The 72,089-nt window shown below is 34.3% G+C and overlaps 1 long non-coding RNA gene across 1 annotated transcript; it reads right to left on the bottom strand.

Moving 5' to 3' along the window:
• Positions 1 to 36,914: 36,914 nt before the first annotated feature.
• On the bottom strand, positions 36,915 to 56,949 carry LOC143242408 (uncharacterized). Its single transcript, XR_013022608.1, has 7 exons — positions 56,070 to 56,949; positions 53,731 to 53,856; positions 47,427 to 47,590; positions 43,653 to 43,816; positions 40,327 to 40,559; positions 39,717 to 39,802; positions 36,915 to 39,054 (listed from the first exon to the last, which is right to left on the bottom strand). It is a non-coding gene; the product is annotated as an uncharacterized LOC143242408 (long non-coding RNA).
• Between the last annotated feature and the right edge of the window lie 15,140 nt (positions 56,950 to 72,089).

The following is a 72,089-nucleotide window of genomic DNA, read 5'->3' as shown; positions in this document are numbered from 1 at the left end:
CGTTTTATATTCACATATATCCATGATGGACATAAACCTGTCTAATGGCAAGTGTACTTTTAGATTGGTCCATCATGGACATAAACCTGTCTCAAGGCAAGTGTACTATTTATATTGGTCCATGATGGACATAAACCTATCTCATGGCAAGTGTACTATTTATATTGGTCCATCATGGACATAAATCTGTCTAATGGCAGAGTACTATTTAGATTGGTTCATGGAGACTGGATGTAATTGATAGCTCATGCACCAACAGTGTGTTGTATCGTGATGCACATACCAAATGTTATATATATGATTTTAAAATATCCATAGCTACTATAGTTATATATTTAATGTAAATATAAGACAATGTGTTGTAATAAGATATATAGTTTTAATATTTCTTATCCATGTTATATTTCTTCATCTGACTCTCCGATAGTCAGAGCCAGACAGGTCACAGTTCAGATGTCCTTTTAACGTGACACAAGGTTCAAAATGTGTTAATTAATATTTATGAATTGAATTAATAAATATTTACCTCCTTTGTTTGGGTTGTGTCACTTTATACACTTTATCTGAAACTAAATATTCTTGAAATAAAATATACATATATAAAATGCATGTCTCACTTTCCTTCAGAATCGCTGTTATTTTTACCATTGTCACTTCTTCAAGCATGGTTACTCCATCTGCAGTCACGTAATGTTGGCTACAATTCGACACTTACCATCAGCCACCACCGTGACTGCCGATCCGATGTTCGAAACTGAGCTTAGTGCTATGTACGGTTTAATAAATTCTGTCGGGGGAGACAACTTAGACGTTTCTATAATAAGGCCGAAATCAATCGTGCATTGGTAAAAAATAACTGTGATCTTCAGTGTCGTAAATAGGAGGAACAATACACAAACAAATGATACACGAGTTGTAATAATCACAATGCTACATGTGTCAGTGCTGACATATAAACATTAAATTACATCCACGGCTTGAAAACAGCTATATACATGTAATAAATTATGAGGCTCCACACAAAGTACACACTACATTAAAATGTTTGTTTTGAATTTCGGGCAAAGCTACACGAGGGCTGTCTGTACTAGCCGTCCCTAATTTAGCAGTATAAGATTAGAGAAAATGCAGCTAATCATCATCACCCACCGCCAACTGTTGGGCTACTCTTTCACCAACGAATAGTGAGATTGACCTTTGCATATAACGTCCCCAGGGCTGAAAGGATGAGCAAGTTTAGTATGACGGTTATTCGAATCCGCGATCCTCAAATAGCGACTCGAGCGCCCTAACTACATGGTCATGTGGAGCTCAAATTATAATGACTGGGTGTCAACCGTTATTCTGTGTAGGTGTAATTTGATACGTAATCAGATAAAGTTAAAAAGTACCTTACGCAATTTGTAATGATGCGTTTAGTAATACTGTCCAGGTTTTGTTACAATATTCACAGCCAGTTTTGCCATAGGCTGGCGGAACAATATTAAATAACAAAGAACAAATGTAGCGATTCCTATTATAAACCACAAACGTGGTTCATGCAACTTATGATTATTACATATTTTTCAACTCAAGTTAGCAACAACATTAAAAAAGAAGAACAAAAAAACTGTAAATAAACCATCAGAATAATTTCTTTCTATATAAAATTACTAAAATGTAATAGCTAGTCCAGTAATTTGTTAAATTACTTTCTGAGTACTTTTAAATTATTGTCGCGTGTGTTATGTAATAGATTATGTTTAAAACACTTTCAGTGACCCAAGCCTTGCAGTCGAGCTCAGAAAAGTCGAAACTGCACTCCACAGCTGAAGACACTGTAAATCATAGAATGCATTAGGGCTTTAAGCAAAACTTTTGCAAATAAAGAAATATGCTTTTACTAATTTTTTATCATACTCAAAATCACGCTTGGCATATTGCGATTAGGTACGTGTAAAGAATGACATTCAATTCATTTAGCGTGTGTGTGAGGGAACAGTACTACTGGTCAGTAGTTTAAAATTATTTGTTGTTTTTAGTAAGCACAAACCTACACAATGGGTTGTGTTGTACCCACAACTGGTATCAAAACCCGGTTCCTAACGTTGTGAGTTTTCAAACATACCGCTGTTCTATTGTAGGAAATAGTGAATCAGATCTGAGGTGTACCAGATAAGATAGAGGGAAACTGTTTTTTCATAACTAAAACTCGTTAAAAACTCTCCCTAAATTACTAGTTCAGATGTAAACAACTGTTATGTTTTTTGAGAAGTTGGTTGGTTAGCCTATTTCTTAGATTGATCATTGTGTAGTGGTTATCCGCTGAACTACTGGGGACTTTTAAAATTAAAAACAGCGGCCAGTAGCTTTACTTTTTAATAACTTTGTATTCATACAAAATATAGAAAATCAGTGTAATATGAGAAATAATATATAATATAATAATATTTATTTTCGTTTGATAAAAATACATAAAACACTTTCGTTAATAGTAATTTACTTCTTTGGTGGCCCGGCATGGCCAAGCGCATTAAGGCGTGCGACTGAGGGTCGCGGGTTCGCATCCGAGTCGCGCCAAACATGCTCGCCCTTTCAGCCGTGGGGGGCGTTATAATGTGCGTTCAACCCCACTATTCGTTGGTAAAAGAGTAGCCCACTAGTTGGCGGTGAGTGGTGATGACTAGCTGCCTTCCCTCTAGTCTTACACTGCTAAATTAGGGACGGCTAGCACAGATAGCCCTCGAGTAGCTTTGTGCGAAATTCCAAAAAAGATAAACAAACAAACAAACTTCTTTGGTTGCCAATCATTAGAGAAAACAAAAATAAACATTCGTTTAACCGCTTCTCATAATGTTACATTTTTCTCACAATACATTTTTTCGTTTTATTTCTTAAACAAATTTTTTGATGAACATTTCTCTTACTAAAACAAAACTATGAAAATATTATATTGGACTTAGATATAATTCTCTCTAACAATAACATATAATCACGCCCCATATAGCCGGGTATTTAATGCGCTCGACTCGTGATCCAAATCTCCATCACCTAAAATATGCTTGCCCTTTCAACCGTGAAGGCATTATAATTTAACGGTCAATCTCACTTTTCGTCGGTAAAAGAGTAGTCCAAAAGTTGGCGGTAGGTAGTGATGCGTAGTTTTACACTGCTGAATTAGAGACGGATCTCTTAGATATTCGTTGCGCAAAACTAAAAAAAGAACAAATATATATAATTTTTCTTTTAGCAAAATTAAACTTCGGAACTAGGATAATAAATGTCTCATTTTCTTAACCTAATACTTACAATTCATTTTCCTCTTTGAAAAGTTAAAACAGTTCAGTGTTTTCAGTAACGCAGGTGGCCTGGCATGGCCAAGTACGTAAGGCGTGTGACTCGTAATCATGCTCGCCCTCCCATCCGTGGGGGCGTATAATGTGACGGTCAATCCCACTATTCGTTGGTAAAAGAGTGCCCCAAGAGTTGGCGGTGGGTGGTGATGACTAGCTGCCTTCCCTCTAGTCTTACACTACTAAATCAGGGACGGTTAGCACAGATAGCCCTCGAGTAGCTTTGTGCGAAATTCCAAAACAAACAAGTAACGCAGGTAGATGTTGAAACACGTGATCGTAGCACATGCAGATAAATTGTAGTATTTTTAACACAATTACACAAATAGTGTTATAAAACAAAAATAGTGTAATAAAACTGGAAGGTTCCATAAGTTTAAAATAATAAAAGGATTTAAGAAGATAAAATTAACATTAAAAATCGGTAGATTTCACGAGCAAAATTAACACAATTTTCAATTATTTATAAAATAATAATAATAATATTACACTTTATTTAGTTGTCTTTAAGCACAAACTTTTACAAAAGATTATCTGTGTTGCACTCACCACAAATGATGAAGCCCAGTGCATTAAAGTATTACAAAACTGGATAATTGTAGTAATTAAAAAGTAATATTATAAAACTGTAGGATTACAGTAACTAAAATTAATGTTACAAAACTGGATAATTGTAGTAATTATAATTTTATTAATACAACATACCAACAGTTTTGATAAAATTTTGTTGCAAAAACATATACATGATTTCAATTATTCGTATCAATAAATAATCTGAACATGTGGATATAGTCTCTTTGAATCTCTTCTGAATAACATGTTTCAACAATATCCTTAGCATAATTGATGTTTTGGACTACATGGAATCAGATATTACTGTTATATCATTTAAATGTGTCATTATATCTGTGATCTGCCTTTACAGGTTAAACATACTGATAAGTTATGACGGTAAGTATTTTGTATAAAGAAAACCAAATAATTCTACTTTTGAAATTACAAACAGAAGGACCAATAAATACGTTTATCTATAGTTATTTATATATACACTAGATTACACACATAAAATTTGAATACAGTTTTGGTAATGTCAATTTTCAGCTTTGCTTTTCATCTGTAGTGTCTATATTTCTTTAAAAAAAGTTATTGTACGTTGATTGTGAATTTATGAAAACTTAATATTTCTAATACACCGTAAATATATTTCCGATAGATACCACTTCTCATAAGATGGCTTTACTGTTCAGTTTCTGCCGACACTAGTTCCACCTATCCAAGGTTTCAACAGGAACGTGACTACTTCTACTGTCGCAGCCGCTTCCCAGAAAAGAAGTACCAGAAGTGTGAGTCGATATCTTACCTAAACTCACACTGACTTGGTTGAGGAAACAGTGATGAGCACCCTTCGGAAAGTGTCCAAATGCATCTCTATTGGGTGCAACATCCCAACCCAGAGGAAAACACATGTGGGACAACGCTCATAACCAGATACAGTCTTCGCCCACGTTGACAGTACGTTTCACTAAACTGGGTGTCAAAAAGAGGATGGCATCCTTAGTTGTAGATATGATGGTTGGTCCACCTTTCCCATGGCCTAGCCAACACAGTGCATCTAGACCAGTCTGTCTCCTTTCTATACCAGACCACCTTGGAATCAACCTTTTGAAAAAGATATGACAGGGGTGTCTTAACCAACTAATACTATTTGGTTGGTCCAGTACTTTTCTAAAACCAGTTTTACCACAAACTAACCAGCAGGAGATTGTACAGTTATAACATTCTCTAGTGTAGTATAGTATAGGAAAAATGATATATAGAAATGAAAAGTAAATAAGCTACATGTACAGTTAATCCAAAAGCCACGTTTGAAACCGGAGAGTGGTGATAGTGGAATGATAATTTGACACCGAGTCTGATGAATGAGTGATATTTAAGGGGAAGTACTTAGAAGGGGTATTTTGTGAAGGATAAGGACTGGAAATTAAGTTTGAGCTGGCCATAAATGTGTTATCAAAAGGACAGATGCAGGTGTGGACTGAGTGACGTATAAAACCTTGAGAAGGAAACATATATAAGTAACTTGGTCTAACTAAATAGAATTAATTTACTATCTAAGCAAAACGATGTGGTATTGGAGACCAAAAAGTTATGACTGTTCTTTCTGAGATGGGTGGTAAATGTGTACAGAGGTTGAGTATTTCACTGATTAGATAACTATCAGAACACTTGGGTATTGAAAGAACACACTGTAGGATCTTATAGGTATTGAGTAATGGATACCAGGTTCCATTGATTCTGTTATACTCAGTAACAGATGTGAAAGTGAGTGTGACTCAAAGGTATAAGGACTTCCATTACAGCTATTACCTCCAGTAAAGAAATTACTTCACTAGTAGACAGATTAAGACTGCATCAATCTAAACGAAAAGAAAGAAAATTCAGACCGATTGAGAAATGTGTTGAAAAATATCCCAGGTGAAAAGTGTATGAACAGTAACACGAAATTTAAGATTCGTGTTTAAATGAAGTGAATTTTGAAACTACAATTACTTAATAACTGTACAAAATAAAAAGTAATAAACAGCATGAAAAACGTTAAAGTAAAAAAAAGGAAGGAAAAATTTTAACAGATCATAAAACAATTGTGTTAAATGTAGAGAAGAAGAATGGAACCCCCATTTTATTATCTCCAACTGGTTAGTTCAGAAGACATCTGGTTTTGGAAAAAGTTAACATTTTCTTACATGAAAATGTGTTTCCATTAGACGCTTACCATTTCACACAGAGATTATATCTTCTGTGAACATCTGCCTTGAGTATCTGCATGACACTAGTTTTTAGGCAACTTCAATCTGAACTCACGCGATTCTTATTAATGAATAATGATGTTATTGTTTAATAGCTCCCTCTATACTGCTCCACTCATGAAATTTCATTATTAAAGAGAAAATAAGTCGTAATTACCCAAATGAACACATACGCATCAGAAAACTTGTGAGTGAAGCAGCTATTTGATAGGCAGATCATGATACAAATGATCTGTTTTCAAATTAATCGCTTCAAATACATGAGAATCTATACAGCAAATCCATTGGATGGATGCCGAATCATGACGGTCGAGTGTTTTAAAAAGGAATTAAAGATCTGATACCTGCTCTATAATTGATGTAAAAAATCACCACGAATTTATCAGAATTTATCAAACAATTCACTAGCAGTTGTAAGGAATACAAACATGTCCAATGAACAGAACAGAGGTCGGGTACACTGATGTGTAAGAATTGCTTATGCTGGTACACATGTTTAAGATGAGATTGTTGTTCAATGATGTATCACAACCAGTAAACATAACATTTCTGAGAGGTGTGGGTTTGGTACGATTCAAAGTGAAGGAACCAAAACAGTGGTAATAGATTATCTAGCCACAACGAGTTTCTCGAGCACAGTAGGAAACAGTGAAAATGGTTGGTTCAAGAGGATAAAGTATTGGGTTTGGTACGATTCAAAGTGAAGGAACCAAAACAGTGGTCATAGATTATCTAGCCACAACGAGTTTCTCAAGCACAATAGGAAATAGTGAAAATGGTTGGGTCAAGAGGATAAAGTACTGGGTTGGAGTGAGTAAGGATTTGAACATTTTGTCAATTCATCCAAAACGGGTTTCTACCATCAAAGATATAACTGGAGGACTCTTTCCATGAGTATGAAAACAGAAGGCTATCTTGCATGTAATAACGAAACCACAGACCAAGTCAACGGAGATGTAGTGTTTGAAACAATAAATTATAACATCAGTGGATGAAGAAAAGCAAGCATCTGGAGAACTCTGTAATGGGAATAGGAAGAAAGGCGTTTCTAATATAGACCTGAATATGGAATAATGATCCAGCGAAGTGAAGAGAACTTTTCTAAATGAAAACTTTGCACAGATTAATAACTAAATCCCTTCGTGTCTTTTTAAGAACATCAAGTAAAACCTTGTAAGAAGATTGGTAAATTTCTTCACACCTAAAGAAAACAGAATAGATTTCAAAGTGGATGAAATTGAACAGGTTTAGAACTGATCGTTAGAGAGAAAAGAACTGGAGAGAAATCCTATGTGTAAGAATGGTTGTAATCCATCCATTATTTGACATGTGGGACCAGAGGAAAAAACATTGTATAGAACAAGCCACAGCAGAAAACAGAATGGAACAAGAATCATTCCAAAGGGAACAGCATCTCTATGAAGTACTTCTGACATGAAATGAAGACGTAAAGTGCAAGAAGGCAAACAAAGAAGGTTCAGGAAAAGACAGGGTAATTGTGTACTGGGCAGTTGAACTGAATAAATGGGTCAGCTTTCCAAAAATTCAAAATTTATACCACAGTTTGTGAATCTAGATAGTGCATGTAAAAATAACTATAATTCTTAATCAGTGAATCAGTAAGACTACGAGGAGCAGACATATAGTCCTGGAAATGTAGTTGGTGTAAAAAGAAATCAGTATGTATGCAGATGTAAGTAACTGATGAAAAACAAATAATACATCAGGATTAGATTTATACAAACGGGATTGTGAAAGAGGGAAAAAGACCTGGAATGGAATATACATGAGAAATTAAGCCCACATAATGAGAGGATGGTTGAATACTGTCCTCAGTGGGAAGTTCACATAGCCTTAGAAGTAGATGAACGTAAACAAACAAGCTGACCTTCTGCTGAATTTCCTATTGACATCGAAGGGATGAAAGAGTGTCAAATATATGTGAATAAAGTTGCAGGCTACATAATGGTGTTCACTAATATATGAAAAGTGACTGTCATGTCAAATATATGTGAATGAAGTTGCAGGCTACATAATGGTGTTCACTAATATATGAAAAGTGGCTGTCACGTCAAATATATGTGAATGAAGTTGCAGGCTACATAATGGTGTTCACTAATATATGAAAAGTGGCTGTCACGTCAAACAGATGTGAATGAAGTTACAGACTACATGATGGTGTACACTAATATATGAAAAGTGACTGTCATGTCAAATATATGTGAATGAAGTTGCAGGCTACATAATGGTGTTCACTAATATATGAAAAGTAGCTGTCACGTCAAATAGATGTGAATAAAGTTACAGACTACATAATGGTGTTCACTAATATATGAAAAGTGGCTGTCACGTCATCAATACGTAACTTTCATCTCCTCGCCACTGTTGAAATTTAACTTATGTGTAAACATTCTTCTCTCACAAAGGATAGAGAAATAGTGATATGGACTTCTACGTTAATAAATAGAAAAAAAAATGTAATTCGAGAAACAAAGCAAATCTCTGTTATTAAAAACTAGTAAATCTACAAAACAAATTTTAAATACCACAGAGAGAACGAGAAAATAGGAAGTTAGTTTTTCTAAGATTGTTGGAAGACACATGCTGAACTATGAGAAATCTCATGAGCCAAGATGGCAATTGTCTAAAGAGAAAAATCTCTAAGGCAAACGAACAGAGAAGACATCTTAACTGTGTTAAAAGGTTTATCTTGTTTCAGAAGGAGCTGTAGCAGCCAATAAATATACCAGTCGGCCGAGAAACTCCATTCATACCATCTCCTGCAGGCTGGTTCTTTGGAGATCTGGTATGGAAAGGAGGTGGACCAGTTTAGATGTATTGTGTTGGCTAGGATGCCCCCCACCCAATCATTGGAAAGAGGGTGGACCACTTTAGATGTAATGTTTTAGCTCGGATGTTTCCCACCCTATCATAGGAAAAGAGGTGAACCCGTTTTGATGTATCGCGTTGAGAAGAATGTTCCCCACCCAATCATGGGAAAGAAGGTAGACTAATTTATATATATTGTGTTTACTAAGATGCTCCCCACTCTACCACGGGAAAGAAGGTAAACTAATCTATATGTATTGTGTTTACTAAGATGCTCCCCACTCTACCATGGGAAAGAAGGTGGACTAATTTATATGTATTGTGTTTACTAAGTTGCTCCCCACTCTACCATGGGATAGAAGGTGGACTAATTTATATGTACTGTGTTTACTAAGATGCTCCCCACTCTACCATGGGAAAGAAGGTGGACTAATTTATATGAATTGTAATATATAGGCAAAAACGGCTCGTTTGGGTTGAGAAAATATTTTACATAGAAGAGCGAACAACGTTTTGACCTTCTTCTGTCATCGTCAGGTTCATGAAGAAAGAGGTAACTGACAGAAAGCTGACCACATCTTTGAAAGGGGTTGTGTAACTGGGTGTCGGAATGTAGTGGGCGGTGTTAGATGTTTGAATATATAATATAATTTTATTTTATTACATTTAATATAGGTATAAAGGCGTTCCTTTATATTGGTTTATTTTGGGTTTACGTTGTTGTATAAGTAAGGCTTCTTTAATTTTGCGTTTGTTTATGTTTATTTCTTTATTTAGTATTTGTGTGTTTTCTATGGTTATGTTGTGTTTATTTGACTTGCAGTGTTCGAAAACGAGTGAAGGTGACTTTTTATGTTCTTTTAATCTGATTTCCGTTTTTCTAATTGCTTCTCCAATATAGAAGTCGTGGCAGTTATCACATTGTATTTTATAAATAACGTTTTTGTGGTGTTTGTCAGTGTAGTTTTTACATAGTATAGACAGGAAGAACGCAATGAACAGGAAGAAAGCAATCAAATATCATTTCTTAACTTCAAAATTACAAGAACCGACACACAATTCAAAACAGAAATCCACCGAAAAATCACCCATACTGGACTATACATTCCTTGGGACTCAGCACATGAAACAAAATAAAAACTCAACATACTAAAAAACCAAATAAACTCAGCCAAAAACCGATGCTCACCAGATAAAATTAACGATGAATCAGACAAAATAAAACAATATTTCATAAACATCAATAAGTTTCCTCCACAAACCGTAGAAAACATTATACGCAAACACCTAGACAGAAAGCAAAATCAACCAACTAAAGTAAACACATCTCACGAATCAAAAAATCACGAAACCATATACTGCTGTATACCATATATTCCTGACATCAGCAAACAAATAACCAACATTTGGCAAAAACTAGTAACAAAATACGACATTCCAGTTAATACCAAATTTATTCAAAAACAAGGCACAAAACTGAGGTCTATATTATGTAAAAACTACACTGACAAACACCACACCAACATTATTTATAAAATACAATGTGATAACTGCCACAACTTCTATATTTGAGAAATAAGTAGAAAAATGGAAACCAGATTCAAAGAACATAAAAAGTCACCTTCACACGTTTTCGAACACTGCAAGTCAAATAAACACAACATAACCATAGAAAACACTCAAATACTAAATAAAGAAACAAACATAAACAAACGCAAAATTAAAGAAGCCTTACTTATACAACAACTAAAACCCAAAATAAACCAATATAAAGGAACGCCTTTATACCTATATTAATATAATAAAATAAATAAAATTATATATTCAAACATCTAACACCGCCCTCTACATTCCAACTTTCAGTTACACAACCCCTTTCAAACACGTGGTCAGCTTCCGGTCAGTTACCTCTTTCTTTGTGAACCTGACGATGACCGAAGAAGGTCGAAACGTTGTTCGCTCTTTTATGTAAAATATCTTCTCAACCCAAACGAGCCGTTTTTGCATATATATTTCTCTACAAGTAGGTTTCTCGACAACACTGATTAAATGTATTGTGTTTACTGAGATGCTCCCCACTCTACCATGAGAAAGAAGGTGGACTAATTTATATGTATTGTGCTTACTAAGATGCTCTCCACCCTATCATGAGAGAGAAGGTGGACTGATTTATATGTATTGCGATTACTAAGATCCTCCCCACTCTACCATGGGAAAGAAGGTGGACTAATTTATATGTATTGTATTTACTAAGATGCTCCCCACTCTACCATGAGAAAGAAGGTGGACTAATTTATATGTATTGTGTTTACTATGATGTTCCCTACTCTATCATGGGAAGGAAGGTGGACTAATTTATGTGTATTGTGTTTACTATGATGTTCCCCACTCTACCATGGGAAAGAAGGTGGACTAATTTATATGTATTGTGTTTACTAAGATACTCCCCACTCTACCATGGGAAAGAAGGTGGACTAATTTATATGTATTGTGTTTACTATGATGCTCTCCACCCTATCATGGGAAAGAAGGTGGACTAATTTATATGTATTGCGATTACTATGATGCTCCCCACTCTGTCATGGGAAAGAAGGTGGACTAATTTATATGTATTGTTTTTACTAAAATGCTCCCCACTCTACCATGAGAAAGAAGGTGGACTAATTTATATGTATTGTGTTTACTGTGATGTTCCCCACTCTACCATGGGAAGGAAGGTGGACTAATTTATATCTATTGTGTTTCCTAAGATACTCCCCACTCTGTCATGGGAAAGAAGGCGGACTAATTTATATGTATTGTGTTTACTAAGATGCTCCTGACTCTACCATGAGAAAGAAGGTGGACTAATTTATATGTATTGTATTTACTAAGATGCTCCCCACTTTACCATGGGAAGGAAGGTGGACTAATTTATATGTATTGTGTTTATTAAGATGTTCCCCACTCTACCATGGGAAAAAAATATGGACAACTTTATATGTACTGTATCTGCTAAGATGTCCCTCCCCCCAACATGGGAAAGAAGGTGGACCAGCCAGGATATCTACAGTTAAAAATGTCATTTTACACCCAGCGTCGTGACCCGTACTTTCAAGATAGGAAAAATAGTGTACCTAGTTATTTACACGTTATCCCACAAGTGCGTTCCTCCAAGAAGAGAAGTCACACTCCGAGGGCATCTTGTGGACACTTTCCGAGGACTGCTCATCTAGGTTCCTCCACCAAGTCAATATGAGCTTCTCAATGTGATTCCTGTTATTTTTAGGTAAGATATTGAGTCAAAGTTGATGTTTTCTTACACTGAAAATATATTTCCCATTGATACTTTACTCTCCTCACACTTCTGGTACTTCTTTTCTGCAACTTTGAAGACTGTGTTCTACAGTAAATAGGAAGCCAGCTTCCAGCTTTGATAGTAGAGTATGTTTCAGTGAAGCGTTGTGCTTGTTTATTTACATGCTACAACGCAGATGAACCATTGTTTAAACGTGCGGTAGATGAGAATTTCAAGCCTTTAAGAACCAAAAATATTTTCGCATATTGAAGGCTGCACTGAACAATAATAGCTGTTATGTGAGAACAAAAATATATTCTATCAAAAATAGTATGAAACTAGATATTTTAGACTATGTACAATAATCTGGTATAATCTTCTATGAGTATATAGTTTTAAATATTTTTTAAAACGATGCCTAACAAAACATTTTGCGAATCTTATTACATTGTCCTTCCAAAATAAAGTTTGTGTCTGTCAATCAAACATTTCTAATACTCTGAATTCAACCAATTAATGTGGCAGACAAACAGAAATATCTTTTCTCCTTCGTTTCTTCTTATAGTTTCCATTAACACTTGAACCAGTAATTTCAAGTTATCTCAGATAATTATGCTGCAGTATATTTGGTAGAATTCTGTAAATCAAAACAAACCATTAACTATGAATACAACTATGTAAACAAAACTCAACCTTTTACAGGACAAATAATAATGTAATAATATCTGAAATCAATATTTAAATATAATCACGACTATTAACTTTATATCGAGTACAAAAAGTCTGAATAAAAATATTAGTAAATAATTTGTTGAAAGATATATTGTGAAATAAACATTTTTCCAAGTATAACATTAAATAAAATTAAATTATATTATGTGTGTGTTATTTCTGTAGTAAAGCCATATCTGGCTATCTGTTAACTGAGAATAATTTAAACCATGATTTTAACGTTGTAACTCTGTACAATAAGTGCTGTACCATATGGGGAATGAATTATATTAAAATATATAAAGCGTAATATTTGTGATATAATGGTAACGAAATGCTAGGATTAAATGTGTTCAAATTACCTGTATGTAACTGGAACCTAAAGTTGGTAAACATCTCAGATAGAATACGAAACAGAATTTTTCAAACAATCCGTTTTAAAGTTCTCTTTATCTCTTTGTGTGTAGTGTTTCAACAAATGACTTTAATGTCCTTAAACATAAAATTAATTGTTCATTAGACAAAATTCTATATTAATTTGAATGATTGGTATATTTTGTTGTTATTAATCAAACTTTCTGAACCTATATTCCTTATACCAACAACTACAAGAAGTAATGACTGAGTATTTCAGTCATGTTAAGAACCACTCAACAATAACATACCGTTACGTCACATGTTGATGTGTGAATCAGTGTTATTAATTCATAACACGTTGGTGTAGCTTTTCATTCTCAACATAAACAGGAGACAGATGAACGGACACCACGGTTCACAGTATGTTGTATAAAATGTAGTAGATAACGTTCTCTGTCCAATCTGGATTGGATTTCCTTTTTTCTTTGTTACTTAACACTCAATGGATGTCAAAAATTATAAATTACAAAGTATTTCTGAGTAAAACTGTTCATACAGACTTAGAATTATTTCTTACTTACAGTTTAATATTTAATATAAACGTGTGCACTCTACATCTGAAAGTTACTCACAAGTCGTGGTCGTTGTTCAGGTCAAATTCTGTAATATCATAAAAAGGTAAGATAAAAAGATTGCAGAAAGTAAACCACTAAGAAAATTGTACGAAAAACAAGACATGAGTAATTAGTATGTGAAGAAATGATAATTAGTTAACAACTACAATCATAGGATTTGGGATTTGGAGTCAAAAATCAATAGGTTGGTTGTCTACTGGAGAAACTCGTTCACATTTAAACAAACATGAAAGTCTGGATTGGTTTTAATTCTTGACATACACTGAATGAATGATTCATAATTATAAAGTCTAAAGTATTTATGAATAAAACTGTTAGTATACATTTGTAATTATGTTTTACTTAAAGTTTAAAATATGATATGTGGGTGTGCACACAACATGTGAAAGGTGCTTACAAGTTGGTGTTGGATAAAAAAAACAGTTAAGTTAAAAATAGGATAAAAAATACAGATCAATATGGTGATAGGTAACCGCTTTTTATAACTCACAAATTATGTTTTAGTTCCAGATTAAGTTTAACCCCATATCATACAGAAGGGAATTCTTCTGACTAAAGACATCCAAATTTTTCTTTGTTCAGGGCTTGTCCATATTTTCACCCAAGAAAACTGCATGGCCTGATGTACTGAGAAAGCCGAACGCCATCTAGTAGTAAGAACTAATAAAATACGGGATTGTTCATGAAAACACACAGAAATGTTCGGTGACACATGCTTTTCGTTTATACGCTAACATAGTGAAGAAACAAGACACGAACGATAAAATATAAATATTCTTTGTAGAGGTGACACTGATCTGGAATTCATACTTAAAGAAACCATCTACATCAAACAACTTTAACCAACACCAAATATCATGTAGTCTTCATTAAAATCGTTCCATTTAAAATATGAAGATTTTTTTTTATTTTTAGTAATTAACTTTCGATATATTTTAGTTTTGATAAAATAATTGTTATTTCAGCAATGTATTTTAGTTATTTAGGTAGAAATAATGTATTATTTTTGTTTTGCTTTAAATAGTGAATGTGGAATATATAAGATATTTTACGCTACATATTAACAATTGCAGCATTATATAACATTCAGGATATATATTTTAGGTAAATCCAATATAAACAATTAATTAAGTTATATTTTCTAATCTCACTATTATATAAACGACATAACGTGCATATCTGTGTCTATTTGACCGAAATAATAAATACAGTGTGTCACTATTTATGAAATGTCTCTATTAAGAAAAAACTATAAAAAAATTCTCACTTTAGCATTCTAAATTCGGATAATTTTAAAAGTAACTATGATACAAACAACAAGCGTTTGTTTTTCCATAGAAATGAATATTAAATACTTTTCGTATAACAAGAGCCCGACTTTCACTAGGACTAAACCTGAAGATTTGATTATATCTTTTTTTATTGATATAATTTATAGATACAGTTTTAAGAAATGGAGTTTAAAGCTTATTTTTTCAATAAACGGTACCCCATTTAACAGATAATAAAATATAGGATGACCTAGGAAGGTCGAATCGTTTTTCTCTCCTCAATAAAAGTGTCAGTACCCATAACAGCCATTGTGATACACAATACATGTGTTAGTACCCATACCAGACATTCACATATACAAGTGTTAGTACCCATACCAGACATTCTGATATACAATACAACTGTTAGTACCCATACCAACCATTCTGCTACACAATACAAGTGTTAGTACCCATACCAGACATTCTGATAAACATTTTTATCTGAAGTAGGTTTCTCGTCATCAAGATTTTTTTACTCTAAATACTGAATCTGTAAAATATTGAAAACTTTGTCTCTGTTCCCTTCTGTTGTATGAATCTATTTCTTCATCTTCAATATAGTTGTACTATTAATCATCAACCTTGAAATTTGCTTTCGTTCAGAAACATTGTTCGAAACGTGAATCCAAAGTTTCTCCACTTTAAAGAACCAAACCGAAATGTTCAAAAGTCGTTAGATTATCAGATTTGTCTGAAGAGACTATTGCTTTGTTTTACATTGGGCTGAAGCTACACGAGGGCTATCTTCGCTAGTCGTCCGAAATTTAGCAGTGAAAGAATAGAGGTACCTAGTCATCACCATCCACTAACCACTCTTTCACAAACGAATATTGAGACTGACCCTAACAATGTTCTCCCTCCCCCCACACATATCATAAAGGGTGAGCATGTTTTGTGGAGTTGGATCAAGAATTTCAAACAAAGCATCAACAGAACATAAATTTCACTGAAAAAGTTCAAAGTGTTCTGTACTAACCATAGAATCGTTGATACCAGTGTTGATTACACCGATGTACTGAACAAGTGGAACTAATAGAACGAAGACAAATTGTTCAGCGTGAACATGTCCAAAATTTGAGGATGAATTGACTGACTAACAACATTCATTCCTAGCTTCATCCTGACGACCAGATTGTTAACCTGTGTAATTATAACATAAATAATCAGTGTAAATCAGTGCTAGCTAAAGGTCTTCAGTTCTCTCTTCCACCACGTAGACTCTACGTACCTAATTTAGTTTACACTTTCAAATCACAATACAGACACCTGAAGGACCTTCTTATGAAAGATAAAATAACTCTTTATCGATTGAGTAACATTTTTATGACGAAAATAAAGAACTTTGCCTTTTCTACTTCTTATGATTTTATCCCTAATGTTCGTCCTTACCGTTTAAGCTCTGAAGAAATATTTTAAAAGAACTGTCGTTAAATAAAAATAGTTATGTTACATCGTCCGACAATAACATTATTATTCTTAACTAAAATAATTACTTGCTTAAAATGGTGGTTATTCTTTACAACAAAAGCACATTTAAAATCCTTATTAATACCTATTAATTCATTATCATCGAACGTAACGAAACATTTCAAAGATACCTTAGAGAACTTAGAAAGAAAAATATCGTAGACATTTGACTGATAATGAGACGACACCAAGTAAACCATCACAGTTTATTAAGTCGCTATTGTGGGTTATATAGATATAATTATCCTAAATTTACTAAAATCACGAACTAAAAGCACAGTTAATTAATAATACAGCAACATGGTACAGGCTATCTATTAACCATTGCAGAATTATCGACCCCCAGTGGCTCAGCGGTATGTCTGCTGATTTACACGCTAAAATCCGGGTTTCGATACCCGTGGTGGGCAGAGCACAGATAGCCCATTAATTATTGGCCTGGCATGGCTAGGTGGTTAAGGCATTCGACTCGTAATCCGAGGGTCGCGGGTTCGAATCCACGTCACACCAAATATGCTTTCCCTTTGGCCCCCAGTGGCTCAGCGGTATGTCTGCGGACTTACACGCTAAAATCCGGGTTTCGATATCCGTGGTGGGCAGAGCACAGATAGCCCATTGTGTAGCTTTGTGCTTAATTCAAAACAAAAAGCAGCATTATCTTATACTAAAAAAAATATATTTTAGTAAATCCAATATAAAGTATTAATTACGTTATATTTTCTAATTTAACTATTATCTAAAGGACATGGCGTGCATATTTGTATCTATGTAACCGAAACAACAAATACATTGTTTCACTATCTACTAAATGGCACCACACAAAACAATCTATAAAAATTCCCACTTTGGTATTCTAAATTCAGACAATTATAAAAATAACTACGATACGTACGACAAACCTATATTTATCAAAGAACAGAATTTTAAAGTACTGTCCTCATAACAAGAACCCGACTTTCACTAGAACTAAATCTGAAGATTTTATTATATCTTTATTGATGTAATATCTAAATATAGTTTTAAGGAAAGGAGTTAAAAACTGTTAATTTTTAAATAAACGATAACACACTTAATAGACCAAAAATAATGTTTGCTTCGCACAATGAGAACAGTTTTCCACTGCATTAATTACTGTAAAAATAGTATTTTTATCTTAAAAAATGACCCATTTTTCTAAATTTTTCAGTACGAAAACAGCCCAGTACTTGTTAAGCCTAATTGCTAAGCCTCTCACAGGTTGCAGAGTAAAGTGAATGTTACTTGTCTGACTTTTGCTTCTTATTTCAAGAAGTTGATTGAGATTTTTTAGAATCATCTTATGTAAATATACAATAAAAGTATTCATACAAAACTTTAAACCAACAAATTGTACTGGTCGAAATATCCGTGGAATGTGAGGTTGGTAATGTTTTGCTATAAAATTTTGTTATTTCTTCTCAAAGTCGGCTTTTATTTTAATGTCTGGTCTCCATAGTTACTATATGCAAATATTCAGTAATTTTGTGGTTTAACTTTATTGTTGCCTTTCTTCACAGTTTGTATTGGTTTCAAGTGTAACTATACTCTTGAATCAATTGTTGTTATGAAATGACGTACGCCAAAGAGAAGGAAATGATGCAAAAATAAAACTGATAAGTGAGCGGTAGCAATGGGAAAACTCAGAAGATATTCAAAGTTGAGTGATGAAAACGAAATTTTATCCTTTAAATCTAATAAAGAAATTGTGCCTAGATTATAAATAAAAGGTTTTTTTCGCGATCACGTGTATGATGATTTTTCGGTGTAGATCTTAAATGTGACAAGTTTTTTTATCGTCTGTAGATTTATTCTGTACATACGACTTTAACCTTTATATATATTTATTTATATTCACTATATGCGTGTATTATATAAAAAATAAAAATAGAGAGAACCACAAATATTTTAAGATTATATTAAAGTAAACAAATAGATTCTGCTAAGAAACAAGCATTTAAAGTTTAAAGATATACACGTTTACTAACAGTGATAAAAACAAAGTGTAAGATTGGGTGATACTCGTGGTTTTTTAACACTCCTACGAAAAAATATTTACATCCACTAAAGTGATTTTGGGGCCTATCAGGCCCCATATATTTTTCCAATAGAAACTTAGTGATTTAGCAACAATCATTACAAACAACTTTAAAATGGCTCTGACAAACATTTTTTTTACAATTTGAGCAAACAATTTTCGACTGTCTATCTTTTGATCTGCCGCACAAATGGCATCGTCCTCTTTTTGCCCTCTTTGCAGGCGGTTCACATGAGGTTGTTTTGTCATTATCTTTGCAGTAAATTTCTTTGATTTCAAGCACCAATTGCCGTATAAATTCTCTTCTGGCTCTTGATTTATGTTGACGAAGAAATTCTGGATGTTTTGTCGAGTATAGAACGAAAGCATTGTACGCAGCAAGATCTAGAATGTTATAGAATATGCAGGCTGACCAGCGCTTTGATCGCCTCTTTCTTGTATAATATCTCACCAGTTGATCGAGAGGGTCGACACCTGCCTTCGTTGCATTGTAAAGATTGACGATTTCGGGCTTTCCATTCTCTTCTACTTCACCAGACTGATGCTGAGAACTCAGTAGTAGCACATATTTTCCTGGTTTGTCTGAGTGCCTGAGAAGAGTGATGTCGTCATGGTAGAAAAACTTTGGTGATAACTCTCTAGATTTTGCATTTATTTCAGGAGGCAGGAAGGTTCTTGATTTCCGTTACATAGTTGTTCATCCACTGTCAGGTATTCGCTTGGGTTGTAACTGTTTTGCAATTTTCAATGAAAATATTCCAGACTCCAGAGATGGCGGCATCTTTGATTTCTCTATTTCTTTGAGAGTGGATGTCAAATCTGATTTTGAGCTCATTTTTTTGAATTTGTCTTGTGTAATCAGTTTTCGCAAAATGGCAAACCGAATTCGGTTGAAAACATTTCGTCTATCGATGCATTTTGGATTTGCTTATTCCAAGGAAAAGATTAGCTGCGATCCATTTCCAGAGGTCTTCTTCAAAATTGGTTCTTTCATGACGGTGTTTGTTGAGTGAATGATCTGTTCCATCATATTATCAGAAATGAAAATTTTGAATGTTTCAAATGGTGTAGAGACTCTTGGAGCAGCTTGCCTTGTAATGCCTGGGTTCCCATTGAATATATTGAGAGCTGCGGTTCTCCTGTTGATCCTTGAAGGTGTTGTTGAATAACTAAAATTCTTATCTTTGGACAAAAGTTCGTTCACTGGCATCGTAGTAAAATCTTCTTGATTACTTTCTTCACTTTCAGAAGGGTACGGAGCGATTTGTTCATCATTTTCGGCTTCAGAAGGATCATCATCACAACTTTCAGAGTAGTCTTCGAAATTATCATGTTCACTTTCATCGTCGGATGGTTTTGTCAGTAAATGTACAGCTTATCAAAAGATATCATTTTTGACACGGTTTGAAGATTTCAGCTCCTGTATATATAGGATTTGTGGATTCTTTTAGAATATTCTAGAAGCTTCAAGAATATTCTAGATTATTCTAAATACTTCTGTAAAGTTTCTAGAATGTTCTAGAACAGGCGTGGGCAAACTAGGCAATAATCAGGACCGTCTAAAATTATTGTTGGAGTAGAGTTATTATTCTAAATATCCATCTTTTGAAAAGAAGTTGTAAAATTAATATATTTTTACAAGTAGAGTTATTATTCTAAATATCCATCTTTTGAAAAGAAGTTGTAAAATTAATATATTTTTACTATAATTTGCTTTTTTCGGTTGCCCAGGCCTGTTCTAGAATTATTCAGGAAATAAATAGTCATTTTTATGTTTTTCGATCTGGGGCCTAATAGGCCCCAAAATACCCTTAGTGGATGTTTTAAAAAAATTTTAAATATTATTTCGCAAATGTCTGAAAAGTCAAAATATTATTGCTCCTTAAAATATAAAGGGATAGGGTCAGTTAATGGTAATTTCATTTAAATACAAAATTATTAGCCTAATATTAATAACCTTTGAAGTTGCTCCTAAAATATAAAGGGGTAGGGTCAGTTAATGGCAATTTCATTTAAATACAAAATTATTAGCCTAATATTAATAACCTTTCAAGTTGCTCTGGGGCCTATTAGGCCCCAATTTTCGTAGGAGTGTTAAACTATAATTCATGGAGCCCTTGAAATTAACGTATTTCTCATTTACTTTCTATGTTTTAAGAAATACAACAAAAATGTAAACATTAATGAATAAATAGTAATATGCATGTATACATTATACAGTAATGTACGCTAGCCGAAGTAGTGTAGTTTTGTAGGCAAATACGTTGGTAGGCCTACTGCATTTGTGTTATTGTTTAAACTAAGATAAATTTAACACCGCATTCAAAACTTGACAACTTTAAAACAAGAGAACAGTAAATTTTATGAGCAAGTGCACAAATAACACTTTCATACACATATGCTGCGAAATTCAACATACATAAAATGGATGAGCAGTAGCACTGAAACACCTGCGACTTCAGATCCTACAGCAGTGGTTCCCAACCTTTTATAAACCGCACCTCTAAAAATTTTAATATGTTCTCGCAGACCTCACAGTGATTATTTAGTTAAGAATAAAGGTGAAGGTGGCCAAAACAAATTTTTTATAACTAGTTTTTAATGATATGTAAACAAAAAAGAAACATTTGGAAAAGAAAAAAATATTACAACAAACTAAAAGTTGCATAAACCCTACATGGCCTACAAAAAATATGTTATCTGGTTGGGAACCACTGTCCTACAGTGTTTACTGAACCGGCGAAACTTTGAACCATATAATTAAAATTTTTACACATTTTAATTACAATTTTATTACCTTTCGAAATTTCTTTTGTAAGTGTTGTAGGAAACATAAGATTTAACTCTGTAAAAGTATTCGACCTTTCACTGGACCTGAACCTGAAAATGTTATTATATCTTTAATGGTATAATTTATATAGTTTTAAGGAATGGAGTTTTTCTTAAAAAGTATTTTTTCAACAAATGATACCACATTTAATTGATAAAAAATAGTCTATATCAGTACAATCTGAACACTTTTCGCCCGTAGTACTTGCTGTAAAATAGAATCTTTTTTCTTATAAAATATTCACTTTCACTTTTGTTTTCAGTATGACATAATGCAAACCAGCCCAAAGTTTGCTAACCCTAATTGCTTAGCTTCACACAGGTTATATAGTGATGTAAATGTTACTTACTAGTTGTCTAATTTTTGTTTCTTACTACAAGAATTTAATTCATATTCATACAAAGAACTTATGAGAATATAGAATTAAAATATTTATACAAAACGTTATAACTACAAATTCTACTGGTCGAAGTACCCATGAAATGCAAGGTGAGAAACTTTTGAATATAAAATTTAGTTCTTTCTTCGCACAGTTCGATTCTTGCTTTAAGATTTCGTCTCCTTAGTTACTATATGCAAATATTTAATAATATTATGCTTACATTTTATTGTTGTCTTTCTCAGTTTGTATTGGTTAGAAATCAAGCTTGAAGTACCTGGCTGCCAGATGTTCACAATGAATAATACAGTGAACAAGGAGAAACTCTGTAAAGCTGGGATCACTTTTCATAAGTGCAATTAATCCTTCATTTTTCCCCACCATTGCAGGTGCTACATCTGTTGCACACTGACGAGTTTACCCAGTGGAATATCAGTATTTGTTCTGTCAAACGCATATTTAATGTCAACACCACGAGTTGTTTTTTTTTGGTGCCAGAAAGTCCAACATTTCTTTCACAGTTACATCAGAGGAAACATAACGAATAAATACCGCCAGTTGTGAGTTGCCTTGTATGTCTGTAGATTCGTCAAGGGCTAAGCTGAATGCAAGAGAATTCTTTAAATCATTTTGCGTGCGACTTCAGTGCTGATCTGTGAGATACGTCTCTCTTTAGTGTGGCGTGAAGCTACTGGTTGTGCTGTTAATCACTGAAGTTTTGTGTTATTTGAAAGTGACACTGCAGTAACTTCAGCGATATTCTTGTTAACAAATTCACCATGATAATATGGGCGTTTAGTACGAGAAATATTCCATGATATAACAGAACTAGCTTCAGTCGTTGTATCAACTTCCTTACTGAACATTGTAAACAGTGTCTGCTGGCTATTTATTGATGATTTTAACACAGTTAACTTGTTTTATCTGTAATTATGATTTAGGTGGATAATCAGACGATACGTTTTGTGATTTGTTTCATAGTGTTGTTTCAAGTTACTGGCTTTGTAATGACTGAGTAACACGTTGCAGGTAATATATAAAGATTTACCTCCTTTAACGGTGAATGTAAAATATTCCGCCCACTCTGGCTTAAAATTTCTGTTTTCATCTACACACTTTCGCTTCTTACAATTTGATGACGTCACCTTCAGAAAATGTTCACAGACACTGTGAAAAAAAGCATTACTTTTAAAATATTACGTAATACATTGTTTAAACCATTGTTTTAACTATAAACGACAACAGATAAGTATTTACAAATACAATGGCAACTCGGTTCTCGAAATTAATCCGTTCCAGAAGGCAGTTCATTAACCGAATCAATTTTTCCCGTAAGAAATTTGTTTGCTTTTTTGAATTTCGCACAAAGCTACTCGAGGGCTATCTGTGCTAGCCGTCCCTAATTTAGTAGTGTAAGACTAGAGGGAAGGCAGCTAGTCATCACCACCCACCGCCAACTCTTGGGCTACTCTTTTACCAACGAATAGTGGGATTGACCGTGACATTATAACGCCCCCACGGCTGAAAGGGCGAGCATGTTTGGCGCGACCTCGATGCGAACTCGCGACCCTCAGATTACGAGTCGCACGCCTCAACACGCTTGGCCATGCCGGGCCTTCTTGGAAGGAAGCAATAATATTAATGTTCCAGAAAGAAGGAAAGCCAGCGAATAAACCGAACAACTACCGCCCAATTAGTCTAACCAGTTGTATCGGCAAAATATTAGAGAGGATAATTTGTAATCGTCTTTCCGTATACTTAGAAGAAATTTCAAAATTACCCGAAATTCAAAACGGATTTCGAAAAACCGCCAAACTACAGACCACCTGATTCGACTTACAGAATCAATTACTGACAGTTTTAATAAAAATGAATGCACTGTAGCTTGCTTTCTCGATATTGAGAAAGCGTTTCACACAGTGTGGCATAATGGATTACGACGTAGGTTACAGGAAATTGCTTTATCCCAGGAAATTATTCGCTGGCTGTCCAACTCTCTGGACAACCGAATGTGCAAAGTAGAGGTGAATAAGGGTCCTTTTCACCCGAAGCAGGAGTCTCGGAGGGAGGGGTTGTTAGCCCTATATTATTTATCATGCATGTGAGTAATATGCCTCTGTCAGACCTAAATTTAGGTTTTGCATCACAGTTTGCTGACAATGGAAAACTGCTAAAACAAACTAAAACACCACTGCAATATGAGAAGACTCAAGATCACAGCGACACCAAGCGTAGAAAAACTATTCACGAGTTGTTTTTTCAACGATAAATATTGCAATGGACATAAAAGGTTTCATAATGCTATGTTAGAGTTGGTGACTCTAAATTTGAGACCTTTTCCTACAGTAGAGGAGAGTGTGTTTTCAAAGTGATCGATCCAATTACAAATGTTCTTGACACAATAGTAGATTTATATGATATAAAGCTATAGAAATTGTAAAGCAAATAAGTGAAGAGCTGCAAAACAGATGTTTTCATTGAAAAATAACATCTCATCTTGTCTTGATAGGTCTGTGCTAGCCATTAATGTCTAAGTCATTGATAGCAACTTTCTTCAAATAAAAACGTTAGCTGTTACAAACTTATATACATTCTGGTAAAAAAAAACATCATTGAAATAGTTATAAATATCGAAACATAACTTGAGTGTATTCTATTACTACTGATAATGTTAGAAATGTAGTTAAAGTTGTGGAATTAATTTCCGATGAAGGAAATTAGACTGTTAGTGATGAAAGTGATATAAGTGAACTATATTAAACTAGACTGTTATTTCTGTTAAATGTGCTGCTTACACTTTCCAACTTGCAGTAAAAGAACTGTGTGCAATTACTATTTCTCAGGCGTAAAAGCTGCGAACTCCAGCTATGAAGAATATTTGAAAGACAAAGAAATATCATATGCTTATTGTGGACGGGAGATGCGATGGTGCTCAACATATGATGTGATCTCACGTTTAGTAAAACTTGGTGCTCAACATCTGATGTGATCTCATGTCTAGTGGAACTTGGTGCTCAACATCTGATGTGATCTCATGTTTAGTGGAACTTGGTGCTCAACATCTGATGTGATCTCATGTTTAGTGGAACTTGGTGCTCAACATGTGATGTGATCTCACGTTTAGTGGAACTTGGTGTTCAACATCTGATGTGATCTCACGTTTAGTGGAACTTGGTGCTTTACATGTGATGTGATCTCACGTTTAGTGGAACTTGGTGCTCAACATGTGATGTGATCTCACGTTTAGTGGAACTTCCACCGTTTATTGAAATAATTGAAAACATTCTCTTCAATCCTGAAATAAATTACAATAAATTAAACTCGTATTAGAACCGGCTAAAAAGCTACAGTACAGTTACAAGAAGAAAATTTAACTCCTGGAGACTTCTATAAAGTGTGGCTTGTTTGTAAAAGTGAAATATCCATAATCAAACGTCTGCTGGCTCACAACATCACAGAATTAATGAAAGTTAGGAAAAAACTTCTTAAAAATGAAGTAATACTGGCATCGTTATATCTAGATCATAGATTTAGTGTTTTGATATGTGAAGCAGAACAGGAACAAGCCGTAAATCATTTGATCAAACTTAACGTCATATTGTGTGCAATGAATCCTAAACTTGAACTTCAAGTAACTTGGAAATGTGAAGAGCAGATGGCATCCAGTACATCAGTTGGAAAAGATGTTTAGATTGGCTGTAAAAAGCAATGAAAACTCGAGTACTCTAAAAAATGGCATTACTAAAGAGTTTAAATAAAATATGAAAATTAAATAAAACAGTATGGGAAAGAATGAGTGGTTTTCTGTTAAATATGTTGATTTTATTAATACTTGTCTTAAATGTGTATTAAAAAGATTGTAACTGAACAGAAGCAAAAATGATAATGAATAGGAGAAGACAAACTCGGTGCTTCATCCTTCAGAAAGAGAAAAGAAACAGGAGAGTAGAAGGAAAAATAGATAATGTTACTAAGTGTGGAATTTATAAAGGTTAACTATAAAAACTTATATATGGAGATGAAAAAGATATCTTCTTTCAAAAAAGGTGTGAATGTAATGTATAATAAGGTCACAAGTTACAAAAAGAGTGCACAATGGTGCAGTAGAAAGTAATAACCATTTTAAAAAATTTCAAAAACTGGAATTAAAATCAAAACTGAATTGAACTGGAAAATTGAAATCGAACGAAACAACTTGAATCGAAGCTGAAATCGAACAAACATAACAGCTCAACTTTTCTTGATTTTTATAGAAAACCATAAAATAAACAGAGTTTTAAAAGTTATTTCATACAAACATACATGATTTTAAATTATGTTTTCAATGTTTTAATTTAGGTGTTAGCTGGAGGGAACATAAAGTTAAGTTTCAGTAAACTACACTAAGATATATTTAGGTACATCGATATACATACAGTTAAACAATTAGTTCATTAATTTACAGTGAAGTATTCATTTGAATAGAAATGAATTAGAATTCAGAGAAGTCATACACTAGGTGATTGTAGATATTCAGTGTTTGTAGTTTGTTATGTTGACCTTCAGACCAGTGTATAAATTCTGTTTAAAGTGAAAACTATACGGTATAATATAGTAGCCCAAGAACATGGGTGGGTGATGATGACTAGTTGACTTCCTACAGTCTTATACTGATAACTTAGGGTTTATTTATTTGTTTTGGAATTTCGCACATAGCTACTCGAGGGCTACCTATGCTAGCCGTCCCTGATTTAGCAGTGTAAGACTAGAGGGAAGGCAGCTAGTCATCACCACCCACCGCCAACTCTTGGGCTACTCTTTTACCAACGAATAGTGGGATTGACCGTCACATTATACACCCCCACGGCTGGTTAACTTAGGGACCACTAGCTTTGCGCGAAATTCAGAAACAAACAAGCCAAATCTTTGAACGTAATGCGTATTCTGTTATAGGTCTAATGTATGTTTTGTAGGTTTTTATTATATTATCAGGTGCCTTTATTTTTACCTGAAAAACTTCTTGCATCATTTGATCTTTTCCAGATTCCAGTCAGGATATTGTTAGTATGCTGTAACCACGTTTATTTGGTGTCCTAAGTTAATCCTAAAAATTTAGCCGAAGTAGCAGTCTGTAAAAATGATCCGTTCGTGTATATTTTTAAGTGTATTTAATCTGGTGAATGATATTACTTGGGTTTTCGGAATATTTATTTTTATTCTATATTTCTGGCAGTATTCTTCTAAATTATTCAAGACTGGCTGGAGGTTTGTTGCTGCTATTGAAGGAGTGGAGGCAGTTTTCCAATGTCAGCAAACTGTGATGCAAAACCTAAGTTTAGGTCCGACTGTTCCATAATACTCACATACATGATACATAAGATAGGGCTAACTATCCCTTCCTGTAAGACTCCTGCCTCAGGTGAAAAGGACCCTGAGTGGGCCCCATTCACATCTACTTTACACGTTTTATTGTCCCAGAAAGTTAGATAGCCAGCGAATCCTGGGGTAAATCCATTTACGTTAACCGGTGACGTAATCCGTTATGCCACACCGTGTCAAATGCTTTCTCAATGTAGAGAAAGCAAGCTACAGTGCATTCGTTTTGTTAAAGCTGTCTGCAATTGTTTCAGTTAATCTGATTAGGTAGTTTGTCTGTATTTTCTAAATCCGTTTTGAATTTCAGGTTATTTTGAATTTATTTCTAAGTATATAGATAGTCGGTTACTAATTATTCTTTCTGATATTTTTCCTATGCAGCCAGTTAGACTAATCAGGCGGTAACTGTTTGGTTTATTTGCTGGCTTTCCTTCTTTCTGGAACATTAAAATTACTGCTGCCTTCCCAGAAACAGTGATGCTGAAAATGATAAGTTGAATAGAGCTGTTAGGTGTTCATATAATTTCTCAGTACCATTGATGTCGAGAAAACCACTTGTAGAGAAATATATATGTAAAAACGGCTCGTTTGGGTTGAGAAAATATTTTACATAGAAGAGCGAACAACGTTTCGACCATCTTCGGTCATCGTCAAGTTCACAAAGAAAGAGGTAACTGACCACATGTTTGGAAGGGGTTGTGTGACTGAGTGTCGGAATGCAGAGGGTGGTGTTAGATGTTTGAATATATAATTTTAAATTAGTCTGCGGTTATTGTTGCAAGGTTGGAATAGAAGTTCTCAAAGTTACACGAGGGTTATCTCCGCTAGCCGTTCCTAATTTAGCAGTAAAAAGCTGCCAACTCTTCAGCTAGTCATGAATAGTGGGATTGATCGTCACTTGGCTGAAAGAACAAGCATGTTTGGTGGGATATGGATTCGAACCCGTCACCCTCAAATTGGGAGTCAAGCGACTACTCATCTGGCCCTACAGGACTAATATAGTGTTAATTAAGTTATACCAATAAGATAGTGTTAGTGAAAGTTGTTGAAAATGTTGCCTTGTTTCTTAATTCAAGTTTAAGGATTATCTCCATCTTGAAAAGTCCTTCATGTGAACATATCTTCACAATCCATGTACATGATTATTTTTCATGACCGTCACATACTTTCCCAAATGTGACAAAGTCTAAGTTACAACTAAATTACAAATAATGTTGGTACTGTGCCATTGGAACCTTATATTCAAGATGTTGATTTGGTTATTCAAAATTATTTTAATATAACATTCTGAACCCTGTGCATCCTACTAAAAAAATATAAAATGTATTAAATCATCATACACGAACAATTTTAATATTTCAGTAAATATAGAAATGCTTTCTTGATCAGTTTCTGTTAAATAATAATTTAGTATTGAATAAATCAGGTAGGATCGAACATGTTATGAAGATTTAAAAACTTGTTTGTTAGAATCTTTTAAACAAGCCTATCTAATAATAGTAGCACTATAAAAGATACGATAAAATGTAAATTAGTTTGTACTTTGTATTTTCAGTACATACTCGTATTGAAATTAACAAATGTAAAGGCATTCCTCATGTTGGTCAAGAACCAATGCAATAAAAATATGTCAAACAAACTGTCTGTTCACTGTTTAAATAATTCAGACTTTAATTCTTGTTTTTATAATTTTATTAATACAACACACCAACAGTTTTGATAAAATTTTGTTGCAAAACATATACATGATTTAAATTATTCGTATCAATAAATAATCTGAACATGTGGATATAGTCTCTTTGAATCTCTTCTGAATAACATGTTTCAACAATATCTTTACCATAATTGATGTTTTGGACTACATGGAATCAGATATTACTGTTATATCATTTAAATGTGTCATTATATCTGTGATCTGCCTTTACAGGTTAAACATACTGATAAGTTATGACGGTAAGTATTTTGTATAAAGAAAACCAAATAATTCTACTTTTGAAATTACAAACAGAAGGACCAATAAATACGTTTATCTATAGTTATTTATATATACACTAGATTACACACATAAAATTTGAATACAGTTTTGGTAATGTCAATTTTCAGCTTTGCTTTTCATCTGTAGTGTCTATATTTCTTTAAAAAAAGTTATTGTACGTTGATTGTGAATTTATGAAAACTTAATATTTCTAATACACCGTAAATATATTTCCGATAGATACCACTTCTCATAAGATGGCTTTACTGTTCAGTTTCTGCCGACACTAGTTCCACCTATCCAAGGTTTCAACAGGAACGTGACTACTTCTACTGTCGCAGCCGCTTCCCAGAAAAGAAGTACCAGAAGTGTGAGTCGATATCTTACCTAAACTCACACTGACTTGGTTGAGGAAACAGTGATGAGCACCCTTCGGAAAGTGTCCAAATGCATCTCTATTGGAGTGCAACATCCCAACCCAGAGGAAAACACATGTGGGACAACGCTCATAACCAGATACAGTCTTCGCCCACGTTGACAGTACGTTTCACTAAACTGGGTGTCAAAAGAGGATGGCATCCTTAGTTGTAGATATGATGGTTGGTCCACCTTTCCCATGGCCTAGCCAACACAGTGCATCTAGACCAGTCTGTCTCCTTTCTATACCAGACCACCTTGGAATCAACCTTTTGAAAAGATATGACAGGGTGTCTTAACCAACTAATACTATTTGGTTGGTCCAGTACTTTTCTAAAACCAGTTTTACCACAAACTAACCAGCAGGAGATTGTACAGTTATAACATTCTCTAGTGTAGTATAGTATAGGAAAAATGATATATAGAAATGAAAAGTAAATAAGCTACATGTACAGTTAATCCAAAAGCCACGTTTGAAACCGGAGAGTGGTGATAGTGGAATGATAATTTGACACCGAGTCTGATGAATGAGTGATATTTAAGGGAAGTACTTAGAGGGGTATTTTGTGAAGGATAAGGACTGGAAATTAAGTTTGAGCTGGCCATAAATGTGTTATCAAAAGGACAGATGCAGGTGTGGACTGAGTGACGTATAAAACCTTGAGAAGGAAACATATATAAGTAACTTGGTCTAACTAAATAGAATTAATTTACTATCTAAGCAAAACGATGTGGTATTGGAGACCAAAAGTTATGACTGTTTTTTCTGAGATGGGTGGTAAATGTGTACAGAGGTTGAGTATTTCACTGATTAGATAACTATCAGAACACTTGGGTATTGAAAGAACACACTGTAGGATCTTATAGGTATTGAGTAATGGATACCAGGTTCCATTGATTCTGTTATACTCAGTAACAGATGTGAAAGTGAGTGTGACTCAAAGGCATAAGGACTTCCATTACAGCTATTACCTCCAGTAAAGAAATTACTTCACTAGTAGACAGATTAAGACTGCATCAATCTAAACGAAAAGAAAGAAAATTCAGACCGATTGAGAAATGTGTTGAAAAATATCCCAGGTGAAAAGTGTATGAACAGTAACACGAAATTTAAGATTCGTGTTTAAATGAAGTGAATTTTGAAACTACAATTACTTAATAACTGTACAAAATAAACAGTAATAAACAGCATGAAAAACGTTAAAGTAAAAACAAGAAGGAAAAATTTTAACACATCATAAAACTATTGTGTCAAATGTAGAGATGAAGATTGAAACCCCCATTTTATTATCTCCAACTGGTTAGTTCAGAAGACATCTGGTTTTGGAAAAGTTAACATTTTCTTACATGAAAATGTGTTTCCATTAGACGCTTACCATTTCACACAGATATTATATCTTCTGTGAACATCTGCCTTGAGTATCTGCGTGACACTAGTTTTTAGGCAACTTCAATCTGAACTCACGTAATTCTTATTAATGGATAATGATGTTATTGTTTAATAGCTCCCTCTATACTGCTCCACTCATGAAATTTCATTATTAAAGAAAAAATAAGTCGTAATTACCCAAATGAACACATACGCATCAGAAAACTTGTGAGTGAAGCGGCTATTTGATAGGCAGATCATGATACAAATGATCTGTTTTCAAATTAATCGCTTCAAATACATGAGAATCATTCCAAAGGGAACAGCATCTCTATGAAGTACTTCTGACATGAAATGAAGACGTAAAGTGCAAGGAGGCAAACAAAGAAGGTTCAGGAAAAGACAGGGTAATTGTGTACTGGGTAGTTGAACTGAATAAATGGGTCAGCTTTCCAAAATTCAAAATTTATACCACAGTTTCTGAATCTAGATAGTGCATGTAAAAATAACTATAATTCTTAATCAGTGAATCAGTAAGACTACGAGGACCAGACATATAGTTCTGGAAATGTAGTTGGTGTAAAAAGAAATCAGTATGTATGCAGATGTAAGTCACTGATGAAAAAGAAATAATACATCACGATTAGATTTATACAAACGGGATTGTGAAAGAGGGAAAAGACCTGGAATGGAATATACATGAGAAATTAAGCCCACATAATAAGAGGATGGTCGAATACTGTCCTCAGTGGGAAGTTCACATAGCCTTAGAAGTAGATGAACGTAAACAAACAAGCTGACCTTCTGCTGAATTTCCTATTGACATCGAAGGGATGAAAGAGTGTCAAATAGATGTGAATGAAGTTGCAGGCTACATAATGGTGTTCACTAATATATGAAAAGTGGGTGTCACGTCATCAACACGTAACTTTCATCTCCTCGCCACTGTTGAAATTTCACTTATTGGTAAACATTCTTCTCTCACAAAGGATAGAGAAATAGCGATATGGATTTCTACGTTAATAAATAGAAAAAAATGTAATTCGAGAAACAAAGCAAATCTCTGTTATTAAAAACTAGTAAATCTACAAAACAAATTTTAAATACCACACAGAGAACGAGAAAATAGGAAGTAAGTTTTTCTAAGATTGTTGGAAGACACATGCTGAACTATGAGAAATCTCATGAGCCAAGATGGCAATTGTTTAAAGACAAAAATCTCTAAGGCAAACGAACAGAGAAGACATCTTAACTGTGTTAAAAGGTTTATCTTGTTTCAGAAGGAGCTGTAGCAGCCAATGAATATACCAGTCGGCCGAGAAACTCCATTCCTACCATCTCCTGCAGGCTGGTTCTTTGGAGATCTGGTATGGAAAAGAGGTGGACCAGTTTAGATGTATTGTGTTGGCTAGGATGCCCCCCACCCAATCATGGGAAAGAGGGTGGACCACTTTAGATGTAATGTTTTAGCTCGGATGTTTCCCACCCTATCATAGGAAAAGAGGTGAACCCGTTTAGATGTATCGCGTTGAGAAGAATGCTCCACACCCAATCATGGGAAAGAAGGTGAACTAATTTATATATATTGTGTTTACTAAGATGCTCCCCACTCTATCATTGGAAAGAAGGTGGACTAATTTCTATGTATTGTGTTTACTAAGATACTCCCCTCTCTACATAGGAAAGAAGGTGGACTAATTTATATGTATTGTGTTTACTAAGATACTCCCCACTCTACATGGGAAAGAAGGTGGACTAATTTATATGTATTGTGTTTACTAAGATACTCCCCACTCTACATGGGAAAGAAGGTGGACTAATCTATATGTATTGTGTTTACTAAGATGCTCCCCACTCTACCATGGGAAAGAAGGTGGACTAATTTATAGGTATTGTGTTTACTAAGTTGCTCCCCACTCTACCATGGGAAAGAAGGTGGACTAATTTATATGTATTGTGTTTACTAAGATGCTCCCCCTTCTCTACCATGGGAAAGAAGGTGGACTAATTTATATGAATTGTAATATATATGCAAAAACGGCTCGTTTGGGTTGAGAAAATATTTTACATAGAAGAGCGAACAACGTTTCGACCTTCTTCTGTCATCGTCAGGTTCATGAAGAAAGAGGTAACTGACCGAAAGCTGACCACATCTTTGAAAGGGGTTGTGTAACTGGGTGTCGGAATGTAGTGGGCGGTGTTAGATGTTTGAATATATAATATAATTTTATTTTATTACATTTAATATAGGTATAAAGGCGTTCCTCTATATTGGTTTATTTTGGGTTTACGTTGTTGTATAAGTAAGGCTTCTTTAATTTTGCGTTTGTTTATGTTTGTTTCTTTATTTAGTATTTGTGTGTTTTCTATGGTTATGTTGTGTTTATTTGACTTGGAGTGTTCGAAAACGAGTGAAGGTGACTTTTATGTTCTTTTAATCTGGTTTCCATTTTTCTAATTGCTTCTCAATATAGAAGTCGTGGCAGTTATCACATTGTATTTTATAAATAACGTTTTTGTGGTGTTTGTCAGTGTAGTTTTACATAGTATAGACAGGAAGAAAGCAATCAAATATCATTTCTTAACCTCAAAATTACAAGAACCGACACACAATTCAAAACAGAAATCCACCGAAAAATCACCCATACTGGACTATACATTCCTTGGGACTCAGCACATGAAACAAAATAAAACTCAACATACTAAAAAACCAAATAAACACAGCCAAACACCGATGCTCACCAGATAAAATTAACGATGAATCAGACAAAATAAAACAATACTTCATCAACATCAATAAGTTTCCTCCACAAACCGTAGAAAATATTATACGCAAACACCTAGACAGAAAGCAAAATCAACCAACTAAAGTAAACACATCTCACGAATCAAAAAATCACGAAACCATATACCGCTGTATACCATATATTCCTGACATCAGCAAACAAATAACCAACATTTGGCAAAAAACTAGTAACAAAATACGACATTCCAGTTAATACCAAATTTATTCAAAAACCAGGCACAAAACTGAGGTCTATACTATGTAAAAACTGCACTGACAAACACCACACCATATATATTTCTCTACAAGTGGGTTTCTCGACAACACTGATTATATGTATTGTGTTTACTGAGATGTTCCCCACTCTACCATGAGAAAGAAGGTGGACTAATTTATATGTATTGTGCTTACTATAATGCTCCCCACTCTACCATGGGAAAGAAGGTGGAGTAATTTATATGTATTGTGTTTACTAAGATGTTCCCCACTCTACCATGGGAAAAAAGAAAGATGGACAAATTTATATGTGCTGTATCTGCTAAGATGTCCCTCCCCCCAACATGGAAAAGAAGGTGGATCAGCCCGGATATCTACAGTTAAAAAATGTCATTTTACACACAGCGTCGTGACCCGTACTTTCAAGATAGGAAAAAGAGTGTACCTAGTTATTTACACGTTATCCCACAAGTGCGTTCCTCCAAGAAGAGAAGTCACACTCCGAGGGCATCTTGTGGACACTTTCCGAGGACTGCTCATCTAGGTTCCTCCACCAAGTCAATATGAGCTTCTCAATGTGATTCCTGTTATTTTTAGGTAAGATATCGTGTCAAAGTTGATGTTTTCTTACACTGAAAATATATTTCCGATAGATACTTTACTCTCCTCACACTTCTGGTACTTCTTTTCTGTCAACTTTGAAGACTGTGTTCTACAGTAAATAGGAAGCCAGCTTCCAGCTTTGATAGTAGAGTATGTTTCAGTGAAGCGTTGTGCTTGTTTATTTACATGCTACAACGCAGATGAACCATTGTTGAAACGTGCGGTAGATGAGAATTTCAAGGCTAGTGGAACCAAAAAATGGAAGGCTGCACTGAACAATAATAGCTGTTATGTGAGAACAAAAAGATATTCTATCGAAAATAGTATGAAACTAAATATTTTAGACTATGTACAATAATCTGGTATAATCTTTTATGAGTATATAGTTTTAAATATTTTTCAAAACGATGCCAAACAAAACATTTTGCGAATCTTATTACATTGTCCTCCCAAAATATAGTTTGTGTCTGCCAATCAAACATTTCTAATACTCTGAATTCAACCAATTAATGTGGCAGACAAACAGAAATATCTTTTCTCCTTAGTTTCTTCTTATAGTTTCCATTAACACTTGAACCAGTAATTTCAAGTTATCTCAGATAATTATGCTGCAGTATATTTGGTAGAATTCTGTAAATCAAAACAAACCATTAACTATGAATACAACTATGTAAACAAAACTCAACATTTTACATGACAAATAATAATGTAATAATATCTGAAATCAATATTTAAATATAATCACGACTATTAACTTTATATCGAGTACAAAAAAGTCTGAATAAAAATATTAGTCAATAATTTGTTGAAAAATATATTGTGAAATAAACATTTTTTCAAGTATAACATTAAATAAAATTAAATTATATTATGTGTGTGTTATTTCTGTAGTGAAGCCATATCTGGCTATCTGTTAACTGAGAATAATTTAAACCATGATTTTAACGATGTAACTCTGTACAATAAGTGCTGTACCATATGGAGAATAAATTATATTAAAATATATGAAGCATAGTATTTGTTATATAATGGTAACGAAATGCTAGAATTAAATGTGTTCAAATTATGTGTATGTAACTGGAACCTAAAGTTGGTAAACATCTCAGAGAAAATACGAAACAGAATTTTTCAAACAATCCGTTTTAAAGTTCTCTTTATCTCTTTGCGTGTAGTGTTTCAACAGATGACTTTAATGTCCTTAAACATAAAATTAATTGTTCATTAGACAAAATTCTATATTAATTTGAATGATTGGTATATTTTGTTGTTATTAATCAAACTTTCTGAACCTATATTCCTTATACCAACAACTACAAGAAGTAATGATTGAGTATTTCAGTCATGTTAAGAACCACTCAACAATAACATACCGTTATGCCACATGTTGATGTATGAATCAGTGTTATTAATTCATAACACGTTGGTGTAGCTTTTCATTCTCAACATAAACAGGAGACAGATGAACGGACACCACGGTTCACAGTATGTTGTATAAAACGTAGTAGATAACGTTCTCTGTCCAATCTGGATTGGATTTCCTTTTTTTCTTTGTGACTTAACACTCAATGGATGTCACAAAATTATAAATTACAAAGTATTTCTGAGTAAAACTGTTCATACAGACTTAGAATTATTTCTTGCTTACAGTTTAATATTTAATATAAACGTGTGCACTCTACATCTGAAAGTTACTCACAAGTCGTGGTCGTTGTTCAGGTCAAATTCTGTAATATCATAAAAATGTAAGATAAAACGATTGCAGTAAGTAAACCACTAAGAAAATTGTACGAAAAACAAGACATGAGTAATTAGTATGTGAAGAAATGATAATTAGTTAACAACTACAATCATAGGATTTGGAGTCAAAAATCAATAGGTAGGTTGTCTACTGGAGAAGCTCGTTCACATTTAAACAAACATGAAAGTCTGAATTGGTTTTAATTCTTGACATACACTGAATGGATGATTCATAATTATAAAGTCTAAAGTATTTATGAATAAAACTGTTAGTATACATTTATAATTATGTTTTACTTAAAGTTTAAAATATGATATGTGGGTGTGCACTCAACATGTGAAAGGTGCTTACAAGTTGGTGTTGGATAAAAAAAAACAGTTAAGTTAAAAATAGGATAAAAAATACAGATCAATATGGTGATAAGTAACCACTTTTTTATAACTCACAAATTATGTTTTAGTTCCAGATTAAGTTTAACCCCATATCATACAGAAGGGAATTCTTCTGACTAAAGACATCCAAATTTATCTTTGTTCAGGGCTTGTCCATATTTTCACCCAAGAAAATTGCATGGCCTGACGTACTGAGAAAGCCGAACGCCATCTAGTAGTAAGAACTAATAAAATACGGGATTGTTCATGAAAACACACAGAAATGTTCGGTGACACATGGTTTTCGTTTATACGCTAACATAGTGAAGAAACAGGACACGAACGATAAAATATAAATATTCTTTGTAGGGATGATACTGATCTGGAATTCATACTTAAAGAAACCATCTACATCAAACAACTTTAACCAACACCAAATATCATGTAGTCTTCATTAAAATCGTTCCATTTAATATATGTACAGCATTTTGTTATTTTTAGAAATTTACTTTCTATATATTTTAGTTTTGATTAAATAATTGTTATTTCAGCAATGTATTTTAGTTATTTAGGTAGAAATAATGTATTATTTTTGTTTTCCTTTAAATAGTGAATGTGGAATATGTAAGCTATTTTACGCTACATATTAACAAATGCAGCATTATATAACATTCAGGATATATATTTTAGGTAAATCCAATATAAACAATTAATTAAGTTATATTTTCTAATCTCACTATTATATAAACGACATAACGTGCATATCTGTGTCTATTTGACCGAAATAATAAATACAGTGTGTCACTATTTATCAAATGTCTCTATTAAGAAAAAAACTATAAAAAATTCTCACTTAAGCATTCTAAATTCGGATAATTTTAAAAGTAACTATGATACGAACAACAAGCGTTTGTTTTTCCATAGAAATGAATATTAAATACTCTTCGTATAACAAGAGCCCTACCTTCACTAGGACTAAACCTGAAGATTTGATTATATCTTTTTTTATTGATATAATTTATAGATACAGTTTTAAGAAATGGAGTTTAAAGCTTATTTTTTCAATAAACGGTACTACATTTAACAGATAATAAAATATAGTGTATATTAGAACAGTTCGAAAACCTTTCCCATGCTGTACGTGTCGTAAAAAGATTCTCTCTTTTTTTATGGAAAATGTTCAATTTTTCTAAACTTTTCAACACGACTTTATTGAAAACAGACCAGTATTTGCTAACATTAATTACTAGGCTTCTCACTGGTTGTGGAGTAAAGTTAATGTTACTTACTAATTGTCTAACTTTTTTTTCTTATTTTAAGAATTTAATTCAGATGTATAAAATGTTTCCATGGGAATATACAATTAAAATATTTATAGAAAACGTTATACCTACAAATTGTGCTGGACGAAGTACCCATGAAATGCAGTGTTAGAAACTTTCTTCCATAAGATTTTGTTTTTTTCTTCGCACAGTTCGGTTCTCATTTTAATATCTTGTCTCCTTAGTTACTATTCGTGGCCGCTCTTTCAGCCGTTGAGGTGTCATTATGCGACCTTCAATAACACTATTCGTTAGTAAAGGAGTAGCCCAAGATTTGGCGATGGTTGGTGATGAACAGTTTAGATGTTACACTGAGTTAGTTTGTGGGTAAATAATTTGACTTAAGTTTAAGTAACGATAATTTCCCACTGTTGTTCTTTTAGTCAGTTCAGGAGACTTACGAATTATAGCCATATAGTTGTGGTTATACATACATTGACATACCAGAGAAATTATTAATAAATATTCTGTCAGACAGTTTTCGAACTGTCCCCCCCTCCGCTGGTACAGCGGTAAGTCTAGGATTTACAACGCTAAATTCAGGGATTCGATTCCCCTCAGCAGATAGCCCGATGTGGCTTTGCTATAAGAAAACACACACACAAACTTACGAACTGTGTAAGATACAGAAATAATAGTAACTGGACGGACCGTAAGGTTTAATATCCAGCACTGTCAAGGATTTGGAAGTGATGTGAAAATAACAGATTTATGGCCAGTAAGAACCACACCCACATTTTTCTGCTTTCCCCGTTCATATAAAATCAGACTTGAAATACTTACTTGGAGGACTACAAGAAGGCGTTAGTTACCATGTACTCCCTCTATAGGTGAGTATCGTCATGAGGACTGAAGCAGAAAATTAGTGATTCCGAATAAACGGAAAAGAAGCGCAGTAGCTTTGATGACTTTCCTATAAAAACAGTTATTTATTCTCTTCTGACATTTATTTTCCTTTGGAAAGCTGTTTACATTTCTTTACAATAAAATCTTTAATACGTTTCGTGGACTTTTGTTTCTAGTGATTCTGAGGTTAGGACTGATTTTTATTTTATAGGTTTTGAAAAATCCTTTAAGCTGTATCTATTCATATTAATATTTAATCTTGTATAACAGTCACAACCTGATATAAATTTTATTGTAATAAGTTAATGTGTTTTTTAAGAATACACAGTTCTATAAATCACTTAACATCTGGGAATTCTGATGTATAGGAGTACATTAAAAGGTTAAGCTATTGGTTAAAAGAAAACAAAACAAACCTGAAACTGTTTACAGTTTTATTATCAATGTTCAGGTGTGAAATATGTTGAGGAGTGGTAATTGAAGTAATCAATAAAAATCTAAATAATTTCAAACAGGACAAACACCAGAACATTCTTGAATTTCTATGTTACTACTTTTAAAAAGATAGAATTACTTATAAAGTAAAAAATACAACAAATACTTCACTAAATATACTGATATTTTCCCATAGTTTTCTAGATACTCATATGTTTATTTTTCTTCAAATTTTAAAAGAGTTTTTTACCATCGCTGAGCTTGTTATTAAATCAGACAACCACTAATATCTACCTGACATGCGCAGTTTCTGTGGAATTGTCCATACGTAGCTTCGTCATCAACATTCGTACAACGTTGACTGAGAAGACAGTGTTACCCTAAAAAAATATCAACATTTCTATTTAAATTCTCGTCCGTCTACATCTATGTACATACGTATATATGTGTATATATAAATACATTTATCATAGTAAATGGTGCGAGAAAGTGTATGAGAACCTACGTAAATTATTTATATATACATCAACTTGTAGTGATTTGAGTCGAGGAACCTAATGGTATATGATGAGTTATACACCAGCAAATAGTACAAAATAGTAGACCAAGACTTGGCGGTTGGTAGCGATGACTACTTGACTTCCATCTGGTCTTTCTGCTACATTATGGCTGACTAGCGCAAATAGCCCACGTGTAGCAGTTACTAAAGACTAATTGTAAGATTGTGTGATACTGTAGAGTAAGTGTGTTACATGAGTTTTGGTTTTCCATGTTTGTATAGTAAGTGTTCTACTAAGAACAATTTAACAATAACAAACCGTTATGTCACATTCTGATACATAGTGTTATTAATTCATAACAAGTTAGTGTAGAATATCCTGTTTGTTGTTAACATTATTCATACCTGTTATACTGTTATCTAAATAGTTAATGTTGTACTTTGACTTCATCCATAGCTTTTCACACTCAACATGAGAAGTGAAGCCGTTATAAACAGGAGACAGATGAACTGATGGACAGACACCACTGTTCACAGTATGTATAAAACAAGCAGTACATAATGTTCTCTGTCCAATCAAATATTGTCTACAGCTGCTTTCAAAGTCGGGCCTCACTGATAGGTGTTGATATCGCATTCTGTAACATTATAAAAGGATGAGATAAAAAGTCTGTCAAAAGTAAACCTCTAAGAAAATTGTACAAAAAACGAGGCTTGAGTATTTACTATGTCAAGAAATGAGAATTAGATAACAAATACAACAATATGATTTGGGATTAGAAGTTAAAAAAACAGTAAATAAATTGTCTATTGTTAAAACACGTCTATAAGCTCTGAGATTAAGGGTTAAAAACAACAGGTAAATTGTATAATGTAGAATCTTGTCAGACTTTACATATAAACAAACATGAAAGTTTCGATTGGTTTCTCACATCTTTGTGACTTACACTCAATAAATCTTACAAAAGTATAAAGTCTAAAGTATATCTGAGTGAAATTGTTCGTACAGATTTATAATTATTATTTAAAGTTGTATGTTGTTCAGATGTACCAGTGAAGTAGTCAACTGGGCATGTATGATGTTCAGTTGTACAGGGTAATTTAGTGAACCAGGTATCTGTGTTGTTCAGTTGTAGAGGGTAATTTAGTGAACCAGGTATCTGTGTTGTTCAGTTGTAGAGGGTAATTTGAACCAGGTATCTGTGTTGTTCAGTTGTACAGGATAATTTAGTGAACCACGTATCTACGTTGTTCAGTTGTACAGGGTAATTTAGTGAACCAGGTATCTGTGTTGTTCAGTTGTAGAGGGTAATTTAGTGAACCAGGTATCTGTGTTGTTCAGTTGTAGAGGGTAATTTAGTGAACCAGGTATCTGTGTTGTTCACTTGTACAGGGTAATTTGAACCAGGTATCTGTGTTGTTCAGTTGTACAGGATAATTTAGTGAACCAGGTATCTATGTTGTTCAGTTGTACAGAGTAATTTAGTGAACCAGGTATCTACGTTGTTCAGTTGTACAGGGTAATTTAGTGAACCAGGTATCTATGTTGTTCAGTTGTACAGGGTAATTTAGTGAACCACGTATCTATGTTGTTCAGTTGTACAGGGTAATTTAGTGAACCAGGTATCTGTGTTGTTCACTTGTACAGGGTAATTTAGAGAACCAGGTATCTACGTTGTTAAGTTGTACAGGGTAATTTAGTGAACCAGGTATCTATGTTGTTCAGTTTTACAGGGTAATTTAGTGAACCAGGTATTTATGTTGTTCAGTTGTACAGGGTAATTTAGTGAAACAGGTATCTCTGTTGTTCTGTTGTACAGGGTAATTTAGTGAACCACGTATCTATGTTGTACAGTTGTACAGGGTAATTTAGTGAACCAGGTATCTACGTTGTTCAGTTGTACAGAGTAATTTAGTGAACCAGGTATCTACGTTGTTCAGTTGTACAGAGTAATTTAGTGAACCAGGTATCTATGTTCTTCAGTTGTAGAGGGTAATTTAGTAAACCAGGTATCTACGTTGTTCAGTTGTACAGGGTAATTTAGTGAACCAGGTATCTCTGTTGTTCTGTTGTACAGGGTAATTTAGTGAACCAGGTATCTATGTTGTTCAGTTGTAGAGGGTAATTTAGTGAACCAGGTATCTATGTTGTTCAGTTGTAGAGGGTAATTTAGTGAACCAGGTATCTACGTTGTTCAGTTGTACAGGGTAATTTAGTGAACCAGGTATATACGTTGTTCAGTTGTACAGAGTAATTTAGTGAACCAGGTATCTATGTTGTTCAGTTGTAGAGGGTAATTTAGTGAACCAGGTATCTACGTTGTTCAGTTGTACAGGGTAATTTAGTGAACCAGGTATCTGTGTTGTTCTGTTGTACAGGGTAATTTAGTGAACCAGGTATCTATGTTGTTCAGTTGTACAGGGTAATTCAGTGAACCAGGTATCTTTGTTGTTCAGTTGTACAGGGTAATTTAGTGAACCACGTATCTACGTTGTTCAGTTGTACAGGGTAATTTAGTGAACCACGTATCTATGTTGTTCAGTTGTACAGGGTAATTTAGTGAACCAGGTATCTATGTTGTTCACTTGTACAGGGTAATTTGGTGAACCAGGTGTCTGTGTTGTTCAGTTGTACAGGGTAATTTAGTGAACCAGGTATCTCTGTTGTTCTGTTGTATAGGGTAATTTAGTCAACCAGGTATCTATGTATGTTGTTCAAAGCTATTAATAAAGTGGTAAACGAGGAATGCATGTTGCTCAAAGCTATTAATAAAGTAGTAAACAAAGAATGTATGTTGTTCAAAGCTATTAATAAAGTAGTAAACAAGGAATGTATGTTGTTCAAAGCTATTAATAAAGTAGTAAACAAGGAATGTATGTTGTTGTTCAAAGCTATTAATAAAGTTGCAAACAAGGAATGTATGTTGTTCAAAGCTGTTAATAAAGTAGCAAACAAGGAAAGCTATTAATAAAGTAGTAAACCAGGAATGTATGTTGTTCAAAGCTATTAATAAAGTAGTAAACCAGGAATGTACGTTGTTCAAAGCTATTAATAAAGTAGTAAACCAGGAATGTACGTTGTTCAAAGCTATTAATAAAGTAGTAAACCAGGAATGTACGTTGTTCAAAGCTATTAATAAAGTAGTAAACCAGGAATGTATGTTGTTCAAAGCTATTAATAAATATTAAACCAGGAATGTATGTTGTTCAAAGCTATTAATAAAGTAGTAAACCAGGAATGTATGTTGTTCAAAGCTATTAATAAAGTAGTAAACCAGGAATGTACGTTGTTCAAAGCTATTAATAAAGTAGTAAACCAGGAATGTATGTTGTTGAGTGGTTACAGGAAAGTAGTCAACACGATATGTATGTTTTACAGATACTTACGTAAAGTTGTCAATCAGGTATATATATTGAACAGATGTACTAGTAATGTTTAGTCGCACGGTTGAGTGCCCCAAGTGAAAATTACGGTTTGCCTGTCAGGGTGTAAATTCGGCCTTTCTCCTAGTTATAGCTCAGCTAAAATTGGAGGGAAGACCTTCTCGTGGTTTATGACGCTTCCATACACGACACTGCAGATAGCAGTTTGCCCTTGTTTTGACAGTACAATAAGCATGTTTTGTTTCATCAATTGTTGAATAGCTTTCCTTGTCTGTTTCTGTACTTAATTAATTCAAACACTAAATATTAAAAATGTGTTGGTAAAAGAGTAACATACGAGTACTTACCATGAAGAACTCGATAGGACTGTATCGATACGACTCGTGTATCTGTATGAAATTTGGCAAACTTTCAGTACACATAATATATATTTGTGCTGACATTTAGTGATTCAATAAAGAGGAACATTGAGTGGTACATGTTGTCTTCATTTGTTTGATAACAATGTTACCTGCAAAGTAAAACTTACTTTAATGATATCGAGAAAACCCACTTGTAGAGAAATATATATGTAAAAACGGCTAGTTGGGGTTGAGAAGATATTTTACGTCAAGGAGCGAACAACGTTTCGACCTTCTTCGGTCATCGTCAGGTTCACAAAGAAAGAAAGAGGTAACTGACCGGAAGCTGACCACGTTGTTCGCTCCTCTACGTAAAATATTTTCTCAACCCAAACGAGCCGTTTTTACACATATAAAACTTACTTTGTATGTAATGCTATTGAGTAACATAACAAATTAACAATGACAGAATGAACAGACAAACATTACGACAGTGGTTTTGAAGCGTGTGTCGCGGACACCTATGAACATCGATCAAGCAAGTTCCTTTTGGCTGTGATCTGTCTAGCAGTGTCTAGTTAGCACGAGCAATACATTCCCGATACTTAGTCACATAGTAAAAATTTCAATCTGCCCGCGAGACCAGTTCAGGGTGTAAATTCGGCTTTTCTGCTAGCTATAGCTTAACTAAAATTCGGGGAAAGACCTTCTTGTGGTTTTTGTTGTTTCTATGCACGACACTGCAGATAGCAGTTTGCCCTTATTTCGACAGCAAAATAACCACGTTTTATTTTATCAACGGGTAAATAAATTTCCGTATCTGTTTATGTCAGTGGTGCACAAAATCAGGCCCGCGATGTCCAACAGGAAACTCAAACATAGAGAGTTCGCGCACTTAGAGTTCGCGAAGATTAAGCGCTATAGAAGAATATGCATTAGATTAGGCACTGGTTCCATATTTGTGTCGAGCAATAAAGAAAATTTGATAAGAAAATCTCGTTAATGCATAGGCATATAATCTTTGGCTTAATGACGTAATATTTCCTTAATTACGAAATCTCACGCGTTCCAATTGTTCTTCGAGATTTACTTACGAGCCCTATTTTGATATTATTTCGTCACAAAAATGGTAGCTAATCGTAAAAGAAAAGTTGATGACAAAAACCGGCAGTTTCATGATGATTGTACTGCACAGTACTGTTTTCTTTAAGAACAGAAGAACGTGATTGTCTGCTGTGTCATTCGACAGTAGCAGTGGCGAAGGTATTCAATATAAAGTGTCATTATGAGTCGAAGCATAAAGATTTCCACAACGTAGTCATTGATGAACGAACAGCTCGAATAGAATCTCTGCGGCAGTCGCAGAACGTTTTCTCAAAGCAGTCAGCAGATTTAGGTGCAGCATGTGAGGTCAGTTACGATATTTCGTTGATGATTGCGAAATCTGGCCAACCGTTCATTGATGGTTATTTTGTCAAGCAATGCATGATTACTGTATCGGAAAAGTTGTGTCCGGAAGCAGTCCGCAAGCTACAGATGGTGGCTTTGAATCGTACGACAGTTCAGTGAAGAATTTCACACCTCTCAGCAGATGTGACAAGACCGCTTTCAAATAAAGCAGCCAACTTTGTCTACTTCTCTTTAGCAGCAGACGAGTCGACTGACATCAGTTCAACAGCACAGCAACTAGTTTTTTTTTCATGGTGTGTCGTCATCGTTTGATATCACAGAGGAACAAATCAGCATGGTTCCATGAAGGGTCAGACAACTGGGTCTGCTCTGTTCGAGGAGACAGTAGTATAGTAGTGTTTCATTGGATTTCACGAAACTGGTAAGTGTGACAATGATGGAGCACCAGCCATGACCGAAGAAAGTAGCGGGCTGGTAGCACTGTTGATGAAGCATTGAGGAAAGCAGAACAATAGTTGGTGAAGTTGCACTGCATTATTCACCAACAGAACCTGTGCATTAAAGAACTTCGTTTTCAGGCACTGATGGCGTTAGTGACGAAAACCATTAAATTCATCAAATCACGAGGGCTCAATCACAGTCAGTTTCAAAGTCTTCTTGAAAAAAATTGATTAAGACTATGGTGACCTTGTGTATCACTGTGAAGTACGCTGGCTGAGTCGAGGGAAGATGCTCAGAAGATTATTGGAGTTGATTAATGAACTGACAGAATTCCTCAGAAGCAAGAACAAAGATAGAAATACTTTCCATGACTGATCCAACATGGTAAGCTGATTTGACCTTTCTGGTCGACATGACACAACACTTGAATGATCTGAATTTGAAGTTGCAAGGCAAAATCAGCTTGTCTGTCAGCTTGCAAATTACGCCTCAGCTTTCAGGACAAAGTTGCAGTTATTCTGGCAGCAAACAACATCAGGCAACTTCGCGCACTTTCCCACTTTTCAGTCACAGCTACAGAAGAATCAGGACATTGACACACAAGTTTATGTTGGGAAGCTAGATACTTTGATCCAATCCTTCAACTCACGGTTTCACTCACGACTTTGACCAATGCAGATTGTTGATGAAACTTTTTGCTGATCCGTTCAGTGTGTCAGTGGATGACTTTTCAGCAGAATATCAGCTTGAACTTACTGATATCGAAGCATCTGATGAACTGCGTGTTATTTACCGAGAAAACAGTTTGCTTGACTTCTACAAAACGTTGCCTGATACATTTGCTAATCTGAAAGAGAACGCACTTGTCCACACCACTTGTGAACAGGCTTTCTCGTATATGAAACTGAATAAAACAACACTCGCAATCAGCTGACTGATGATCATCTGGAAGCAATCTTGCGTCTTTCAACGTCAAGCTGAACATTTCTAAGTTCGTAGATGACATGCAGCACCATCCATCGCATTGACTTTGTGACAGTTGACGTATTGTAACATTTCTCAGAATAATGTGCAAACACTTTAATGTAATCGTCATTTGTGTGTTCTTAAATGTGATGTCCATCTTGTGTGAAACAACTGTGGGACGATTTTAATCTTCACTTTTTTGTGGCCCCCAACGGTTACGAGAAGTCTTTTTGTGGCCCCTGACTCTAAAAGTTTGTGCACCACTGGTTTATACCATCGTCCCTGAGACATATGTCCAGCAACGGCCACTTGCGAACTCTCTCTTTCTTCATCTGAAGATGATCTTGGAAGGTCGAAATGTTTTTCTCTCCTTCTCAGTAAAAGTGTTAGTACCCATACCAGCCATTCAGATATACATTTTTTATCTGAAGTAGGTTTCTCATCATCAAGATTTTGTTTACTTTAAATACTGAATCTGTAAAATATTGAAAACTTTATCTCTGTTCCCTTCTGTTGTATGAATCTATTTCTTCATCTTCAATATAGTTATACCATTAATCATCAACCTTGAAATTTGCTTTTTTTCAGAATGCATTCTTCGAAACGTGAATCCAAAGTATCTCCACTTTAAAGAACCAAACCAAAATGTTCAAAAGTTGTTAGATTATCAGATTTGTCTGAAGATACTATTGCTTTGATTTACATTGGGCTGAAGCTACACGAGGGCTATCAACGCTAGTCGTATGCAATTCAGCAGTGAAAGAATAGAGGTACCTCATCATCACCATCCACTAACCACTCTTTCACAAACGAATAGTGAGATTGACCCTAACAATGTTCTCCCTCCCCCACACAGACATCATAAAGGGTGAGCATGTTTGGTGGAGTTGGATCAAGAATTTCGTACAAAACATCAACAGAACATAAATTTTACTGGAAAAGTTCAAAGTGTTCTGTACTAACCTTAGAATGATTGATACCAGTGTTGATTGCACCAATGTACTGAACAAGTGGAACTAATAGAACGAAGACAAATTGTGCAGTGTGAACATGTCCAAAATTTGAGGCTGAATTGACTGATTAACAGCATTCATTCCTTGTTTCATCCTGGCGACCAGATTGTTAACCTATGTAATTATAACATAAATAATCAGTGTAAATCAGTGATAGCTAAAGGTCTTCAGTTCTCTCTTCCACCACGTAAACTCTATGTACCTAACATAGTTTACACTTTCAAATCACAATACAGACACCTAAAGGACCTTCTTGTGAAAGACAAAATAACTCTTTATCGATTGAGTAACATTTTTATGACGAAAATAAAGAACTCTGCCTTTTCTACTTCTTATGATTTTATCCCTAATGTTCGTCCTTATCGTTTAAGCCCTGAAGAAATATTTTAAAAGAACTGTCGTTAAATAAAAATATTTATGTTACATCGTCCGACAATAACATTGTTATTCTTAACTAAAATAATTACTTGATCAAAATGGTCGTTATTCTTGACAACTCTACCACTTTTAAATTCCTTATCAAAGCCTATTCATTATCATCCAACGTGAGGAAACATTCCAAAGATATCTGATTGAACTTAGAAAGAAAAATATCGTGGACATTTGACTGATGATGATTACGATACGTACGACAAACCTTTGTTAATGAAAGAACAGAGTTTTAAAGTTCTGACCTCATAACAAGAACCAGACTTTCACTAGGACTAAATCTGCTTATATATTTATTGATGTAATTTGTAAATATAATTTTAAGGAAAGAAGTTACACAACTCTTAATTTATAAATAAACGATAACACACTTAATAGACCAAAAATAATGTTTGCTTCACACAATGAGAACAGTTTTCCACTGCATAAATTACTGTATAAAATAATATTTTTGTCTTAGAAAATTACACATTTTTCTAAAGTTTTCAGTACAACGCTATCTGAAACAGTCTCCTTAGTTACTATATGCAAATATTCAATAATATTATAGCTCCATTTTATTGTTGTCTTTAACAGTCTGTATTGGTTAAAAGCGTAACAATACTCGTCAATAAATTGTTGTGTAAATACGTGACGTAACCTAAAGAGAACGTGTATGTTTTTTTATAGCAAAGCCGCACCAAACTGTCTGCTGAGTCCACAGGGGAGAATCGAACGCGTGATTTTAGTGTTGTAGATCCGTAAACTTACCGCTGTACCGAACAAAAAGGAAAATGAATACAAAAATATAAAACAGATAAGTGAGAGATAGCAGTGGGAAAAATCAGATGTTCAAAGTTGAGTTATAAAAAAGACAATTTCTCCTTTAAAGGTAGTTAACAAATTATACCTAGGTTATAAATAAAGGGTTGTTCTAGAGTAGGTGTGTCAAAAGAGTTTTAGTTTACTATGTTTGATGTTCCATGTTTGTATAGAAAGTGTTCTGTTAAGAACCACTCAACAATAACATTCCATTACGTCACATTTTAGCTTATCAGATTTGTCTAAAGACACTGTTGGTTTGTTTAAATTTGGCTAAATGCTACACGAGGGCTATCTGCTATCGCCGTCGATAATTTAGCAGTGAAAGAAAAGAGGAAAGGTACCAAGTGATCACCACTCACGAAACACTGTTTTACAAGGAAATAATTGGATTGACCGCTACAGCATCCCGCCCAGTCACGAGTCATAGCCCATTGTATAGCTTTGTGCTTAATTCAAAACAACAACATCCTACCTAAAATTGTTATTTTAACTAAAATGACTACCTGATCAAAATATTGCTTGTTGTTGTAAACTCAACCACATTATCAATGCCCCTTAATTGAGTATCACCCAACGTGAGAAAATGTTCCATACACAGCTGAGAAATTGAAATGTCGTAAACATTTTAGTAATGATAATACGACACCAGGTGAACCATCACAGTGTATTAAGTTGTTGTTAGTAATGATAATACGATACTAGGTGAACCATCACAGTGTATTAAGTTGTTGTTAGTAATGATAACACGACACCAGATGAACCATCACAGAATATTAAGTTGTTGTGGGTTATATAATTATAATTATGAAACTTTACTAAAATCACGAACAAAAAGCAAAGTTAATTAATAATACAACATAGTATGGGCTGTATATTAACAACTGTAGCATGTTACAACGTTGAATAAAAATATTTTTGGTAAATTCAATATATAGAATTACGTCATATTTTTTAATCTTACTATAAGATGGTGTTTATATCTGTATCTATCTACAGAAACAATAAATACATCATAGCATATCTATAAAATGTCACCACAAATCAAAATCTATTTAAAAAATTCCCACATTTGGTATTCTATATTCATACAATTATAACACTAAATACGATACTTATAACATTCCTTTGTTTGAGATCGATAGAATGTTAAGTACCCTCCTTGTGACAAGAACCCAGCTTTCACTTGGACTAAACCTGAAAGTTTGATTGTATCTTTATTGATGTAACTTATAGTTATAAGAAATGGTGTGTGCTTTCTTACAATGAAGCCAAAGGGAATCCAACCCCTAATTTAAGCGTTGTAAATCCGGAGGCATACCACTGCACTAGCGGGGTGCTTTAAGAAACGCAGTTTAAAAAAATAAAACAAACTTGTTTTTATCAATAAACAGTAGCAAGTTTAACAGATGACCGTTTCTATCAAAAGACTCCCAACAATTTCATTATTGTCTTTCTCAGTTTGTATTGAGCAATAAAGACAGAAATATAAAACAGACAAGTGAGGGATAGCAGTTGGAAAAGACAGAAGATGTTCAAAGTTGAGTTTTAAAAACAATTTCTCCTTTAAACTTTTTCAACAAATTGTAGCTAGAGCATGAATAAAGGGTCGCCCTTCGCGATTAAGTGTATAACCGTTTGTTGGTGTATATCTCAGAGGAAAAGTTTGAGATGTGACAAGTCATACATGTCGTCTGTAGATTTATATATATGTGTGTTTATACATATATATATATGTATTATCCAGTCGTAATATGTGAAAAATAAAAATAGAAAGAACCACATCCAAGAGTACCATTGTTATTCTTACCCGAAATGACCACTTAACCAAAAAGTGGTTATTCTTGACCACTTTACCAAATTTAATATCCTTATCAATGATCCTTAAATTATTACTTAAGGAAACATTCCAAAGATGACCAGATGATTAAGGCGCTTGATTCGTAATCTGAGGGTCACAGGTACGAATCCCATCACACCAACCATGCTCGTCCTTACTCCCGTGGGTTCGTGATAATGTTACGGTCAATCCTATTATTTGTTGGAAAAGAGTAACCGAAGAATTGGTAGTGGGTGGTGATGACTGGTTGCTTTCTCTTTCGTCTAACACTGCTAAATTGAGGACGGCTATCGCATATAACCTTCATGTATCTTTATGTGAAATTTCAAAATCAACAAAAATGCTTGAGAAAACTTAATAACAAAAGTGTTGTAGACATTTGTCTGATGATGAGAAGACACCGTGTAAACCATCACAGTATATTAAGTTGTTAGCGTAATTGTTGTAAAAATAATTACCATAAATTTACTAAAATCACGAAGTAAAAGCAAAGTTAATTAATAATACAACAACATAGTATCGGCTATGTATTACCAATTGGAGCATTATATAGTGTTGAAGATATATATGTTTTATAAGTCCAATATAAAGAATTAATAACGTCACATTTTCTAATCTTACTATAATATGGCATGTATATCTGTATCTATCAGTGTATGTGACCGAAACAATAAATAAGTTATGGCATATCTATCAAATGGCACCACAAACAAAAATCTATTTAAAATTTCCGCTTTTGGTATTCTAGATTTAGACAATTACAAAAATAAGTACGATACGTATAAAATTCCTTTGTTTGTCACAGATATAATTTTAAGTATTCTTCTTGTAACAAGAACCTGGACTGAACCTGAAGGTTTGATTATATTTTAATGATGTAATTTATAAGTATAGTTTTAAGAAAAGAAAAACTGGTGGGTTTTCTTTAACAAAGTGTAGCACATTTAAGAGATACAAAATGACTGTTTGAATCAGCACAACCTAAACACGTTTCCCCTGCAGTATTTGCTGTAAACTGAATCTTTATTTTCGGAAAATTTTTACTTTTTCAAAGTTTTCCAGTACGACGTGATGTAAAACAGCCCAGTAATCGCTAACCTTCTCATAGGTTGTAGAGTAAAGTAAATGTTACCAGTTGTATAATTTTTTGTTTCTCATTTCAAGAATTTAATTCACATTTAAAATATTTATGCAAAACATTATACCTACAAACTGTAATGGCCGAAGAACACGGGGAATACGAGGTGAGCAACCTTTGACCATAAAGATTTTGTTCTTTCTTCGCACAGTTCGGTTTATATTTTAATATTTCGTCTCCATAGTTACTACATACAGATATTTAATAGTATCGTGGTTCAACTTTATTGTTTTGTCTCACAATTTATATTGGTTAGAAGTGAAACAATATTGCTCAATCAATTGTTAAATTACGTAATGAAAGAAAGGGAAAATCAAAAGAGAAATATAAAACTGAAAAGTGAAGATTTTAAAAGTAGAGTTATACAAAAGACAGTTTCTCTTAAACTTAGTTAACAATTTGTACCTAGAGGGTAAATAAAAGGGTCGTTCTTCACGCTCACGAATGTAACGATTTGTTGGTGTAAATCACAGAGAAACAAGTTTGAGATGTTTCTCTTCTGTAGATTTATTCTGCATATACAAGTTTAAACGTATATATATGTTTGTATTACATGAAATATAAAAATAAAGAGAACCACGATTGTTTTCTGATTAGTTTGTTTTTAGCAGCATCTATTTCTGTGTTTTAAAGTTGAAAGGATACACAATTTTCTAGTTGTGATAAAAAACAAACTGTAATATTGTGTGATACTTTACAATAAGTAAGTGTTAAAGTAAAAGTAATAATATCAAATATAGTTATTGTGTGTTGTTTTTATGTTTTTGAACATCGGTTCAATTACATGTACCGTCCATTGTATCTGTTTATTTTTGTATTTATTTCGTTAACGGGTATAGCTTCCATTGTATTTATCTTTTTTAAGATCTTTGGTTTACTGTAAGATAGAAACTTTAAATTGTTTTAGTTTTTATGTTTCGTTTCAGTATATTAAATGTTCTGCTCGGGTGGTTTTGTGTTGTCCATACGTATATAATGAACTGATGTGTTCTGAGATGTGAAAAGGTCTTCATACGTACACAGACACACATAAACTGGGTTTCATGTATTTAGTTACGTGTTATTGGGGAAAAAACAAACACATTTTTTTTAATTCATGATGACGAGAAAAACAACTTGTAAAGAAAAGTACATATTTTAAAACGGCTGGTATTGGTTGAGAAATTTATTTATGTAGAGGAGCGAACAACTTTTCGACCTTTTTCGGTCATCGTCAGGTTCACAAAGAAAAAAAAGAAGTAACTGACCAATAGCTGACCACATGTTTGAAGGGGGTTGTGTAAATATAATCAAACATCTAAGCATGCCCTCTACAGAAATAGATGCTACTAAAACAAACTAATAAAAATTTTGTGGTTCTCTTTATATTTATATTCAAACATCTAAGCACGCTCTTTACATTCCTACACTCAATTACACAACACTTGTAGCACTTGTAAGTACTTAGGGTGCTCAACTAGCAACCTATGGGTCACGTGCTGTAGTGTGAGTTTTAATATCTAAGTGTAACATTAAATACTACATACATGTCATTAGTCAGTCTTTGAAAGTGAATTAACCTATTAACGACTCAATGTATTCCAAATTAAAACGGGCCCGGCATAGCCAGGTGCATAAGGGTAATCTGAGGATCGCGAGTTCGGATCCCCGTCACACCAAACATGCCCGCCCTTTCAGTCGTGAGGGCATTATAATGTTTCAGTCAATCCAACTATTCTTTGGAAAAAGAGTAGCCAAAGAGTTGGTGGTGGGTGGTGATGACTAGCTGCCTTCCCTCTAGTCAACGCTGCTAAATTAGGGACGGGTAGCGCAGATAGTCCTCGAGTAGCTTTGTGCGAAATTCAAAACAAACAAACCAAGTCAAACACACGTGCGCGAATGTCATTAAATTATGTCTTTCATGATATAAAACACTTCATTACACAAACAGTCTCTGACACTGACATTAAGTACCAAATAAATCTCTTTAGTTATTCTTTGGAACAGCTTGAACTTATTAATGACTCGTTTTGGTACAAATCAAAACACACATTTAGAGGAGATTACCTTTAACAGCGCTCTGAAGATCATGGTGTGGAAGTGTTTATGATTGTTTAATCTTTCCAAGGATTAACATGTTGCTGGTGGTCCTTCTGTTGATTGACAACGTGAACTATTTCAAATGATGTGCTTCTGTGTCATCAGTGTAAGTTATAAACAACATAAAACGTTAGTTTTACACTTCTGCATAATTTATCATTGAAAGAAACTAAACAAAATAAAGTAAAACAAAAAATATAATCTATAATACTGTGACATTATGTTGAGTTATCTACATTCTATTTGAGAACGGCTTTTATTGATAAGGAGAGAACAACGTTTCGACCTTCCTAGGTCATCTTCAGGTTAAGAAAGAGAGTTTGCAAGTGACCGTTGCTGGACACAAGTCTTCAGGACGACAGTTTCAACAGGTGTGACAGTTATTAATTAGTATAGATATAAAGATGTTCCTTTATATTGGTTTAATTTTGGTTTTAGTTTCTGTAAAAGTAGGGCATCTTTCATTTTACGTTTGTTTATATTTGTTTCCATACTTAGTATCTGGGTGTTTTCTTTGGTAATGTTGTGTTTATTTGATTTGCAGTGTTCAAAGACGTGTGAAGGCGTTTTTTGTTGTTGTTGTGCTTTGAATCTAGTTTTCATTTTCCCGCTTGTTTCTCTAATATAGAAGTCAAGGCAATTATTGCATTGTATTTTATTGTTGTGTTTGTCAATGCAGTTTTTACTCATAACAGACTTTAGTTTTGTACCTGGTTTTTGAATAAATTTGGTGTTTACTGGAATGTTGTGTTTTGTTATAAGGTTTTTCCAAATGTTGATTATTTTTTTTGCTGATGTCGGGAACATGTGACATTCAGCAGCATGAGGTTTTGTTGTTTATTGTTGTTTGTTTTGGTGTGTGCGTATAATTTTTTCCACGTTTTTTTTAGGAAATTTGTCGATAAAACGTTGTTTTATTTTGTTGATTTCATAGTTAATTTTATCAGGTGGACATAGTTTTGTGGTTGTGTTTATTTGGTTTCATAATACGTTGTTTTTGTTTTGTTTCATGTGCCAAGTCCCAGGGAATGTATAATCCAGTATGGGTGATTTTTTTTGTGGATTTCTGGTTTAAATTTCATTTCAGTTCTAGTGATCTTGAGGTTAAAAAATGTTATTTGGAGAGTTTTTTTTCTGTTCACAAGTGAACATATTGTAGGGGTGAATAGAGTTAACGTAATTGAAAAACTAAGTGTGTATTTTGTGTATGTGAATTCAGCATTTGTATCATCAACGCACCAGTACATTGGTGGGTGTAAGGCTGAATTTACCGCTTGAGATTCAGTCGGTGTTATAAAAATGTTGGCTAGAACTGTTGACATGGGATTCCCCATACTTAGGCCATTTATTTGTTGGTAGTTTTGGTTATTGAACATAAAGTTAATTTTGGTGGTAGTGAATTCTATAGGGGGTTGCTAATTGGTTGCTGGAGATATGTATCAATCCCGTACCCATTTATACTGTCGTCCCTAAGACATTTGTACGGCAACGGAGAGTTGAAAACTCTTTTTACTAACCAGAAGATGACCTAAGAAGGTCCAAACGTTATTCTCTGCTAATCAATAAAAGTGTTAATACCCATAACTGTCGTCCCGAGATACATTTTATTTCAATTGAGTTTCTTGTCATCAGGAATTATGTATATTTTCACTTATCTTTCGGATTTGAACGTGATAAGAGTTATAAAGCTACTTTTATTCTTTTTTATTATTTTGTTTTATTTCCATGATGTTTTTATTTGACACTAGTTCCATCTATCCGTGAACCTTCATCACTAGATCAAGATTTCCAGTGAGTGAAATTAATGTTTGATAATCTTGTATACATGTTACTAACACTCCTGAAAATATCAAAATCATACATATACATTAATCGTAAGATCTTTGTAGTGATGTTTTAGTACGTCTATCTACCCGACTAAAAGTTATCTATGAATATCTAATTTGCTTTGTTTTGTTTGGGGAGGCACAATGTCAAAGGTGAGCCATTAGTGGACCTACTCCCCTTAACCATCAAAAGGCATCGTTAGATATTGTAGATTCATTTATAGCCTCAACTGCAAGTACAATAGAAATCTATATATCAGTCGAACCTATTAAAACAAATAAGTTTCTTTAACACCCCTTCCCCCTGTTCGACAGCCTAGACTATATGAAAGTTTAACAGTTGTAAACATACTCGCATCATATATAGAACACCTATATATAATTTAAAAACATGTTTAACTGACGCAGAGTTAAGTCTTTGAGAGCACCATATTAAAAGGATTTTATTCTAAGAGTAATCTAAGAATTCCAACTTAATACCTGATCTTCACATTATCGTTTCGTTTTGCTTTTGTGATTTCGCCAGAGTGAATAAGTGATTAACATGTCGTCTTCTTCCAGAAATTACTACTGGAACAATGCATAACTAACGAGTTTTTCTTTAATCTTCCACTTAAACTTTCAGAAAAAATAGTAACAGATGATTAAACTAACAGACATTACTATCCGGATGTTTAATTAAAAACATTTAAGTCTATCATGACAATAAATTTAGAGTTAACATATTTGCATCTTCACGATAATTCTTCAGCGTTATTTCCGTTTTTCTTTAAATAAGAAAATACAATTATTAGATCACACTATTTCACTAGTGTTATTTTAAAATTTGCCATTCATCGTTGCCGATACGACGCCTCTAATCGTTCTTCTAATATCCAGTCTCAAACTCAAACTAACGTGCCAGGGGTTTAGTTTAGAGAGAGAGAGAAATCAGAAGAGTTCTCTCTCCAACTGGGGTGTTCAAGAACGTTGTGGTTCCTCTTCGTCCCCTTTCGCGAGTTATTAGGATTTTTTTTTTTAAATTCTTTTTTTGGGTGGAGGCAAAGGCAGCACCGGAAAAATGGCCGGGTCCCGTCCCGAAAGGAAGAAGTCAAGTAAATATGAACATGGCTACAATTCAATTCAAACGACCCAACTCAGGGTCTGGCAATAAATTTCCCTGGGCTGGGATCTAGAAATCCAATGCCTTAGTATTTGCTGTGGTGGGAAACGGGAGTGCCCCGAGAAAACCCACTTTCACAGGACAGGCGTCGAAAGTTTTGCCTGTCGTGTTCCCGATATATCCCGAGTTCTACTCTACCTACCATCCAGCATACATTCTTGCGTCCTTCCAAGTAGCTAACTACGCAACGAGTCACGAAAAACGCCTTAAATAACACTCATGGGCCTTTTCACTGTATTCTAGAGCAACAAATAGAAAACATAGCTCTCATATTCTGACGCAAAGTTTCAACTTCTACATCTTTATTAAGCACCAAACGTATTTAAGAGTTATTAACATTTGTTTTTATAAAAGGTTAAAGGAAAATTGTTTAACATGCTTGACGAAAAGTCAAAAGAACATTTTAGAAATTTTGCGGAAGTGCACAACCATATAACAGCTATTACCAAACTTTTGTATTGCGAAATAATATCCCGTATCGCCATCTATTATCTCAAACAAGAACAAAAAGAAAAATCCTGTTGCATTATAGCGCCATCTATCATCACGAATATTATTTATAAAATTATAAAAGGAAAATCCTGAAGTATTAACTAAATTTAAGTTTTCCCGATATACAAGCCCAAACTATTTAAAAGTTGTTTTTTAAACAATTTAGAGTTATAATCAAATATATCAAAATCTAGTTGATTGTAAACTTGTTTAGACCTTGTCCTACGTGTTCAAATATACGAACAAAGCTCTTTCAAATATTTGATTAATTTAAAAATTATTAACCAAAACTCAATCAACGAGAAAATGAACATACTTTTTAAATTTAAGTTTACTCGATAAAATAGGCAAAATAAAGCAATATTACTTTTACGTTTATTTCGGAAATATAGCACATTATGACAAAAATCACACAAAGTTCACACTTCTACGTTAGAAGTGCTTGTAATAATTCACCATATGATTATACAAACAAATCCACAACTCGCAATGATTTCAAAATATATTCTTTTTCAGTACAAGTACATTTAGTATTTCTTTCCCTCCGTACATTTTGTTTTACATATTAAACCACGTATTGTTCTTCTTGAGGACAAATAATCCACTCGAAACAAAAGTGCATCTCGGAATGGTTAACTTGAAAATATTTTTGGAAGATTGAAACGTTGTTCTCTGCTTTATTAATAAAATGTTAAAACGCATAGCAGCCATGTTTTGTTTGTTTTATAATCTGTAATGATATATTCTTACCTGCAAAAACATGTTAGCATACATTGTAACATTGAAAGTGAATAAAACAGGTCAGCAATTAGCTTCACTTTGTTTAGTGTAATTATTTATTTTTTAAAATAAATTCAAGCAATGACATGAAAAATAAAATTATTTCCTTATTTTGTACAACTTATTATTTACGAGTTCGTAAAGATAATATATATTTTAAAACTGCACCACAACTTTAATTATATCATGTTATACCTTCAATTTGTTCATTAGTTCTTTTCAACATAAATTTGGTTTTATACCTGACTCATAAGAGCATGCTTGTAATCAAGTTAAATTTCTCAATTCACACAAATGCATGTTGTTACGCAATGATTAAGATGACGCAGCATGCAGTCTCCTGTCCCTGTTACTAAATATTACGTAGGGTGAGTCATATTCTGTCAACACAAAATGATAAACTAAACTGTTTGTTTGTTTTGGAATTTCGCACAAAGCTACTCGAGGGCTATCTGTGCTCGCCGTCCCTAATTTAGCAGTATAAGACCAGAGGGAAGGCAGCTAGTTATCACCACCCACCGCCAACTCTTGGGCTACTCTTTTACCAACGAACAGTGGGATTGACCGTCACATTATACACCTCCACGGCTGTGATGGCGAACATGTTTAGCGCAACGCGGGCGCGAACCCGTGACCCTCGGATTACGAGTCGCACGCCTTACGCGCTTGGCCACGCCAGGCCGATAAACTAAGCCTACTGCAGCTGAAATTACTTTCCGATGCACTGCAACGAGGGAAGGCAACATGCGTGAAGTACTGACAATAAAGTAATCAGGTGACCAAGGACTTACGACTAACCTGAGGTGTTTATTTTATTATTTGAGACAGAAAACCCTAACCAAAACAGAATAACAGGACTGATCCGCCGCCAGGATCTACTGCAGCCCACATCTGAACTTGTAGACCAGAGTTGAATTACAATAATTTTTTTTCCAACTGATATGCTTGGCCGGAATAGCCTACGACAACGTTTCTCATCCTCCATGTTTACTACTAAACGCAAGAGTAAAAAACTCAGATTGAAATAGCTAACATTCCCAAGCTATTGGCAACGTAGATAAGAAAACTGTATTGATTCGAGAATGAACAGGGCCTTCGCTTAACTTTTTTAAGGAGTCAACAGAGCTCACAGAACAAGTATTTTTAGCGGTAAATCCTATAGTTCATTTAAAATGTACTCTTTCGTGCAAATTCTTATAAAAATTACGGAATAGAAAATTTTACGTAAATTAAAAGAAATGTAACAGAATTTGTATTGTTGTGAATTCGTATTTCATATGTACAAGTCAAACCATTTTATTTTTTTCAAACCACTTATTTTAATTCACACATGATCTTTAATTTTTCCCTGAAGCATGGCACAACAGTAACTTTCTGTTTCCCTTTGAAGAAAATCTTTACGTCACTGTCAGTGTAATCTAATTTTGTTCCTACATAACCCTTTACCATCTAGTTGATATGTATTTGTGAATAATATGTCAAACACATTTAGTGAAGAGATGGAAAAATCATACCATTTACATTACCACTGACTTTATAGCAATTAGTTCTTTCACATCTTAAAACAGTTGTTAATTAGTTGTTCGTGAATATGAATTTGTAGTAAGCAAATTTCTAAAATTAACAACACATGGAAAACATGTAAATAGCTTTAAAATGGTTAGGTAATGGTGAATTAAATTTATATTGATGTCCTTTTCTAATCAAAATAAATAATGAAGGTATTTCTTTTGAGGATCATCCACATTGTGTGTGTGTGTATAAAATAAAAAGGGGGGGGAGGAAATGGAGCAATGAACATGAAAAAGAGGAAAATATGTTACAGGTTCAAATGCTGTTTGTGAAGTTAGGTCTACCAGTGATCACAGTCTACAGCAAATCCTACAAAAGAAATGAACTGATCTGTTACTTACATGACATTTACAACATGTTAATATTTTCCTACATTGTACTTTTGAAAGATTCTTATCTCTTCTCACACTTCCCATCTTTCTATGTTTGTTTGTTTTTGTGTGCCTAATCTTGATTTGAAAATTAGATTATACTGCACAGAAAGAACCAGCTGTATCAAAAGGACGTGTTGAATCCCTCTTGATGGAGGATTTTCACATTTTCATGCATGCTGTCAAGCAGCAGTCTTGTGTAAAAATATGTGAAGGCAGGTGAGAGTATCAAGGCTAGCAAGGAGTAAATATTTGTGCAACCAGAGGGCAGTACAAGTAAAAAAAATGTAAGAGGTAAGAAAAGATCCAATGATTGAACATGTTATAACAATATCATAAGATCTCAGGTAAGATATTATATCTGAAAAGAACCAATGATAGAACATGTTATAACAATATAATAAGATCTCAGGTAAGATATCTGAAAAGAACCAATGATAGAACATGTTATAACAATATAATAAGATCTCAGGTAAGATATCTGAAAAGAACCAATGATAGAACATGTTATAACAATAAGATCTATCTTTGATATAACATACATGCATTTTTAGCAGAATATAGTATCCAATTTTAAGTATTGCTGCTGTAGTTCTGTTTTATGTCAAGAATATATGGCATTAATTAAATTAATATATTCAAAATATAGCAATACATATTAAACCAAATAAAATAAAACATTTGACAGTACCCAGCCATATTGGCCAGTTTTGATACAGCATGAAGTGAGGATGGGTTATGAAGAAACAATGTAACGATACTACCTCATTAAATTAACTTTAAATAGGCTTTAAAAGGAAGAAAAATATATCTGACAGAAAGACTCAACTATCTGCACCAAACATCCCATAAAAAGTTAAAATTAAAGTAAATTTAGTAAAATTCATAAAAGGAAATTAAGGTAAAACAAAACAAAGTTATTTACATTTAGTCTAAAACATTAAAAGAAAAACTACAGTTATAGAAGTCATAAAGAACTTTCTGCAGAATAACTGTAATTATCATAACCTGCTAGGAAGACTAACATGAAAGTAAAGAAACCACCTGAAGTTGGCCTTTCCAGTTCTGGTTCTGAGTCATTTGATGTTATGGCCATTTTCAAAAAATAAAGTAATAAAAGTTTTAAAAGACATGCAGCAAAATTTTAATAATAACTCACCAGGATGACTAACGGGTAATTCAAATAACAACGATAGTCACCTGAAGTTGGTTTTCCAGTCCTGGTGTCGAGTTATTTAACGTTACAGCCAGTTTCTAATTTCAAATCGAACTAATTGGATTTGGATTCTTAAAATGGAACTACATTAAAAAAGGTTGAATGTAGAAATTAAAACTCTTAAATGGCATTAAAAATATTAATGGTCACTAAAAAACTAAAAACTTTACCAAGATGGACAGTGTCATCATCACCAATAACTAACGTCATGGATAACATGTTTAAAATGGTGCTGTTGTTGAGAGTTGTAACAATAGCAAGATAGTAAAATGTGGCTTATTGTGATCTGAGTGTTACACAGACTACACACTGGTGCATCAGTTCCAGATAAATGATTAGTTAAAAAACTGTAGCCAATGCGTAATCTAGTTAGAACAACTTCCTCTTTCCAATCCTTATGGAAGCAAGACGGCCAAAGTTCAATATAGGGTTTTATTTGGAAAAGCTTGTTTTCACATTGCTCACTTCAAGTCGACTACCAGCTGGCATGGAGCAGAGCCTTGAATACAGGACCATAGTCCATGTATGGAACAGGCACATTGGTGACAGTGCCAGAGCAAGTAGATTTAGCTGTGGTGTTGGCTAAATCCTGTTCCTGCTAACACCAACGTGGCTTGGAATTCAGAAAAACTGGGCAGAAGTAGATGTTAAAGAGAAATGGGCCAGTTGGTTTTGAATATTGGCAAGAACAGGGTGTGAACCAACGTGAAGCGATTCCAGGGCCAGTAGAAAACTAACCGAGTCAGTAAAATAGTGAAGTTGGAGTACTGCTTAGCTTTAATATGATCCAGGACAAGAGAAATGGCATACAGTTCAGCAGTGAACACAGAAGCTGCAGGGGAGATTCTGCGTGCAACCACCGAACCACAACAAACCATGACAGAGCCCACAGAGTCAGCTGATTTTGAATCATCTGTATAAATGGCAATAGAAACACTAGATATTCGGCAAAAGCTTTTACCTAGAGTATAAGCGATACTCCAGGTATCAGCTACTTCCTGGTCATCAGAGAGTAAGATTGAGAGGGAACAAAATTATATTGCCCACTGACCTTTCAAATCTTGTCCCATTTGACTTTGGAACTGGTGGTAGAAGATATGCTGGTTGTGAACTTAATTCAAGATTCCTTCTGGCTTTGATGTCTTACCCACCAAGCATGTGCATGGATCCGCTGGAAAACGATGTGGTGTGAGAGTGTGGGATACCAACGAAAAGTATCCCAGGCTCATTTTGAGTCATGGACAAGTATATAGTGGAAAACGTGTCAAGGTTTTAAGAATACATTGAGCAGCTGCTTGTATAATACAGTGGCTGCTGCCACACAGTCGTCTATTGATGGCTTACACACAAGGGCAGTTCTGCGAGAGCAGTGAAAGAGGGCCAGTTTGTCTGATCCAGCTTCCACCGGGGCACGTGGGTTGGGTGGCATTGACCACAGTCAGTCTCTCTCATAATTATAGGAAAATGATCACTGCCTCGTAAATTATTATCAACCCTCCATGAAAAAAGGGAGAAAAATAAAGGGGAGCAAACTGAGAGATCAGTAGCAGTAAAGAACTGACTAGGTGGATGAAAATAAGTAGAAGAACCAGTATTGAAAAGAGAGAGGTTGTGATCAGAGAGCATATGCTCTACAGAGGGACCCTCCTATCAATATCCTCAGAGGGGATGATGTCCATTAAAGTCCCCGAGGATTAAAAAGGGAGACAGCAGCTGTTCAATGTGAGTACCAAGGTCTGATTGATCATATGTCTCTCCAGGTGACAGAAGGAGAGAACAAACAGTAATGGTATGACCCAAGGAAACACGGATAGCTACGGGCTTCAAGGGTGTGTCAAGTGGTAAAGACAGAGTGGATACATGCTGATCACCCAAAATTGCCACCCTTCCATGCACTTATCCATCACACAGCCTGTCATTTCTGTACAAAGAACACTGCCAAAAGGTGACTGTATCAGCAGGTTTCAGAAATGTTTCCTGTAAGGGAAGACATACAAGATGGTAGGAAACAATCAGTGTTTTGATGCCATCCAGATTAGAACATAAACCTTGACAGTTCCGTTGTACCAAGGTGACCATTTTTAATTATGTGTCGGCAAATTGGGTAGAGAATCCTTCTGTTTATGACCACATCTTTTTTCCTTACTGCCCTTATTTGAGGGAGGTCTTTGCTGTTCGAAGGGGATTCTAGTGACTGAAGATGCAAGTGAATGATTGTTTTGCACCTTGAGGTGGGAGAAGAAGATGTATCTGAGGAAATGCCTGTACCCGGAACTAAGGGATGTGGATCTTGGGGTTTGGTGGAATGTATGTAAGGGACAGAGATGGGTGTTGAAGTTGACCCATCAACTTTTTTAGCAATGGAGGTCAAAAGGCTTTTCACTTGTTTTGAGAACAATTCTTTTGGAGGCACAGAGAGATATGTATGCACTCTCACTGTAGTTGTGGAACGAAGTGCAGCAGCATATGTCCACGATAAAGTGGTGGAGAGCAATTTTCGAGCCTCAGGATAACTAATGTTATGAATCATTTTCAAAAGCTGCACATTTTTTATCTTCCAACTATTTAAGGCAATAATGAAAGTAGGACGGGTGAGAGCCATTGCATTTGATGCAGTGAGGATCCATTTCACACTCATAGGCATCATGGTCCTTGCCACAACGAGCACATGTCAGGGAACAACAACATGACATCTTTGAATGACTGAACTTTTGACACTAGAAACATTGAAGAGGGTTTTGAATGTGTGACTATACCCTACAATTAAAATAACCTGCCTTAATGGTGACAGGTGGTCATAGTGATGCAAATGTCAGAACAAGGATACTGGTTGGCATTGTAATTCCATCTTTGCGACTGGAGATACGCCTCACTGCAGAAACTCCTTAAGTGGAGAAACTAATGAGAATCTCTGACTCGGGATATTCTTCAAATCCCTCTCAACAATAACTCCTCTGACTCGGGATATTCTTCAAATCCCTCTCAACAATAACTCCTCATGATGAATTCAAATTAGCATGAGGTGTAACCTCAATAGGTATATCCCCAATTGCCTTTGAATTCAAGAGCAGTTCACTGTGTTAAAATGTGAATGTTTCCACCAATATGCCACCAGATCTTTACTGACTTTGGAGAGCCAGCAAGTCTCTCCAGTCCCTTCTGAATAAAAAAGTGGACATTTGCCCTAAAGATTTGTTTGAAAGATGTTGGTGGTACAGATGTTGAAGATTGCTGCTCAGAAACTTCAAGACAGTTATTTACCTGTAGACTGTTTTGATTTAAATTTTTATTTGGAAAATTCATAATAAAAAAAGGGAAATTTTAGTGCCAACTGACCCCACCCACCGTGAAGACCTACGAGGGGATGCATTAAAATGTGAAACAAGAACACTGCAGCAATGCCAGGGTTTCATGAGCACTATACCCAAACACCAGCATCAGATACAACATCCACAATGTCTGTTTAGAACATCCAACACTGGTACTTGGTTGACCCTAACCCAAGTGCACCACTCCAAGGCAGCCCACCTTCAGGAATTCAAAACCATAGTGGTGTGTTGGGGTTGGACCCCTCAACCACCAGGATCATCTCCTCCCCTTCACAGGTTGCCACACATGGGTGGATGTTCAGATCCAAGAGGAGGTAAACTGAAAGAACAGAATCTTCCCTAGGAGGTCCCCTCACCACATACTGACAGACAGAATGGCAAAAACATTATAAACACAGCACTAGGTAATAATAATAATATAAGTTAAAAGTCCGTAGACACATGACATAACACAAACACAGTACTGCATAATAACACCTTAATAGCTAGAATTTCATAGAAATTTGATACTACATAAACATAGCACTAGATAATAATGTCTTAATGGTTAGAAGTCCATAGAACCATGACGTAACATAAAAACACAGCAATCAATATTAACATCCTTTATCCATGACCTATGACAATTACGGTCAGTATTATTTAGTGATAATCTGAAAAGTATAGCTATTTATGACCAAGACAAATACATTTTGTATAAATAAATTAGAACTGCACATGACCAAGGCAAAAACATTCTGTACAAATAAAGTAGAACTGACATGACCAAGAGAAATATTTTGTATAAATAAAGTCCATGACTGACAGTTCATTACAATATAGTATTACCAGCTGATAAGTGCCTATATGATCTTATGAAACACCCTATTTCTACATAGCCTGTTGAAACTAGTAGTAACAATCATACAATTGAATGCTAGTGTGGAATTGGACTGACAGAATCACAGCTGTTTGGGTAACATTTGTCACAAAGTGGAATCCAATGAAAGTAAGATGTTAGGGATCCTGGGAAATAGAGACAAATCTGTAACTAAAGTACGCCTTCTCCTCATAAACCAGCAGATGTGGTTAAAAATGGCCAAGGGACAGGAAATTACTCCCTAAAGAAAGCTGTCTGAGCATGTAAAGAATGTGAGAAAAAAGCATTGGTAGAAGTCATAATACTGGCCCATAAAACGTCCTCCAGTGGATAAATGGAATGGGCAGAAAAAGCAAATGTGTTGAAATTGGTGAGATGTAACTTAGAAGATACCTCATGTGTAAAAACCAAAAGTATGTAAAATGTACATTTCAGAACCATCTTCTATGAGAATGGGAAAAATTGAGGAAAAGTGAAGGATCCCATTGGAAATACAGTCAAGATGATCACCACAAAAGGAGGTAAAGTGGGTCAAATAACATTTCCAGGCCTGACAGACCAAACCAAATTATCAGATTAAAACTGATTGCAAAGGTGAAAAATACATGGAAAAAGAATCCTTTCCTAGCACCCAGAAATATAGTAGGAAAGAACCTATAAGGATATAAGAGGATCTAAAGGGAGAGAGAAAGTTCTACGAACATGTTAACAACTCCAACTTTTGACATCAACATAGCAGCAGCAAAAATATAGTTCCAACAGGAAGTGGAAAACCAAGAAATGTAAACAGACAAGAAAGATATATAGTCTATCTCTCCTATCACATAATAAAACAGTAAATCTCACAGCCCAAACCAGAAAACATTCAGGAAATAGGAGAAATTAAATAGTCCCCCCTTCCACATACATGGTAGAAGTACACTCAAGGGGGGAGAAGGAAAGTCCCAACATTCTCACAAATCCAAATGATTCATGGAAGAAAATGAGTCAGATCCATGTTGGGCTCTTGAGTAACCTATATAATAAAGTCAGAAAACAAAATCCAACTTCCACCCAGCCTCAACAAAAATACACAACTTCAGAAGCCTAGGAGAGTGTTTCCATCTCTCAGTGGATAAAAACATAAACAGCTCCAACTAAAATTGTCCCCACCACAGAGAGACACTAAACAACAAAGGTATGAGAGGTCTAATTAGCCACCATGCTGACAAGAGTAATAAAAGAATTCATACCCACAAATATCATATCTAATACAGTTTTTTATATATATGTTGATTATAATTACACTGAAATCTACAAGGCATAACAAAATTCACAAACCATAACTTCAACATAGAAAATCACGATCTATGCTTTGTCAAGGAAAAGTGATTACACTATTTAACTAAGGTACTTTTTACAATACTTGGATAGATGGCACATTGATAAGGGTGGAGAAAATTGGAACTCAGATGTTGCCAAAGACATTGAAGTGGGTCAATGTTTAGATAATCATAGCATATGTTGAAGAATAGCTATATTGTCAGCAGATGGTAAGGATGTTTAGAAAGAATAACTGCATCTGCAAGAAGAACAAAAGTGCATCATCATTTCTATCTTTGTACAAGGCTTTAATGAGTAAAATATGTAGTATATAGCAGTGTATAAAAATGTTCAGACAAATAAAAGAAACTGACCCAATTCCACTTTTTCACATCATTAATCAAATAAACCCTTATGAAAATGGATGTGTCTGAGGATCACATTAGGCATATAATGCTTTAAGAATTTATAAAGGCAATAGCAGAAACGACATTAAACATGGTAAAATACAGTATGGTTAACATTCATGAAACTTATTTAGATTTAACTTAGTTCTTAAATCTATATATGAATGTTGGCAACCAGTATTTGATGGTGATTTCTTTGATAATTTGCAACTCCTGGATGTTAATCTTGAGAGCAATTTATGTATTATTTGCATCTTTAAAAACATATTGGTTAACCAACTCTTTTAAGACCAGGAATTTTATATTTCTAAAAACCAAGCATTATTATGAATTTACGAAAATACCATGGTTTTATACTTGATTTATTTTATATTTTATTACAGAAAGGCTAAAACATGTATTAGTTGATTCAGTATTACAAAATCTCTTATGAAAGTAGTCCACAAAGTCCATGGGAGGTTTATTTTTGAAAGACATCCTTTTTGTTAGGATGTGATAATAATGATAATTCAAAGTAGAAGACTGAGAGTTAACCTCCAGGTTAAAATGCACATGAACAAATATTAATAAAACAAATTATCTATTAAAAATTATGACTTTTCATGTGCAACAGTCTTGTAATGTTTAGTAAAAATCTACCAAGTTTTGTGAATATACACTGAATATATTAGAAGTTACTAGCAGGTAAATTAATGAGTACAAATAGTTATGGGTTTGGCCCAATGGGCCTAGGCAGTTTCAGTAAAGTTCATGAACTAGTATAAAAATTATGAACTGAAACATTTACCATGGAATGATAAAATCTTATATCAATATATATTAAAAGTTACAAGTTTAGATTATAATGCTCCAAGTCAACTACCAGCTGACACAGAGCTGAGCCTTGATTACAGGAACATAGTTCATGTATTGGATAGGCACAGTGGTGATAGTGCCAGAACAGATAGACTTAGCTACGGTGTCAACAATCTCATTCCCGCAAATACTAATGTGGCCCAGTATCCAGAAAAACTGGATAGAAGTACATGTAAAAGGGAAATGGGACATTCGGTTTTGAATATTGGGAGAACATGGTGTGAACCAACATGAAGTGATTCCATGACCAGTAGAGCACTGGCAATTTGAGTACTGCTTAGTTTTACAAAACCCAGGGCAAGAAAAATAACATACAGTTCAGCAGTGAACACAAAAACTGTAGAGGGGATTCTTCGAGCAACCACAGAACCACAACAAACCATGGCAGAGCCCACACAGTCACCTGAGTTTGAACTGTATAAATGGGAATAGAAGAATGGTTCAAAAGATGTTCAGCAAATAGCAGACAGTATTTCCAATCAAGCATGTCTACCTTAAAAAATGGTCATATTTGGGAACTGTAAGAAGCCATGGTGGGATTGGTTGACCAGTGGATACAGCAATGGTATCCAAGGATAAATATGAAAAATTATTTTGATTTTATAAGTCTATAGCTGCCGTTCAATATACCTCATGCTCGACGACTGATGTGAGAAATGAAAGTCATCGACATAGAGCCCATTTGTAACAGTGAGAGAGAGTTATTCAGTAATGGCATTAATTTTATACTGAAAAGTGTGAAACATAGAACACAGCTTTGAGGGACTCCAAGAAAAAATGGAAAAGTGTTAAACCCACACAAACTTGGAATTGCCTGTCCATTAAAAGTGTTCAATAAAATGGCAAATGGCCACATAACCCATATATATGGAGGTCTCGCAAAATGCCATACCTCCATGTTGTATCATAAGCCTTCTCAATGTCAAAGAACATTGATACAAGATGTTGTATCAGGTGGTCCATGGTTGAGTGTTGTCAGCAGAACCCACACTGGGTGGGCAAGAGGAGGTTCTTTGATTCAAGGAACTAAACAAGACAAGCACTAATCATCCTCTCTAACATCTTACAGAGACAGCTCGTCAAAGCAATTGGATGGTAGTTTGAAGGAATCTTGGGATCCTTCCAAGGCTTAGAAAAAGGTAGGTGCCAGGCATTAGAAAAACATTTTCCTGCCAGATCCAGTTAAAACAATTAGAAAAATAGCAAGAGAAGAAGATGATAGATGGCACAGCATGTCATAGTGTACATCATCTGGTTCAACCAATGTACTGCCAGACCAATGAAGGGGCAGTTTCAGTTCCACCAGTGTAAAGGGACAATTATAGTTATAGAGACAATCACCTCAAAATGAAAGAGATGATTGTTCAGCCCAAGTCTTGATGGCTAAGAAGAAGGAAGAAGAAGTGTTAGAGACCTGGCAAAAGCTTTTACCTAGAGTATCAGTGATGCTCTGGGTATAAGTTACTTCTTGGTCATCAGGTGGCAAGATCAAGAAAGGGACAGAATTGTATTGGCCACAGACTTTTCTAATATTGTCCCATATGACTTTGGAACAGATGGTAGAAGATATGGTGGTTCTGAACTTAATCCAAGAATCCTTCTGGCTTTGACGTCTTATCCACCTAGCATATGCATGGGCCCGCTGAAAAGCAATGCAGTTCAAGAGTGTGGGATATCTTCAGAAAGTATCCCAGCCCCATTTTTGAGCCTTCAGTTCCACGTGGCAGGCAGGATTCCACCATAAACGAGGATATAGTGGAAAATGTGTCAAGGTTTTAGGAAAACACTGAGCAGCTGCTTGTATAATACAGATAGTTGCTGCTGCCACACAGTCATCTATTGATGGTTTACAGATGATGACAATATTAAGCTCTGCGAGAGCAGTGAAAGAGGGCTAGTTTGCCTGATCCAGCTTCCATTGGGGCACGCTGATCATGTGGCTTCGACCACAGTCAGTCTCTCTCAAGATTATAGGAAAATCATCACTGCCTCGTGGATTATTGTCAACCTTCCATGAAAAATGGGAGAATAATGAAGGGGAGCAAATTGAGAGAAACAATCATATTAAACATTTTAATGGTTAAAAAAAAGGCAAATGACAATCTCATTGTATGTGAACTAATTTTAAAATATGATAATTATTTAACATAATATATTATAACACTTGGAATACACAAACACTTTTGAAAGTCAGAATTCATTTCATCTTCATTTAGAAACTGTGGAAGCAAAAGAGCACATTTATATTAAATCAGTAATTTAGTCTAAACGTATTACAAGCTCAATCTGTTTTATAAATAAAATACTATTAGCATGCTGAAATAGTTCCTCAGAGCAGTGAACTTTCATATTAATACAAAGTAACTCCTTTGATTCTCAACATAAACAAGAACCATAACTTAAAGTTTTGAAGTACAGGAATAGATCTACAGTTTAAATTCACAAACAGCAAAATAATGTTTTGTTATTTCAGTGATATTGAGAAACAAAAAATGTGTGTGATACAGCATTACATTTTTCTGTTGATGTATACACACCCTGTACCAGTGTGGGAATTACAAAGACATGTGGGGGTCCCAACTGTTGCACCATAATAAAATGTTTTTGCAACACTGTTGGGTAAATCCACTTGTCGTACCAAACAGCTTTAAATGTCAAGTCAGATAAATCCAATGATGGCATCCAAAGAGTTTAAAAAAAAATCCCACTTGCCAGATTATAAAAAGGTTGGATGAGAAAAAGCATAGACTTGCAAACAATCTGTACACTCGTTAAGGTCACTTCACTTTCTCTTACAATCCTGTTCTTATTGTGTAAGAAAGGATAGTATTTATTCAAAAGTATTCAAAGAGCTACTAGGATTACTTCATGAGTAGAAGAACTGAATCATGGGGATGGGTTAATCATACAGTCTAAGTTCAGTTGAAGTGCACCTTATAAGTTATATTCAAAATTGAACTAAACTTTATTAACACTTTTCAAACTAAACTTTATTAACTATATGTTAATAAACTGGACATTAGAGCATATTTATAATTAAAAGTTTTATATTATCTGATGTTCATGATTTAATATGCCAGTTATGTAGCTTTGTGCTCAGCAGCAAACAAAGTAACATTTTTATTACTTGGATAAATATAATTTCCAAAAATAGAGAAAGTTGTTATCTCTATTTGCAATTAGTTTATTATTATAGTGGCAATTGATTTAGTTATAGTTTTGATTAGACTGTATAAATCTAATCAATGTAAACACTGCTTGAAGGTAACCAATTACATTTTCCAGTTCTAAACAGTTCTCTCAGTTGTTTAACATGCAAGTGACACTACAATACATACTACAATAATGTGAAGAGGGAACCTTGAAGTCATTTCCACATAGACCACAAATTATTTGTAGACACTAGAGGATTATATTTAATAAACAAACAATATTGTCATCCCAAACTGAGACAAATACCCTAATAATACAATTCTATTTATACGTATGATGTAACGTAGGTTTTTCCATACCTACTGAAAGAAATCCTCTTACTTCGTAAACATAAAATTCAACTTCCAGAAGAAACTCACTTCCTTCCCCCCAAATCAAATACACAACAGAATGTTTCAAAATTTACAAACAATCACATTTAAATACTTTTTTCTCCATAACATTACTTAATTGTTTCTAGCTTCATGATAAGAACAGAAATAGTTGTTCACATTTGCACAAGATATTGAAAATTTGTTTACTGACTACAAAACTTGGTACCAACAGAGACCAATTCTGATTAATTTTAGTTGACAAGTTGACTTGTTCCCAAAATTCTGCTGTCATCCCATGTCTGAAAGCAATGATGAAAAGACAGTAAAAGATCATACTTATGATGGATGTTGTGAAATAGTATGTTTCACCATAAAACCCATTCTTAAATTGTTTAAAATCATAGAGTGTATTTTAATAAGCTAATTAATTTTCTTTGCTCTTACAAAAAAAATAGTAAATGTGTCTTAATATTAACAAATTAGCCTTAATATTTGCAGAACAAGTGTCTAATCCTCTATAAAACAACTCTACTGTTGATCTTATCAGTGAAAAACATTTTCCAAATTCATGTTCACTCATTAAACCTTTTAAATTAAAGACTTTCTCAAAAGCATCATCTTATCATCA

The sequence above is a fragment of the Tachypleus tridentatus genome, unplaced genomic scaffold (genome assembly GCF_004210375.1).
Source record: "Tachypleus tridentatus isolate NWPU-2018 unplaced genomic scaffold, ASM421037v1 Hic_cluster_2, whole genome shotgun sequence".
NCBI classification, from domain to species: domain Eukaryota; kingdom Metazoa; phylum Arthropoda; class Merostomata; order Xiphosura; family Limulidae; genus Tachypleus; species Tachypleus tridentatus.
The sequence above is the reverse complement of the archived record's forward strand: the minus strand, read 5'-3'. Positions and strand labels throughout refer to the sequence as shown.